Source organism: Anomaloglossus baeobatrachus, chromosome 3, assembly GCF_048569485.1.
Source record: "Anomaloglossus baeobatrachus isolate aAnoBae1 chromosome 3, aAnoBae1.hap1, whole genome shotgun sequence".
NCBI classification, from domain to species: domain Eukaryota; kingdom Metazoa; phylum Chordata; class Amphibia; order Anura; family Aromobatidae; genus Anomaloglossus; species Anomaloglossus baeobatrachus.
Genome location: NC_134355.1, coordinates 628,172,776 through 628,244,864, shown reverse-complemented (window position 1 = coordinate 628,244,864; position 72,089 = coordinate 628,172,776). Strand labels below are relative to the sequence as shown.

The 72,089-nt window shown below is 44.4% G+C and overlaps 3 protein-coding genes across 4 annotated transcripts in view; all 3 read left to right on the top strand.

Moving 5' to 3' along the window:
- Nucleotides 1-35,542: 35,542 nt before the first annotated feature.
- LOC142297340 (microtubule-associated serine/threonine-protein kinase 4-like) lies at nucleotides 35,543-42,495 on the top strand. Its single transcript, XM_075341575.1, has 14 exons — nucleotides 35,543-35,814; nucleotides 37,376-37,474; nucleotides 37,920-38,013; nucleotides 38,323-38,393; nucleotides 38,764-38,849; nucleotides 39,739-39,947; nucleotides 40,415-40,553; nucleotides 40,647-40,779; nucleotides 40,925-41,090; nucleotides 41,249-41,350; nucleotides 41,603-41,725; nucleotides 41,878-41,987; nucleotides 42,077-42,403; nucleotides 42,490-42,495. The coding sequence occupies exons 1-14, from the start codon at nucleotides 35,587-35,589 to the stop codon at nucleotides 42,493-42,495; spliced, it is 1,893 nt and encodes a 630-aa protein (XP_075197690.1). The 5' UTR covers nucleotides 35,543-35,586.
- Nucleotides 42,371-45,014, top strand: LOC142295681 (uncharacterized). Of its 2 annotated transcripts, none has more exons than XM_075338778.1 (4): nucleotides 42,371-43,059; nucleotides 43,382-43,470; nucleotides 44,318-44,407; nucleotides 44,627-45,014. In XM_075338778.1, exons 1-4 carry the CDS (start codon nucleotides 42,500-42,502, stop codon nucleotides 44,758-44,760), a joined length of 873 nt encoding a protein of 290 aa, XP_075194893.1. In that variant the 5' UTR covers nucleotides 42,371-42,499; the 3' UTR covers nucleotides 44,761-45,014. The 2 variants fall into 2 exon arrangements, with proteins under 2 accessions (XP_075194893.1, XP_075194894.1); XM_075338779.1 differs by having other exon boundaries at nucleotides 44,281-44,407; nucleotides 44,627-44,745.
- Nucleotides 45,015-69,057: 24,043 nt separating this feature from the next.
- The window catches only part of LOC142297339 (microtubule-associated serine/threonine-protein kinase 4-like), a 17,121-nt gene continuing 14,089 nt past the window's right edge, over nucleotides 69,058-72,089 (top strand). Inside the window, exon 1 of the mRNA XM_075341574.1 lies at nucleotides 69,058-69,349. Within this exon, the coding sequence (XP_075197689.1) occupies nucleotides 69,122-69,349 (228 nt within the window). The 5' untranslated portion in view covers nucleotides 69,058-69,121. The remainder of the gene's footprint in view (nucleotides 69,350-72,089) is intronic.

The following is a 72,089-nucleotide window of genomic DNA, read 5'->3' as shown; positions in this document are numbered from 1 at the left end:
ATAACACTGTTTCTTTTTTAAAACCGGGAAAATTATAGAGTTTTTACCTATTAATTACTTGCTGTTCTTTTTTATATGCCATGTATCATTGCTAACTTGGTAATCTTAGCTTTTAATGGTGTGATTAATTAAGAGTTATTTAACGAGTTGTAAAGTTACTCTAATTACGGACTTCTTTAGCAGCTAATAATGGTAGATATAAATACACACATACATACATATATATATATATATATATATATATATATATATATATATATATATATATATATCTATCCGTGTGTGTATAAAATATCTTGAGAGTAATGGTGAGTGTAAAAAGTAATCTAAAAAGCAATCACAGTAGGAGACAACAGTCTGACTTCTATCAGTGTTTATTGCAAAATCTTAAAAACTTAGTGACCTGTGTCAGTGTTCTTTGTGTCATTTTAAAGGTGCAGTCATATGTCAGTGACAAAAAAGAGAACATTTACTTTATACATTCAATATAAATGTGCTCAAAGCTGGTTTGGTGAATCCGTGTTAAGGCAAACCTGAGGAAGGTGCACGACTCAGCATGTAGGTAAACCAATTTATGATATATATATATATATAATATACAAAGCTGAATGTGTGTATGTGTGTATGTCCGGGATTGGCATCTGCACCGTCGCAGCTACAGCCACAAAATTTTGCACACTCACACGTCTGGACCCCGAGAGCGTCATAGGCCATGTTGTGAGGCGAAATTTTAACCCCGCGCGTTCCAATTTACTAGTCAATTGAAAAAGTGAAACGAAAAGTGTATCCGCACCGTCGCATTTACAATCACGACATTTTGCACACTCACACATCTGGACCCCGAGAGCATAATAGGCTATGTTGTGAGGCAAAATTTTAACCCCGCGTGTTCCAATTTACCAATCAATTTTGCCCCTATCTACATAATGGGGAAAAAGTGAAAAGAAAAGTGTATCCGCACTGTCGCATTTACAATCACAAAATTTTGCACAGGGACCCATGTGACCCAGGGAACATCGTAGACTATGTTTTGACAGGAACATTTAACAGTTACTCTCCAAAAAACATGCCTTCATTAAAGTAAATGGAGCCTGGAACTACAGATTATTAGTAGGAGCTGTGAGTAGTTGCTATAGGAACAAAAGACATTCATAGTATAAGAAGCCTATATGTGAGGTAATAAGATGTCGGTGGGGAGACGGATAGAGAGAGACAGAGAGAGAGAGACAGACAGAGGGAGAGAGACAGAGACAGACAGGGAAAGAGACAGACAGAGACAGACCTGGAAAGAGACAGATGGGGAAGGAGACAGACAGACATGCAGACAGGGACAGATACAGGCAGTCAGGGAAGGAGGAGACAGCCAGAGAGACAGACAAAGATAGATGGGGAAAGACACAGACCTTGATAGAGACAGACGGTGAAAGAGACAGAGAAATAGAGACAGACAAAGACAGGAAGACACGGAAAGAGACAGACAAAGAGACGGGGAGACAGACCTGGAAAGAGGCAGATGGGGAAAGAAACAAAGAGACAGAGACAGGCAGACGAGGAAAGAGGCAGACGAGGAAAGAGGCAGACCTGGAAAGAGGCAGACCTGGAAAGAGACAGACAGAGCACATTACTTGGCCAATTTAGTTAAATCTGTGTGGAATATCTCTGGTGTTGAAATATATGTTGTGAAATGCTTCTATTAGCTTAGGTTTTCCCTTCTAATAATAACATTTCTATCTATTTGTTTTGTGGTTTTTGTGTGCAGAATACCTTTTTGTTAATACATTCTATTTTGTTAACAGCAGTTATTAACCCGGGCGAAGTAGAGTAGTAGTAGCGGGTAGTACAGCTCAGCTAGTGTATATATATATATATATATATATATATATATATATATATAATTCTTTAAAAAATACTATTTTTTGTGATCTGTACTAAAAATAGAAAAACAAAATAAAAATTACAGTTTTTTGGTTTTGTTTTTAGTTTTGTGAGGATTATAGAGTTTTAATGCATGAATCATACCCAAGGCCCAGAGAAGATTCCTTGGCAGTAATGGGCTGTACCAGATGTTTTTCCTCTGGGCCAATGGGTATTGGCACATGCTGATTAGAGAAAATGATTGGGCAGCACTGTTGCTTTCCAGCGCTGGAGTCCTGGCTTCAAGTCCCACCAAGGACATCTGTAAAGAAGTTGTATGTCCTCCCCGTGTTTGCATGGGTTTCCTCCAGTTTCCACTGACATTCCAAAGACATTTTGATAGGGAATGTAAATTGTGAGCTTCAATGGGGGCTATGATAGTCAAATGTGCAACATGTCAATTTATTTTGTGGGTCAGCTGAGTTTTATGTGTAGATTTTTTGCAGGTAAAAAATGCACATTTTTTAGTGCATTTCCACAGAAACACATTAAAAAAATGCATATGATCTACACATGAATGTAACAATGAAGTTTTGTTAAAGTAAAATACCAGGTTGCACCAAAAACAATCATTGTTGTTTAAATCACCACTCCAGCAGGGGGTAACACTGGGATGATGCTGCTAATCTATTGTCCCTGCCCCTGAATTTATACTCATCCTCTGGTGTCTTCATATTTTAATGATGCAGCTCCAGTCCAGCAGCACCATCTTGTGTATACAACTTCTGACTAGCCGTAAGTCAGAAGTTACATCACAAGCTCTAAATACAAGTCTTTTTGAGTCAGAACGAGGTGAGAACAAGGATCTCATAGTCTTACAGTGGTGTCCGCTTCATGCACCACCAGCCCTGCGCTCCACACAGACTACCACCACCCTCATCCTCCCAGGGGCCTAACTCTACCTGTGGAGAGCTGTACCATCCGAGCTGCATTGTCATCCGCTCATAAACAGAAGTCCCGCAGCGGTGGCTAATATTGGCCGCACACCACAGGTGGTGTCACGAACAACTACTCCCATCATCCCCATCCCCAGCTTTATTGACACCGCCGTGGTAATGGAACCAGGCAAGGCAACCATGGCAACCCAGGAGAAGAACCGCGGCCCGGTAATGAGAAACTCCAGACCCCGTGGGCGCGTCACCTCCCCAGCCTGAGAATGCAGGACAGTGACCAGGGGTTCATGTGCGAGGAAAAATAGAAAAGTAGAGGCAATGCCAGTGCTCTACATTATAAAATGATAAAAACCATTTAATGTTCTTTACCTACACAAATTGTATTACCACATTCCACAGAGCAAAGATTTCCATTTATTTATGAACAAAACATTTTGTACGTAGAAGAGCCCAGTGCAAGAAAAAAATGCATCCTTCAATAACACATCTTACAAATTCTTCGTAATAGTTCAAAATTCATTTTCCTTTAAGAAAACAATTTTTGTTTAAATTGGATTTGCAAACAAATGTTTAAGTACAACATAAAGGAAAGCGGCGTGCCATGCTTTCAATAGTTACACAAAATGATATTTGTCATCTGCACATAATGTGCCAATATGTCAAGCGGTTTACATAACATCCTGTCTTACAGCAGTTTTGATAATTACAAGTATTCAAATATTCAATACATGAAAGACAAAGCTGTGATTGAAACGTACCCCTCAAACCACGCAGTCTGTACAATTAACAATGAACAACCAAATAATAAAGCAATACAACGATTAAGGAATTGGAACAAGTATATACATGAATATTTTATGTATATGCCTGCATTTCCGGTTTCTTCCAAGCACAGAGTGACTGACAGCTTTTCCTGCTTTAATTTTAAATACATTGAGAGCTGTAAATCACATTGTGGGGATGGAGCAAATCAAGACTCTTAAGGGTGCTTTACACGAGACGATCTATCGTGCGATAGATCGTCGGGGTCATGTTTTTTGTGACGCACATCCGGCATCGCTTGCGACGTCGGGCTGTGCGACACCTCCGAGCGACGCAGTATCACTCACAAATCGTGAGTCGTGTACTCGTTGCTCAGTTTCATAATCTCGTTTAATTAAAATGGCGCCGGTTGCTCATCGTTCCCGGGGTAGCACACGCCGCTCCGAGTGACACCCCGGGAACGATGAACACAGCTTACCTCCGTCCCGCGGCACCCGCCGGCTATGCAGGAGGAAGGAGGTGGGCGGGATGTTTACGTCACGCTCATCTCCACCCCTCCGCTTCTATTGGCTGGCCGCTGTGTGACGTCGCTGTGACGCCGAACGTCCCTCCCCCTTCAGGAAGAGGATGTTCGCCGCCCACAGCGACGTCGCTCAGCAGGTAAGTGCGTGTGACGGGGGTTAACGACTTTGTGCGCCACGGGCAACTAGTTGCCCGTGACGCACAAACGACGGGGGCGGGTACGATCGATCGTGAAATTGCACAATAGATCGTACCGTGGAAAGCAGGCTTTAGGGGCTGATTCATGTTTTCATCGATTTTCTGGTGAAAAATATCTTGAAAAGTATCAACATTTTTGCACAAGGGGAATTTTTGTGAATTTTGGCACTTCTTGCCAATCCGGCCAGCTTCTCTTTGGTACGCAGTGATGCCCATCTCGTTCACCAAAATTTGCACCACAAGTGCTGAAAATTTCCCTATAATTGTACTAGGAGCATTTCTGCTACAGGTGAACGCCAATTGTAAGAGCAATTAAATAATTCCACTTAATGAATCAGGTGCTTCTTATTCCTATTCATGAAGAATCCTCTGCAGCTATCATTTACCTCCAAAATGCCACTCTGAATCTCTGACCTAAGCATGTAAAGAGCATGCACCAGGGGTGCACCGTGCCACGTACTCATCGACCTTCAACCCTCTGAATGCGGAAATATGATGGCTTACCATGGCAGCTGAGGGCTTGCAAAAGGCCAGTATGCCTGGCATTATGGTACTTTTGTGAAGACCATCCTGTGGCTGGGGTTCTTAGGAGACCATTATTTTTACATTATACTGCAGTACTGTGCAGCATGATGGTTTAGTATTGACCACGGAGAAGACTATTCTCCTTATGGAGACCTGACAAACCAGTCTTGCTTTCAGTAAGGGGACTTATAGCTGCAATGCCCCTCTGGGAATTAGTCAAATTGTCCCTCCAGTGAGGAAGGAGACAATCTCTAGCGCCACCTATTTTATCTTTTTTTTATCTTATGAAAAGGCTTGTTTACATAGCCTTTTTTTACTTTTAGGATTGCTACTTCCAATAGGTGGCGCTAGAGTTTGTCTCCTTCCTCACTGGAGGGTAAATTTGAATAATTCCAAAAGGGGCATTACAGCGATAAGTCCCCTTAGTGACAGCCAGACTGGTTTGTCAGGTCTCCATAAGGAGAATAGTCTTCCCCCGTGGTCCCCACATAGCTTCTCATAAGCCAGATCAGATACCCACACTTTGAATTGACGAGAGGCAATCACCCCGAAACACCGTGTCTGCAAATTGGGATTCTGATCTGTCAATAAATCCTAAGTCTTATGAAAAGGCTTGTTTAAATAGCCACTTTTGACTTAGGATTACTACTTCCAATAGGTGGCACTAGAGTTTGTCTCCTTCCTCACTGGAGGGACAATTTGGTTTAGAATTGAACATTTAGTGGTTTCCTTCAACATTACAATTGTCACTGGTAGAGAATGAAGATTCTGAGCCTCAATGAGGACAGTAATAATAGTGGACTCAAATGGGAAGTACCTGAATAAACGGCGACTATTCCCAGGAAAAAGGGTCAATAAAATCCGCTGTGCAACTATTGAGCAGGTGACAGCAGTCATCAATAACCCACAGTTTACCAGCCCAAATCATATTTACCAGCCCAATCTGCCAGACCAACACCAGCAGATCGCAGGACAACTTACCCAACTAGTAAAGATGGCAAAACTAAAATTCCTGGACAGCAAAATCATTCTGTGACCTCTGCTCCTAAGAAAGGATATATCCGACCAAACCATCCAGAGCATCAACACGGACCTGACCACAAGAATCAAGGCTGTGCCAGATGTGATGGTGGCACAACATCTCTCCATAAATCACCATCACCTCTATGACAACAAGCACCTCAACAAAAAAGGGGTCAACCTTCTGGCCAAAGAGCTGCAGGATATCATACTAAACAGAGACCCCAGGCCTGGATTCAACAGCAACCAAAATCCCATGGAAAGAACCCCAACAATGAAAAGGCAGGAAACCCCAATTTCATCACAGGAAGCCAGAAACAAAGCCCTTCACCCAAAATCGGGCCATCAGAGGAGGAGACCACCATGGAGGGGACCATCAGCACCACACAGAGACATGCAGAGCAGAGATATGGAAGAGATTAGAACCCTGCTCAACACAATGTGCAGGAATCTAATGTGACTGGATCAACCCAAACACATCTATCAACCAGTCAAAAATCCAGAGTGTCTTACACAGCCACACTCATTACAAAGTATATATAAATGAGGTACTGTATATAGAAAAAAAAATGACCTCACTCACATTTAGCAGCTGAAACATCCAAGGCCTGAGCACTTCGGCCTTTGGATGTAAAACAAATGACTCCAACTTTATTCAAACACTGCAAAATATAGACATTCAGATCCTCCTAGAAGCATGGACCAGAGCTGAACATGAATCTCTGGTGTCAATCGCATACAGGGAAATCTCTGTCCCTGCCCTGAAAAATAAAAACATCAAACAGGGCCGTTACTCTGGAGGAAAATTAATCTGGTATAAAGAAGAGCTCCACCAGTACATCAAACCTGTGAAGAGAGTAGGCAGCCACAAATGGATCAGAATCAGCAGCTCCATCCTCACCTCTCAGTCCGATATCTACCTCTATATACTACCGCCAGAGTCTCCCTTCTTCAGTCCAGACAGCTTTGAGATCTTACAAGAAGCCACCCATTATCAGGTCCAGGGCAAAGTTCTCATCTTTGGAGACCTCAATGCAAGAACAGGGAGAGAAAAAGACTTTCTGACCACAGATGGAAACGTCTACATATTTGGGGCAGAGGATGACAGTCACGACTCAGAACACTCAGAGAGAAACAGCTGAACAAACAGTGAACAAAAGTGGCAAAAAGCTCCTGAACTTATGCAGAAGTTTAGGTCTTGATATTCTTAATGGACGTACCAAGGGAGACTCACTGGAAAGATATACACTAAACTCCCATGTAGGAAGGAGTGTAGAAGACTACACCATTACAAATATGGACCTGGCGAATATTAGCGCCTTCATAGTCACCCCACAAACGCACCTGTCAGACCACAGCCAACTCCTCCTGTACATGAAATCTACAGAGAAACCATCCACACAAAAGCCACAGCAGAGCAGCCTCTACAACCGACCTCCATCCTATAAATGGTCCAAGACATCAGAAATCTAATATATAAAGCTGAATGTGTGTATGTATGTCCAGGATTGGCATCTGCACCATCGCAGCTACAGCCACAAAATTTTTAGATACATATTGACAGATTCCTATATTTTCTCCTCCATGGTTTTTATGATACTTTAACTCAAAAGAATATATATTATCAACAAACAAACAGAAATCAGAGTATATTGTATCAAATAGTTTTATTTTACAAAAATATTTTTTTAAAAATATTTATTTATTCCAAATCACTAAAAAACATAAAAAAAAATCAAGAGAAAACAGTGCTATATTTTTAATTATTGGTGAAATGGCAGAGGTGTTGCTCTAATTGTATAAACTCTTAGTACTCTTATGAATTGAGTATAATATCCTTTTGCTTCTTTCACCAATATAATTCTTTGGTCAGAAATCCCCTCTGTGTCTATATGTTTTTCAAGTGATGTTTTCTCTTGATTTTTTTATGTTTTTTTAGTGATTTGGAATAAATAAATGTTTTTAAAAAAATATTTTTGTAAAATAAAAACTATTTGATACAATATACTCTGATTTCTATTTGTTTGTTGATAATAGCCACAAAATTTTGCACACTCACACGTCTGGACCCCGAGAGCGTCATAGGCTATGTTGCGACGCAAAATTTTATCCTCGCGCGTTCCAATTTACCAGTCAATTTTGCCCCTATCTACATAATGGGGAAAAAGTGAAACAAAAAGTGTATCCGCACCGTCGCATTTACAATCACGAAATTTTGCACAGACACCTCATGTAACCCAGGGAACGTCATAGACTATGTTTTGACAGGAAAATTTAACCCCGCGCTTTACAGTTACTCTCCAAAAAACATGCCTCCATTAAAGTAAATGGAGCCTGGAACTACAGATTATTAGTAGGAGCTGTGATTGTTTGCTATAGGAACAAAAGACATTCATAATATAAGAAGCTTATATGTGAGGTAATAAGATGTCGGTGGGGAGACGGATAGAGAGAGACAGACAGAGAGACAGACAGGGAAAGAGACAGAGAGATAGAGAAAGACAGGGAAAGAGACAGACAGAGACAGACGGTGAAAGAGACAGACAGAGACAGACAGACAGAGACAGACGGTGAAAGAGACAGACGGTGAAAGAGACAGAGACAGACCTGGAAAGAGACAGACCTGGAAAGAGACTGACCTGGAAAGAGACTGACCTGGAAAGAGACAGACGGGGAAAGAGGCAGACGGAGCACATTACTTGGCCAATTTAGTTAAATCTGTGTGGAATATCTGTGGTGTTGAAATATATGTTGTGAAATGCTTCTATTAGCTTAGTTTTTGCCTTTTAATAATGACATTTCTATCTATTTGTTTTGTGGTTTTTGTGTGCAGAATAAATTTTTGTTAATACATTCTATTTTGTTAACAACAGTTATTAACCCAGGCGAAGCCGGATAGTACAGCTAGTAAGATATAAAGACGCTCCCAACAGACCCGAAATACAGGAGATGCTCCATAACTTCTACAGCTACAAGTACAAGTCAACCCCAGAATGAGCGAATCAAGCTGCAAAAGACCTCAACAAAAAATTCTACACCATGGCCAAATTGTGAGACCTCAAACAAGTGAACTATAAGAGGCCAAAAGGAAAGCAGATCGATGGTTGGTTTGACAGAAAATGTACAGCCGTTTGAAAGACCTTGAGAAAAGCCTAAAGCAATAAACACAGAGACCCCAACAACCATGACCTGAGAGAAACCTATGACACCATTCAAAGGCAGTACAAAACCATCCTCAAGAGTAGGAAGCAGAGCAACATCTCTGCCAAACTTAGCCAACTTCAAGACACCCTCCAAGACAACTCCTTTTAGGAAATATGGAAACACATGGACACAAAGAGTAAGAAAAAAATGACATCCATATCCAAAATGGCAACATCTGGCTCCAGTACTTCAGAGACCTCTAGAAAGACATGCCAAAAGAAGGACTAAGTCAAGAGTAGGAAAACATATCAAAACTAAAGGCAATGGAGGAGAAAATAAAAAATTTCCCAAACCCTCTGGACACACCAATCACATTACAGGAAGTTACAGAGAAAATCACTTCCATAAAGTGTAAAAAAATCTAGTAATCTGGATGGAATATCCCAAGAGATGCTGAAGTACAGCCCACCAGAGATTCAAGCTGCAATGGTTAAACTGCTCAATATTGTGCTAAGTGCTGGCTGCTTCCCTCGTACCTGGAACTAAGGACTCATCACACCCATCCACAAGAGTGAGGACAGGTATGACCCTGCCGACTACAGAGGCATATGTGTCAGCAGTAACTTGGGAAAACTGTTCAACAGCATCCTGACCAAGAAGATCTTCAGTTTCCTTACCAAGTACAATGTCCTCAGCAAAAGCCAAGCAGGGTTCGTGCCAAACCACCGCACCATGGACCACATCTACACCCTGCACAGTCTCATTCAGAGCCACGTCCACAATACAACGCATGGGAAGATATACACCTGTTTTGTAGACTTTAAAAAGGCCTTTGACTCAGTGTGGCACCCGGGCTTCTTCTTGAAATTGCTGGAGAGTGGAATACGAGATAAGACCTACCATGTCATCAAAAGCTCCTACACCAAGAACCTCTGCAGCGTGAGTGTGAACGGTAGAAAAACGGCCTATTTCCAGCAGAGCCAAGGGGTCAGACAAGGCTGCAGCCTAAAGGCCGCTTTACACGCTGCGATATCGCTAAAGCGATGTCGTTGGGGGTCACAGAATTCGTGACGCACATCCGGCCGCGTTAGCGATGTCATTGCGTGTGACACCTATGTGTGATCGAAAATCATCGCAGACACATGCAAAATCGCTAATCGTTGACATGCTCCCCTATTCCCAATTATCGTTGCTGTTGCAGGTATGATGTTGTTCGTCGTTCCTGCGGCAGCACACATCGCTATGTGTGACACCGCAGGAACGAGGAACCTCACCTTACCTGCGGCCGCCGGCAATGAGGAAAGAAGGAGGTGGATGGGATGTCCGTACCGCTCATCTCCGCCCCTCCGCTTTGATTGGGTGTCCGATTAGTGACGTTGCTGAGATGCCGAACGAACCGCCCCCTTAGAAAGGAGGCGGTTCGCCGGTCACAGTGACGTCGCTAGGCAGGAAAGTAGTGTGACGGGTCCGGGTGATTTTGTGCACCACGGGCAGCGATTTGCCGGTAATGCACAAACGATGGGGGCGGGTACGCACACTAGCGATCTCGCTAGCGGCCTTTAGTCCAACGGTCTTCAATATTTACATCAATGAGCTGGCTACTGCTCTGGAATCTTCAACAGCTCCAGGTCTCACACTCCATGACGCCCAGGTCAAATTCTTGCTCTATGCAGATGATTTACTGCTGGTGTCGCCAACCAAGAAAGGCCTCTAAGACAACCAACAAATCTTGGAGAAATTCAGCTCCACATGGGCACTACTGATCAACCTAAAGAAAATCAACATCATGGTGTTCCAGAAGAAAAAAAAGAAGATTGGACCAGCACCCTTCATTTGTCCTAAACAACTGCACTCTTACAGGAACAGACAAATACACCTACCTGGGCCTGGAAATTCACCAGTCAGGGAGATTCAAACAAGCCATAGAGACCCTGGAAAACAAGGCTTGCAAAACCTTTATGCCATCCGAAGGAAACGCTATCATCTAAAGCCATCAGTGAGGGTCTGGCTAAAAATCTTTGATTCCATCATAACCCCAATCCTCCTGTATGGCAGCGAAGTCTGGGGCCCTCACACATACACAGATGAGTCAAGGTGGGATTTCAGACCAACATATATATATATATATATATATATATATATATATATATATATATATATATATATATTGTATATATATATATATAAAAACACAATAACACACTAGCACATACAAACACCGATAAGAACAGGTAAAAAGCATATGGTGTATGAAATATAGGTAACAAATTAGAGGAAAGCACTTGGGGAATAAACACCAAAACAATTTAAAGAAAAATTTCTGAAATCAAATTTAGCCCTTTGGGTTTTATAGTGTCCAGTTTGAAAGTCCAATCTATCTCTCTCCTATTAAGGATTTCAATGCTATTGGGAGTGCAAGTAGGCACATGATCAATGGGACTTATTCTTAATATATTGGGATCTTTGTAGTGTGATATAGCAAAATGCTGAGAGAGCCCATGTTTGGAATATCCCTTTTTAATGTTTGACCTATGCAAATTGAGCCTGCAGTGTAGTGGTTGGGTTGTACGACCCACGTACTGTTTCTTGCAGGGGCACTCAATGAGATATATCGCAAAACTGGAGGTACAATTTAAATTATATTTAATATCATAAGAGTGCCCAGTACTGAAAGATGTAAAGCTAGTGTTGCAATTACAGATCGTTTTACAACAAAGGCTGTTATTATTATTGCATTTAGAAATGCCCTTCTTAGAGGAATCTTGATTTATATGCTTAGGTGATAACATACCCCACATTAACAACAAGTAGAATACTCCTTAGGTTTGTAGCTCATTGCGGTAGTGATCCATCTGTGCAAATAATCCTACTGCAAGGAGGCTGGTTCTATTCCACTATTACATTTTATTTTATTTTTTTATTATTATTTATTATTTTTTTATTTTTTTTTTCCATTTTTCAATTTTTATTCTTTGAATACTTGGTTATTGAATTTTAATTCAATGTTTTTTGTTTGTGTTTAAATAAAATTAATGGTTTAGTATTTTGAAGCAATGCCACATGGACAAGCACATGTTTTCTTTTGAACTTTTATCTTATCATGTTTTTTTCAATATATATACAGTCATATGAAAATGTTTGGGCACCCCTATTAATGTTAACCTTTTTTCTTTATAACAATTTGGGTTTTTGCAACAGCTATTTCAGTTTCATATATCTATTAACTGATGGACTGAGTAATATTTCTGGATTGAAATGAGGTTTATTGTACTAACAGAAAATGTTCAATCCGCATTTAAACTAAATTTGACCGGTGCAAAAGTATGGGCACCTCAACATAATAAAAGTGACATTAATATTTTGTAGATCCTCCTTTTGCAAAAATAACAGCCTCTAGTCGTTTCCTGTAGCTTTTAATGAGTTCCTGGATCTTGGATGAAGGTATATTTGACCATTCCGGTTTACAAAACAATTCCAGTTCAGTTAAGTTTGATGGTCGCCGAGCATGGACAGCACGCTTCAAATCATCCACAGATTTTCAATGATATTCAGGTCTTGGGACTGGGATGGCCATTCCAGAACATTGTAATTGTTCCTCTGCATGAATGCCTGAGTAGATTTGGAGCGGTGTTTTGGATCATTGTCTTGCTGAAATATCCATCCACTGCGTAACTTCAACTTTGTCACTGATTCTTGCACATTATTGTCAAGAATCTGCTGTTACTGTGTTGAATCCATGCGACCCTCAACTTTAACAAGATTCCCGGTGCCGACATTGGCCACACAGCCCCAAAGCATGATGGAACCTCCACCAAATTTTACTGTGGGTAGCAAGTGCTTTTCTTGGAATGCCGTGTTTTTTTGCCTCCATGCATAACGCCTTTTTGTATGACCAAACAACTCAATCTTTGTTTCATCAGTCCACAGGACGTTCTTCCAAAATTTAACTGGCTTGTCCAAATGTGCTTTTGCATATCTTAGGCGACTCTGTTTGTGGCGTGCTTGCAGAAACGGCTTCTTTCGCATCACTCTCCCATACAGCTTCTCCTTGTCCAACGTGCGCTGTATTGTTGACCGATGCACATTGACACCATCTGCAGCAAGATGATGCTGCAGGTCTTTGGAGGTGGTCTGTGGATTGTCCTTGACTGTTCTCACAATTCTTCTTCTCTGCCTTTCTGTTATTTTTCTTGGCCTGCCACTTCTGGGCTTAACAAGAACTGTACCTGTGTTCTTCCATTTCCTTACTATGTTCCTCACAGTGGAAACTGACAGTTTAAATCTCTGAGACAACTTTTTGTATCCTTCCCCTGAACAACTATGTTGAATAATCTTTGTTTTCAGATCATTTGAGAGTTGTTTTGAGGAGCCCGTGATGCCACTCTTGATAGGAGATTCAAATAGGAGAACTACTTGCAAATGGCCACCTTAAATACCTTTTCTCATGATTGGATACACCTGCCTATGAATTTCAAAGCTCAATGAGGTTATAAAACCAATTTAGTGCTTTAGTAAGTCAGTAAAAAGTAGTTAGGAGTGTTCAAATCAAGAAATTGATAAGGGTGCCCATACTTTTGCACCGGTCAAATTTTGTTTAAATGCGGATTGCACATTTTCTGTTAGTACAATAAACCTCATTTCAATCCAGAAATATTACTCAGACCATCAGTTATTAGATATATGAAACTGAAATAGCTGTTGCAAAAACCCAAATTGTTATAAAGAAAAAAGGTTAACATTAATAGGGGTGCCCAAACTTTTTCATATGACTGTAACTACACCATTACCTCTGTTTTACCATTTTCGGTGAATATCCTGATGAAGGAGAGGGGTTATCTCCGAAACGCGTAAAATAAACCACCCTGCATTGCTCTTATTTGGAATTAACTCTTTATTGACACAGCAGCGCAGACGTTTTTCCACTTTTTATCCTTGTTTTTTTCTTACTTCTGCCTTTGGCACGTGGAGTCTGCAGCAGCTGATACTTGCTTTAATACTGGTTGTGTGTCACACAACCATCTCAGGTGAGTGGTTTTCATTAACCCTTACTGTTGTTATCCTGGTAAGACCCTATATGCGCTTTTTATATCCACAGTTTTTTTTACTAGAATCAGGAAGATGGTAGACGAGGGCCAGGAGACTGGAGGACCGATATCAACACCCCACAGAAACTGATCACACACTAGAGTCTACAGAGAGACTACAGACTGGTCCCATATCTGGAAAAACTCCCAGACCCAAGAGACCGCTGGGCCCTGAGCCGATATAGACTCAGTGCCCACAGTCTAGCCATCGAATCCGGCCTACACAAACAGAGCTACAAGCCCAGAGAGGACAGACTATGCCAACACTGTGAAATAGAGGCCCTGGAGGATGAAACCCACTTCCTGCTACACTGCACCAAGTACTCAGCAGTGAGGGACACTCTCTTCAGGAGACTCTACGATCTCTTCCCAGATTTCAGCTCCATGAAGGAGGAAGAGAAAATATATATCCTGCTGGGGGTAGAAGAGAGCGCAGTGGAGATAGCAGCGTGGTATGTGAGCGAATGTCATAGACTTCGAGAAAGATAACCCATGGACTTCCATAGCCCCCACCCTAAATGTGCATCCATCCATCCTTCCTACAGTCCCCACCCTGGAGGTGCTCCCATCCATCCTTCCTATAGTTCCCACCCTGGATGTGCTCCCATCAATCCTTCCTACAGTCCCCACCCTGGATGTGCCCAATCCATCTTTCCTACAATCCCCACCCTAGATGTGCACCCATCCATCCTTCCTACAGTCCCCACCCTGGATGTGCTCCCATCCATACTTCCTACAGTCCCCACTCTGGATGTGCCCAATCCATCTTTCCTACAATCCCCACCCTAGATGTGCACCCATCCATCCTTCCTACAGTCCCCACCCTGTATGTGCTCCCATCCATCCTTCCTACAGTCCCCACTCTGGATGTGCCCAATCCATCTTTCCTACAATCCCCATCCTAGATGTACACCCATCCATCCTTCCTACAGTCACCACCCTGGAGGTGCTCCCATCCATCCTTCCTACAATCCCCACCCTAGATGTGCACCCATCCATCCTTTCTACAGTCCCCACCCTGGAGGTGCTCACATCCATCCTTCCTACAGTCCCCACCCTGGATGTGCTCCCATCCCTCCTTCCTACAGTCCCCACCCTGGATGTGCCCAATCCATCTTTCCTACAATCCCCACCCTAGATGTGCCCAATCCATCCTTCCTACAGTCCCCACTCTGGATGTGCCCAATCCATCCTTCCTACAGTCCCTACCCTAGATGTGCACCCATCCATCCTTCCTACAGTCCCCATCCTGGATGTGCCCAATCCATCCTTCCTACAATCCCCACCCTAGATGTGCACCCATCCATCCTTCCTACAGTCCCCACTCTGGATGTGCCCAATCCATCCTTCCTACAGTCCCCACTCTGGATGTGCCCAATCCATCCTTCCTACAGTCCCTACCCTAGATGTGCACCCATCCATCCTTCCTACAGTCCCCATCCTGGATGTGCCCCATCCATCCTTCCTAAAGTCCCCACCCATCATCCCAACAGTCCCAGTCCTTAGTGTACACTTGCTTTGGCAAATCTAATTTGTATTTGGAAAGAAACCCCTGCTCTAGACAACATAAAAATATTACAGTTTCAAACTAAACAAGAAGATAGCAGGAGGGTTGAGAGCTGATTGTGATAGTCAGCCCTCAAACATATGAGCAGTGTGAATAGCCCTATAAAGAAGTCTGCACACAGAGGTCACAAATTGATATTATTACAGACAAGCAGTGTTATAAATTGTTACAAATAAGTATTCAAAGTTGCAAAAAAGTTACATAAAAAGGATTCCTGCAGTATACATTAAAATTAAAGCATAACATTCACCCTCCTAAACGATTAGCTGTAGTAAATGTCTGCACAGAGATCCTCACAACCAGTTAGCTGGAGTCCATGTGAATAAAATCTCCAGTTAGAAGTTCAAAAATAGAGTCCAAAAATAAAAATATAAGGTAGGTGCAGTTAAATACCACGTCACTCCTGTAGAGTATTTGTTCTAGAAAGTCCAGGGAGCTGGAGAGTGCTGTGAGGATAAGAGCTGTCAGACCTGCTAACTAGAGATGAGCGAACCGGCCGTGGTTCGGCTCGAGTTCGGTTCGTCGAAAGGAGGTCCCGTTCGAGTTCAGTTCGACGAACGTTCGACGAACCGAACTCGAACCGCATAGGAAACAATGGCAGGCAATCACAAACACATAAAAACACTTAGAAAACACCCTCAAAGGTGTCCAAAAGGTGACAAACAACGCACAACACAACACAAACACATGGGAAAGTGACAAGGACATATACTCATGCGAAAACAAAAGAGCTGGACAAGGAAAAAGAGGAGACACAGATATAGGCATGGCACGCCCTTCTAAAATCATGTAAAACACCGCAAGGTGACTCCAAGCGGAGTCTCCCTTTTTTCCAAAAATTGGGCCACACACACACCCACCCATTCAGTGGCAGCACTTGTGCCCTAGTTGTACACTTCACAGCTAGATTTGCATCAAGCACATTCAAAAATACGCCATCCTTAACCGTCCCCAGGAAGACACCGGGGTAGGTAACTAAGTCTTTCCTGATCCCAGCTCTGTTCATCTTGGCTCCTTTTAAAAAACACAGCAAGCAAGGGTTACTCCAAGCGGAGTCTCCCATTTTTCCAAAAATTGGGCCACACACACACCCACCCCTTCAGTGGCAGCAGTTGTGCCCCAGTTGTACACTTCATAGGTAGATTTGCATCAAGCACATTCAAAAATACGCCATTCTTAACCGTCCCCAGGATAACACCGGGGTAGGTAGCAAAGTCTTTGCTGAACCATGACTTGTTCATCTTGGCTCCTTTTTAAAAACACAGCAAGCAAGGGTTACTCCAAGCGGAGTCCCCCTTTTTTCCAAAAATTGGGCCACACAGACACCCCATCAGTGGCAGCACTTGTGCCCCAGTTGTACACTTCACAGCTAGATTTGCATCAAGCACATTCAAAAATACGCCATACTTAACCGTCCCCAGCATGACACCGGGGTAGGTAGCAAAGTCTTTCCTGATCCCAGCGCTGTGCATCTTGGATCATTTTTAAAAACAATGTAAGCAAGGGTTAATCCAAGCGGAGTCTCCCTTTTTTCCAAAAATTGGGCCCCACACACACCCACCCATTCAGTGGCAGCATTTGTGCCCCAGTTGTACACTTCACAGCTAGATTTGCATCAAGCACATTCAAAAATACGCAATACTTAACCGTTCCCAGGATGACCCTGGGGTAGGTAGCAAAGTCTTTGCTGAACCATGACTTGTTCATCTTGGCTCCTTTTTAAAAACACGGCAAGCAAGAGTTACTCCAAGCGGAGTCCCCTTTTTTTCCAAAAATTGGGCCACACAGACACCCCATCAGTGGCAGCACTTGTGCCCTAGTTGCAAACAGGATGTTTTGATTTGCATCAAGCACATTCCAAATCCACAAGCATTTACTCTCCCCAGGATGACACAGGGGTAGTAAATTCCTTGTGGATCCATGACTTGTTCATTTTGATGAACGTTAGTCTGTCCACATTGTCACTGGACAGACGTGTGCGCTTATCTGTCAGCACACACCCAGCAGCACTGAAGACACGTTCAGAGACAACGCTGGCAGCTGGACACGACAAAATCTCCAAGGCGAAAGTTGAGAGCTCTGGCCATTTTTCAAGATGTGAAGCCCAAAATGAGCAAGGCTCCATTTGCAAAGTCATGGCATCGATGTTTATTTGGAGATACTCCTGTATCATCCTCTCCAGCCGTTGACTATGTGTCAGACTTGTTGTCTATGGTGGCCTTGCAAAGGACGGTCTAAAAAAATTATGAAAAGATTCAATAAAATTGCTGTTACAGCACCAGATACGGTGCTACTGGTACGGGTAGACTGTTGAAGATGATGAGACCGTCCCATGTTTGTCAAGTTACAACTGGTAGATTCACTCCCTGCACCTGCACGGTTGTTTGGTGGAAAAGCCGAGCTAAGATCGAGTAACAGCTTCTGCTGATACTCCTGCATACGTGCGTCCCTTTCTATGGCTGGAATTATGTCACAAAATTTGGACTTGTACCGGGGATCTAATAGTGTGGCAAGCCAGTAGTCATCATCACTTCTAATTTTGACAATATGAGGGTCATGTTGGAGGTAGTGCAGCAAGAAGGCGCTCATGTGTCTTGCGCAGCCATGCGGACCAAGTCCACGCTGTGTTTGTGGCATAGAGGTGCTACCCGTTCTTTCTTCCTCTGATATCTCCCCCCAACCTCTTTCAACTGAAATTTGACCAAGGTCTCCCTCATCCGCTGAGTCTTCCATGTCCATGGACAGTTCGTCCTCCATTTCTTCATGTTCTCCTGCACCTTCCTCAACATTTCGCCTGCTACCATGCGCCCTTGTTGATCCCTGTCCCCCATGGTCCCATGCCTGCCGCGTTGGTGATGATGAACGTCTGGACCTTGGTGATGTTGTTTTGTCTTGCGCATATGAATCCTCCTGTAGTTCTTCCCCTTCCTGTTGTCCCACCCTCTGACTCCGAATAGTGTTTAGCGTGTGCTCCAGCATGTAAATTACTGGAATTGTCATGCTGATAATGGCATTGTCAGCGCTAAACATATTCGTCGCCACGTCGAAACTGTGCAGAAGGGTGCATAGGTCCTTGATCTGAGACCACTCCATCAGGGTGATCTGCCCCACCTCTGCATCTCGTTGGCCCAGGCTATACGTCATGACGTATTGCACCAGGGCTCGGCGGTGCTGCCACAGTCGCTGTAACATGTGGAGCGTTGAATTCCAGCGTGTCGCCACATCGCATTTCAGGCGATGAACCGGCAGGCCGAAAGACTTCTGGAGCGATGCAAGTCGCTCAGCTGCAGCGGTTGAATGGCGGAAGGGACCAGACAGTTTTTGTGCCCTGGTCAGAAGGCCATCTAGGCCGGGATAGTGTGTTAAAAATTGCTGGACAACAAGGTTCAACACGTGAACCATACAAGGCACGTGTGTCACCTTGCCCAGGCGAAGGGCCGCACCCAGGTTTGCAGCATTGTCGCACACGGCCTTACCAGGCTGCAGGTTGAGTGGAGACAACCATTTATTAAACTCAGTCTCCAGAGCTGCCCACAACTCAGCCACTTTGTGACTCTTATTTCCAAGACATGTCAAGCTAAAGACCGCCTGATGCTGTTGCGCTCTGCTGCCAGCATAGTAAAGAGGGGTGCATTATTCCTTCTGCGCAGTGAGAACGCTGGTGGCCTGACCAGGCAGGCTTGGGGTGGAGGTGGAGGACCCAGATGAGGTGCAGGAGGCAGAAGCAGTGGCGGAACTTGGACAGACAGAGGATTGACACACAAGTCGTGGGGACGGCAAGACTTGTGCAGCAGACCCTTCACCATCTATCACCATAGTTACCCAGTGCCCAGTCAGCAACATGTAACGTCCCTGTCCATGCTTACTGGTCCAAGTATCGGTGGTGAAATGCATCCGTTCACACACAGAGTTTCTCAAGGAAGCGGTGATGTTGTGTGCGACATGCTGGTGTAGCGCGGGCACACCTTTCTTAGAGAAGTAGTGGTGACTGGGCATCTGGTACTGGGGCACAGCGACAGACATAAGGTCTCTAAAATCCTGTGTGTCCACCAGGCGGAAAGGCAGCATTTCCGTAGCCAAGAGCTTACAGAGGGATAAAGTCAACCTCTTAGCTTTGTCATGGGTCGCAGGAAATGGCCTTTTATTTGTCCACATCTGAGGGACAGAGATCTGGCTGCTGTGTGTAGACGGTGTTGAGTAGGGTGTCCCTGGAAAAATGCAGCTTTGTGAGGAAAGTGCAGGCGTAGACATGATGTTGCCTTCATCCAACGTTGGTGCTATCGATGTCTGAGAGAGCTGTACACACGTACTTGTTTCCCCTTCCAAACCAACTGACGACCTACCAAGCAAACTGCCTGTTGCGGTTACAGTGGTGGAAGTTGTGAGTGGAAAACCAGGTGTGACAGCTGTCCCCACAGTCCTAGAAGATGAAGAGCGCGCGGATGCACTGGAAGGGGCAGGCGGTGGATGGTTCGCTCCGCTAGGCCGCATTGCAGCACGGTGAGCTTCCCACTGGGATATATGATATTTATTCATGTGACGATTCATGGAAGAAGTTGTCAAACTGCTGAGGTTTTGCCCTCTACTAACAGAATCACGACAAATTTTGCAGATCACATAATTTGGGCGATCTTTTGCTATGTCAAAAAAGGACCAGGCTAGGAAAGGCTTAGAGGGCATGCGACCTGCTGAGCCCCCCCGACTAGTGCTCAGAGGCAGAGTGGTGGCTGAGGATGCAGTTGTAGACGTGCTACCAGTGCTCCGACTCTGTCCAGGAAGGCGCAAGGTAACTTCGTCGTCGGTTGCATCCTCCTCCACCGCCTCTGTTGACCTCCTTGAGTGCCTGACTGTGGGTTGACAGTAGGTGGGATCTAGAACTTCCTCATCAATTGTTGTGTTTGCACTCCCCTCACCCTCAGACCGAGCCTCTTCTTGCCCTGACCGAATATTTAAATTAGCAGCCCAATCTGGTATCTGCGTCTCATCGTCATCAGTATGTTCCTTATTGTCTATAACAACAGGTGCTACAGTTTGTGAAAAAGGGTCAACATTATGCTCAGAAACTTGGTCCTCACGGCCTGAATCAGAGTCACAAAGGTTCTGGGCATCACTGCAGACCATGTCCTGGTCTGTACTCACTGTATCTTGGGAGCAGACTTCTGATTCCCAGGCTATAGTGTGACTGAACAGCTCTGCAGACTCAGCCATCTCAGTTCCACCATACTGTGCAGGGCGGATGGAGACGTCAGAGCTGGGAGAATGCAAGTGTGATTGGGCTGACAACTCAGAGGACTGGTGTTTTTTGGATGCGGTAGTTGAGGTGGTGGAGAGGGCACTTGTTGGACCACTTGAGATCCATTCAAGCATTTTCCTTTTTTGGCCATCATCTACCTTTGTTCCTGTTGTTCGTGTCCATAAAAAAGGGAGCACATCGGATTGTCCACGGTAAGTAGTAGACATCTTACTTTTGCTGGAAGATGGTCTATCTTCAGCAGATGTTAATGGAGCTTTGCCACCTTCCCCACGGACAAACCCTTTTTTTTCCTTTTCCAACACGCTTCTTCCCCTTTCCACCAGCATCTGTCATTTTGCCACTCATTTTGATTGCGACAAGATTGTGCACTTAAAATGTGGTAGTAAAAATTGAGGGGTGGTGTAGATTTCAGCGGTGGTCTAGCTTTATTAACAGCAGAATAAACAACAATAATTATCCCTGACAATGCAACTACGGCCCTTAAACTGGCAGCATAGTTTGCTAGTATAATGGCTTAGTACCAATGAGTTTGAGTGTGCAATGCAGGCAGACGTGCTGCAAATATCTTTGCACTAGTGGGACGATACAGAAGTCCAACAGCCACGTTTAGGATGCCACTAAGTTTCCTCAGTGTTTGCTAGTATAATGGCTTAGTAACAATGAGTTTGAGTGTGCAATGCAGGCAGACGTGCTGCAAATATCTTTGCACTAGTGGGACAATACAGAAGTCCAACAGCCACATTTAGGATGCCACTAAGTTTCCTCAGTGTTTGCTAGTATAATGGCTTAGTAACAATGAGTTTGAGTGTGCAATTCAGGCAGACGTGCTGCAAATATCTTTGCACTAGTGGGACAATACAGAAGTCCAACAGCCACTTTTAGGATGCCACTAAGTTTCCTCAGTATTTGCTAGTATAATGGCTTAGTAACAATGAGTTTGAGTGTGCAAAGGGCAGGAGGGTACAGTGGCAGGTTTGTGGGTCTGGGTAGAGGAAAGGAAGCCTCCCTTTCTATCCCTCCTAATGGGGAAATACAGTGAGGAAATCCCTGACCTTAGCTACACAGACGCTGTCATCTTGTGTAGCTGTTAAAATCTGTTTTCACGGCCCTGACTGTCACCTATGGCTCTGACCTTGCCGGTATTAGCCCTTACAAGGGCTGAAAGAAACTTCTATCCCTATTCTGTATAGCGCTGTGTATAGAGCGTACACAGCAGTATCGGAGACAGGAGCTACGCCAGCGGTGACTGACACCCAGACGCAGAAGAGATAATGGCGTCCGGACGGGCAGATACTCGTTTTTATAATGCAGGGACATGTGACATGGACATCCTATCACACATGCCGTTGCTTCTCTGGCTAAAAGTCCACTTAGCTGTGTGTGTGTCTGAGATTGGCTGACATGCTGGCCCGCCCCATTACACGCGCGCGCTTAGGGAAGGAAGACAAGGGGAAAAAAAAAATGGCGATCTATCCAAACAGCAGTGATCTGAATGCGCTGTTCCAGCACACTACACACTGAAATTTCATAATAGTGTGAGTCACAGACACTATTACAGCGGAAAGCCAGCTAGTAATTAGCTTCTCTTTTTGCTGCTAGAACTGTTCTCGAACGTATCTAGAACTATCGAGCTTTATCAAAAAGGTCGAGTTCTAGTTCGATCTAGAACAGCCCCCAAAATCACTCGAACTGCGAACTGGAAAACCTCGAACCTCGCTCAACTCTACTGCTAACACACGCTGTGGGATTGCAATGCTACCGCTGTGGGTGCCCCGGCCGGTGGCTATCCCGGCAATAAAGTCAGAACGGCGTGTGACGTCACATAGGCAGAGTACAGAGGCCGAAAAGGCTTGTACTAATCCTTACGTTTCAAAACATGGCGGGTTTCTTCTTCATGGGAAATGTCTGTGTTACGTCGTACCTCACTCCTTCTTATCACACATACGCAACGCAATAAAAGAGCGCGGAGCAGCACATGACTTTATTACTGACATCTTAGAGAAGATAAGTAATGGGCAGTTTCCAAACAAAGTAGTTTTATTTTTAATATGAGATACCAAAAAGACAAAAACCACCGCTGAAAAAAAAAAAATTACAAATGAAGATATTTGCTGCGTTTTTGATGCTGTAGTGAGATCTGTGACACTGAGCAGGTCCGATTCTGATCCGATTCAAGTCTATCGGGATCCGTGAGACATGACATCAAAAGGCTTTCCATTTGCTTCCATTTTGCACCATAGATTTGTTGCTCAGTGATAACCGTGAGTATAAACGTGATCTTCCTAAGGCTATTTGCGCACTTTGCGTTTTTTCATGCGTTTCCGCAATGTTTTGAACTGCAGCGTTTTCATGCCAAAATACATGTGTTTTGATTTTCAAGCAAAGTCTATGGGAAATTGGGATTTCTTGTGCGCACAATGCTGTTCAAAACACAGCGTTTCAGTTTCAGAAAATTTGGCAAAAACTCAGCGTTTAAAGAAGCAGCATGTCAATTTTTTTGCCATTTTGGCAGCGTTTGCTAACATTAAAGTCAATGAGAACTTTCAAAATGCATCCTAAATCAAAATCCCATCGTTTAACATGCTTTTTTGACAAAATAAACGCATGTGTTTTTGACTTTATAATAAGGGCATGATATGTCCCTTTACACACACTCATAGTCCGACAATTAAATTAATGAAAATCCATAATTTAACATTATTTTGTGCATAAATATTAGAAAACAGTTATAATTTTAATAAAATTAGCTACTTTATGTATGATTTTACTCATGATATTTGCTACAATTGTTTCCCATTTTTTTAATAGTGTTTGAATGTTTAAACTTTATTTAGTAGTGTATTTGTAGTCAAAACACATCTGACTTTAAGCAATGAAAAAGCAGGTGAAACGCGGTAAAAACGCAGCTAAAACACAGAAAAATGCAAGCTTTATTTAGCGTTTTTGTGGTCAAAACCAAATTTGACAAAGACAATTTCTGCCAGAGGATGCGTTTACAACTGCAAGTAACTCAACGCAAAGTGCGCACATAGCCTAAAGGTTTTTATATTGGCTTGTAAGTGCACCTCTATACACAAAAGCAAATAGGATACAACGAGGATGACACCTTAGGAAAATGGCTCTGTTTCTCTTGGGTTTTAACACTCATATGGATGTGTGAATGCAGCCTTAGGACTCAGGCAGACAAATGTATAAATCGGACGAATGCTGTATGAATATTGATCAGAATGGACATGGCCGGCACAATGATCAGTGTTATTCAACCTACATAAATGGTTCACTTACACCAGTTTTATCAGGAGGAATGGGCCCAAATTACTACCAACTATTGTGAGAAACTTGTGGAAGGAGATCCAAAATGTTTCACTGAAGTCATACAGTGTAAGGCAATGGTACCAAATACCAATAAAATATATGTAAACTTTTGACTTAGCAGAAAGTAATAAAAATGCCTTAAAACTATCTCTCTCTGATTATTCCGGCATTTGGCAAATATCAATAATTTTGGTTCCTAATTGACCAAAAATGGGAAAGGTTTATTCTGATTTCATGTCAGATAGTGAGAAAAACATGCAGATGTGTCTTTATAGACAATGTATGTAAACTTCTGGTATCAACTGTATATAAATATATATATATATATATATATATATATATATATATATACATAAATTAATATGTTTTATTTCTATAGCGCCAACATATTCCGCAGCACTTTACAAATCAGAGGGGAGATGTACAGACAATATGAGACAATGCAAAATAACAAAATTAAGATACTAAGAGGAGTGAGGGCCCTGCTGGTAAGTTTACAGTCTATGAGGGAATAGGGGAGGCACAAAAGGTGAATGGAGAGAAAAGCTTGTCATATATGGTCCAGTCATCGACTTAATACGGGATTCAAAACCAGCTGCATGGACCGGTCGCCGGCCAGAATTTATATAGGTACATAGTGTAAAAAAGTACACGAAGATTAAGGAACTAGAAGATACAAGGGACAAGAATTGGAAGTAAATTTTTATGAAGGGCAGAAAGGGACTAGATTAGATCAGGGCAGTGAGTTGATAGGCTAGTCTAAAAAAATGTGTTTTTAGGGCCCACTTAAATGTGTGGATGTTGGGAATGACTCTGATTGTTCTTGGTAGTGTGTTCCAGAGCATAGGCGCAGCTCGTGAGAAATCTTGAAGACGGGAGTGGGAGGTTCGAATTGTTGAGGATGTCAGTCTTAGGTCATTAGCAGAGCGGAGGGCATGGGTGGGGTGATAGACAGAGATGAGGGAGGAGATTTAGGGTGGTGCAGAACCGTGGAGAACTTTCTGAGTGAGAGTAATAAGTTTATGTTGGATTCTGTAGCGGATAGGCAATTATAGTAATTACTGGCAAAGAGCAGAGGCATCAGTGAAGCGGTTGGAGAGGAATAAAATCCTGGCTGTGCATTTAGAATGGATTGGAGAGGGGAGAGTTTAGTAACAGGGAGACAAATTAGTAAAGAATTACAGTAATCCAGGCGAGAATGAATAAGAGTGACAGTAAGACTTTTTACAGAGTTAACGGTAAGAAAAGGACGAAGTCTACAGATGTTTTTGGGGTGGAATTGACATGAATGAGTGAGTGAACGAATATGGGGAGTGAAGGAGAGATCAGAGTCAAATATAACCCCAAGACAGCGGGCGTGCTGCTGGGGCATAATGGTAGAGCCACAAACAGAAATGGTGATATTGGGTTTCGGAAGGTTAGGAGAGGGAGGAAACAGGAGAAGTTCAGTTTTCACAAGTTCAGTTTTAGATAGAGGGAGGACCTGATGTTGGAGACAGCAGACAGACAATCAGTAGTATTTTGTAATAATGCAGGAGTGATGTCAGGAGAAGATGTGTACAGTTGGGTGTCATAAGCATAGAGATGGTACTGGAAGCCAAATCTGCTGATCGTTTGTCCAATAGGGGCAGTGTATAGAGGGAAAAGGAGGAGGCCTAGGACTGAACCCTGAGGAACCCCGACCGTAAGGGGAAGAGGAGAGAAAGAGGAGCCGGCAAAAAATACAACATGGGACAACAAAATTGACACATTGATACAATGTAAAGTAGTCAGAGTACAGCTTGTATAACAGTGTAAATTTGGTAAGGCATCTAAATAACTCAACACACAGCAATTTTGAAATCACTGGCAACACAAGTGAGTACACCTCTAAATGAAAAGGCCCACATTTTGCACAACTAGCCATTTTCCCTCACCAGTGTCAATTGACTCATTAGTGTTACAAGGTCTCGGGTGTGAATGGGGAGCAAGTGTGTTATATTTGGTGTTATCGCTCATACACACTCTCATACTGGTCACTAGAGATTAAACATGGCTCTTCATGGCAAAGAATTCTCTGAGCATCTGAAAAAAAGATTTCTTACTCTACATAAAGATGGTCTAGCCGATAAAATTGCCAATACCCTGAAACTGAGCTGCAGCACGGTGGCCAAGACCATACAGCAGTTTAACAAGACAGGCTCAACTCAGAGCAGGACATGGTCAACCACAGAAGTTGGATGCACGTGCTGAGAATCATATCCAGAGCTTGTCGTTTCAAAATAGATCTATGAGAGCTGTCAGCATTGCTGCGAAGGTTAAAGGAGTGGAGGCTCAGCCTGTCAATGCTCATACCATACGCTGCACACTGTATCAAATTAGTCTGCATAGCTGTGATCCCAGAAGGAAGCGTCTTGGAAAGATGATGCTCAAAAAAGTCCACAAAAAGATTGCTGAAGACAAGCAGACTAAGGACATGGATTACTGGAAAAATGTCCTGTGGTCTGATGAGAACAAGATAAACTTATTTGGTTCAAATAGTTTCAATTGCGTGTGGTGGCAACCAGGTGAGGAGTACAAAGACAAGTTAATCTTGCCTTCCCTCAAGCACAGTGTTGGGAGTGTCATGGATTGGAGCTACGTGAGTGCTGCCAACTATGGGAAGCTACAGTTTATTGAGGTAATGATGAATGCACTGTGACATACTGAAGCAGAGCAATACCCCTACTTTCAGAAACGTGGCCACAGGGCAGTATTTCAACTTGATAATGACCCCAAACTTACCTCCAAGATGACCACTGTCTTGCTGTTACGACTGAACCTTAACACTCTCATGGGGATGCACAAACCAGTGGAGATGTAAAAGCAGAAATCCATAGGTTCCAAAACAGGCTAGAACTTGCCGCACACATTGCTAGAGTAATTGAACTTAGAACTCACTCCCCAACAAAACTCTGGACGACTCTAGAAATCAATGACCTAGATGCAGGGTTCCTACACTACCTTTGGCCTACCCCACATAACAAATTCAAATATAATAGCATCTCAAACCCCTATACTATGACAACTCTTAAGCTATGGCACAGAACGAATAAAAAAATGAGCATCATACCAAGGATATGTAAAGCCACCCCTATTCTCCATTTAATACCAAACAAATATAGAACACTTAAAAAAAGATTGGTCCTTCGAAAGCATATAGAGATGCACCACTATATTCATTGATGGACAAAAATGACTCCCTAAGATCTGATAAGTTCAAACTACTCACCTCCTCCCTCCAACTAGATAACGCTGAGGCACAAATCCTTGGAGACATAATAAAACATCACTTTCCAGACATTTCAACTTGTACACCAGACCCCCCAATACTCAAACTCTTTTTAAACACAATGACAAATGACAAAATAATAGCTAAAATAAATAAAAATTTAACACAAGGAGAAATTATCCCAAATTTTATAAGCATATGGGAAACCGAACTGAACATAAAATTTCTTTCAAACAAAATTCAAGCAATAATGAGAAATATTCATTACCTTACATTCTCAGTGAGATATCAAGAATTAAATTATAAAATAATCTCAAGGTGGTACAAAACCCCAGTAATATTAAACAAAATAAATAGCACAATATCACCACTATGCTGGAGATGTGAGAGGGAGTTGGGCACTTTGACTCACATCTGGTTGAAATGTCCTAAAATTCAAGAATACTGGGAAAAGATAAGAGGACACATTAAAGGGAACCTGTCAGCAGACATTTTGCACTAAACCTAAAAGATCCCCCTTCTGCAGCTCGTGAGCTGCATTCTAGAAAGGTTCCTATTGTTATTGTGCCCCCTTTTAGACCAAAATAAATACTTTATAAAGTGGTATATTTTCCTATGCAAATCTTGTTAATCGTACATGGGGGCGGGCTGTCTGGTGTCCGTTATTCTGCCTCCTGCTGCTTTACACCGTCCTCCATCGCTCAATTTCATACTTGGTAAGAGGTGACGTGGATTCATCTGGCCAGCGCATGCACAGAACGGTGGAGGCAGAGGGGAAAGCGCGGGCACGAGATTATGGGCGGGTACTTGCTGATGAAAATCACAGTGCCGCCCATAATCTCACGCCTGTGCAACACGTCACCAGCGGTCACACTGTACACAGTGAAGTCCCGCTAGAGTGGCACGGCGCATGCGCAAGACCTCGGACGCAATGGGCGGCGTTCTGAAGTATGAAATTGAGCGATGGGGAACGGCGTAAAAAAGCAGGAGGCAGAATAACGGACACCAGACAGCCCGCCCCCGAGTACGATTAACAAGATTTGCATAGGAAAAGGTACCACTTTATAAAATATTTATTTTGGTCTAAAAGGGGGCACAATAACAACAGGAACCTTGCTAGAATGCAGCTCACGAGCTGCAGAAGGGGAATCTTTTAGGTTTAGTGCAAAATTTCTGCTGACAGGTTCCCTTTAAGAGAGTAGTTAAAATAGATATACATTTAACACCAGAATTCATCCTCTTAAATCTAGATCCTACAAACACACTATTAAAAATTACAGTAATCCAGGCGAGAATTCCATGCTACCTCAATTACTCAATGCTGCAAAACTGATGATAGCCAGACATTGGAAGAGTGAAGACTCGCCCTCCATCAAAGAATGGATCGAGGAAACAACAGTAGGCATATACGAAAAAATTAGATTGTCAGAAATTAAAGATGGGAAAATATCAACGAACTGGAGCGTTTGGCTAAATGCTCTTACATGATGATAGTAGCTTAGCCTTCGTCAATATTGCCGAAACAATTCTCTTCATATGTTTCATGGTTTTTTTTTACTCCTTGCTCTAAAAAGAACATGATAATCTTAGCAGGACTTAAGTTTCTTTACTCTGTTCACCATAACACCCTCTTTCCCCTATATACAGTATCATTCATCCATCTTCTCCTCGCATTCTGCCTTATCCTACACTTAATACTCCTCTTCCCTCCTTTTCTTCTCCTTACTCCCATATCTTCTCAGGCATCAAAGCTTCTCTCTTTTGTACTCTATTGATATAGAATCATATGTGTTGCAATGTGTATTACACTCCGTGTATGTATATTATGTCATGTCCTGTAAAAGATTCGTTAAGATGCCATTCCCTCTTTTTTTTGTCCTATACCTTGTTATGACTTAAAAAATTTAAATAAGTAAGTTATTAAAAAAAAGAAAAAAAAAAAAAAAAAGAACTTGCCCTAGACGTAACCCCGATTTATCACTGCCTGTCAGGGGAGGATAGCACCCAAAGATCACGTAATAGCGCGCCCCCCCCGAGTGGCCTTAACTGCACCCTAATCTATCAATCAAGAGTAACACAAGCACAACAATAAAACATAAATAAAGTGCACACAGGTCGAGGGGGAGTCACAGGGCTAGGAATGTTCAAACACAGTCACACAGGAATGAATGAATACAAAAAGCCAAAAAGAATAACAGAATACACAAACTCTCCCAAGCCTAAATGAAACAAACTAGGTTGATAACTGGGGAAGGATTCGCACAAACTGCAGCAAACAGCAATGTCTCAGTAAGAAAACTGTAACCGAGAAGGTGGGACTCCAGACAACCATCCATCCAAAAATACACCCAGCACTGATACATGTGAGTGGTAAGTATAAATAGCCCCTAACAAAATGTGTTTGGCCAAATAAAATGTGAAAGTGCACACACCTGAATAGAAATGATCGGTAACCATTTGGACCAACACAAAACTCAATGTGGTACAATCAAGAGGGAAACTGATCCCCCACCACAGATCACCAGTTTGAACCCAGGAGTGAAGCCATGACACTTCCTCAAGAAACTGAGGGAAAATGTGCTAGAATTAAAACTCTATTGAGCATGTCTGGGGCATCCTCAAATAGAAGGTGGAGGTGTGCAATGTCTCTAACATCCACCAGCTCTGTGATGTCATCATGTAGTAGTGGAAGAGGTTTCCAGTGGCACTGGTGAAGCTCTAGTATACTCTATGCCCAACAAGGTTAAGGCACTATTTAAAAATTTGATGACCACATAATTTGGTCACTTTCACTTAGGGGTATACTTTCTTTCTTGCAAACGATTTAAACATTAATGACTCTGTGTTGAGTTATTTAGAGGTCACACCAAATTTACACTGTTATATAAGCTGTACACCGACTAATTTACATTGGATCAGAGTGCCAGATCTTCAGCTTTGTCCCATGAAAAGATATAATAAAACATTTACAAAATTGTGAGGGGTGTACTCACTTATGTGGTATACTGTATATGTATGTCAGTGTACATACAGTTTTATACATATATACAGTGCCTACAAGTAGTATTCAACCCCCTGCAGATTTAGCAGGTTTGATAAGATGCAAATAAGTTAGAGCCTGCAAACTTCAAACAAGAGCAGGATTTATTAACAGATGCATAAATCTTACAAACCAACAAGTTATGTTGCTCAGTTAAATTTTAATAAATTTTCAACATAAAAGTGTGGGTCAATTATTATTCAACCCCTAGGTTTAATATTTTGTGGAATAACCCTTGTTTGCAATTACAGCTAATAATCGTCTTTTATAAGACGTGATCAGGCCGGCACAGGTCTCTGGAGTTATCTTGGCCCACTCCTCCATGCAGATCTTCTCCAAGTTATCTAGGTTCTTTGGGTGTCTCATGTGGACTTTAATCTTGAGCTCCTTCCACAAAGTTTTCAATTGGGTTAAGGTCAGGAGACTGACTAGGCCACTGCAACACCTTGATTTTTTTCCTCTTGAACCAGGCCTTGGTTTTCTTGGCTGTGTGCTTTGGGTCGTTGTCTTGTTGGAAGATGAAATGACGACCCATCTTAAGATCCTTGATGGAGGAGCGGAGGTTCTTGGCCAAAATCTCCAGGTAGGCCGTGCTATCCATCTTCCCATGGATGCGGACCAGATGGCCAAGTCCCTTGGCTGAGAAACAGCCCTACAGCATGATGCTGCCACCCCCATGCTTGACTGTAGGGATGGTATTCTTGGGGTCGTATGCAATGACATCCAGTCTCCAAACGTCACGTGTGTGGTTGGCACCAAAGATCTCGATCTTGGTCTCATCAGACCAGAGAACCTTGAACCAGTCAGTCTCAGAGTCCTCCAAGTGATCATGAGCAAACTGTAGACGAGCCTTGACATGACGCTTTGAAAGTAAAGGTACCTTACGGGCTTGTCTGAAACGGAGACCATTCCGGTGGAGTACGTTACTTATGGTATTGACTGAAACCAATGTTCCCACTGCCATGAGATCTTCCAGGAGCTCCTTCCTTGTTGTCCTTGGGTTAGCCTTGACTCTTCGGACAAGCCTGGCCTCGGCACGGGTGGAAACTTTCAAAGGCTGTCCAGGCCGTGGAAGGCTAACAGTAGTTCCATAAGCCTTCCACTTCCGGATGATGCTCCCAACAGTGGAGACAGGTAGGCCCAACTCCTTGGAAAGGGTTTTGTACCCCTTGCCAGCCTTGTGACCCTCCACGATCTTGTCTCTGATGGCCTTGGAATGCTCCTTTGTCTTTCCCATGTTGACCAAGTATGAGTGCTATTCACAAGTTTGAGGAGGGTCTTAATTAGTTAGAAAAGACTGGAAAAAGAGATAATTAATCCAAACATGTGAAGCTCATTGTTCTTTGTGCCTGAAATACTTCTTAAGGCTATGTGCGCACTGGGAAATGGAATTTTCTTGAGAAAATTCCGCATGCTCTCAAAGATTACCGCACCCGCGGTAAAAAACCGCGGCAAACCGCACCCGAAAACCGCATGCGGTTTGCCGCGGTTTGCTGCGGTTTCACTGCGGTATTGTTCGCGGTATTGCCGCGGTTTTGCCACGTGCGGGTTGGGATGTGCTTTATTGCATTCAATGCAATAAAGCACATTGAAAAAAAAAAAAAAAGTCATTTAATTCTGAGATAGTAGATAGACAGAAGAATAGATAGAGGGATAGATAGATAGACAGATAGAGGGATAGATAGAGGACAGATCGCTGCATTTCCCACGGTCGGCAGTGAGTTCACATTACCGGCCGTGGGAAATGACCGATAATTACCTCTGCTGTCTGCTGCATTCATTCAGCGCTGTGTCTGTGACACATCGCGGCTGGATGTCAGCAGTGCAGGACCCTGTGGATTACGCCGGAGCGGTGGATTACGCCGGAGCTTTGGTACGGGAGGGGTTAATAAAATGGTGAACGAGGCTTGTTTGTTTTATTTAAAATAAAGGATTTTTCTGTGTCTGTGTTTTATTCACTTTACTTACGGGTTGATCATGTCCGCTGTCACATAGACGCTGCCATGATCAAGCCTGGAGTTAATGGCGGTGATCCACCATCATTAACCCCTTGTATTACCTTGCTGCCACTGCTACACGGCAGCAAGAAGAGCCGAGGACACGCTGGTGCTGCCGCATAATGCATGCGACAGTCCCGGGGCAGCTGCGGCTGATATTCTCGGCTGCCGGAGGGGGAGTGAGGCGGGGGACATTAACCCTGCCCCTCTCCCTCCCCAGCCTGAGAATACCGGGCCGCCGCTGTGTGCTTACCTCGGCTAGACGGTAAATATGCAGCGGAGCCCGCGATCTTTGTTTTCTATATTTCCGTTTTCTTTCTATGTGTGTTCTATATGTCTGTGTTCTATGTGATCTATGTCTGTGTGTGTGTGATGTGTGTGTGTTTACTCTCTGCTTTGCTTCCTCTTCCTGTAATGACATCACTTCCCTGCAAAACCGCAGACAGGCGATGTACATTACCGGAGGTAAACCGCGAAATACCGCAGGGAATAACGCAGGAAAACGCAGTGAACCGCACAGAATTTGCTGCCTGCGTTATTCCCTGCGGGATTTCACGATTAACATTGGAGTCAATGGAGTGAAATCCCGCAGCGATGTGCGGAAAAGAAGTGACATGCACTTGTTTTTGCTGCGGGATTCCCGCAGCAAAACATGCAGCTGTCAAATTCCGCCCAGTGCGCACAGGATTTTTTTTCTCCATAGGATTTGCTGGTGATTCACTGCAGAGATGTTATGAACATTTTCTGCAGCGAAACATGCAGCAAATCCGCGGAAAATCCGCGGCAAAATCCGGTAAGTGCGCACATAGCCTAATACTTTAGGGGAACCAAACAGAACACTGGTGGTTTGAGGGGTTGAATAATAAATGACCCTCTGAATAAACTTTTCACAATTTAAAAAAAAAAGAAATAACATTCTTTTTTGCAGCAGTGCATTTCACAATTCCAGGCTGATCTACAGTCCAAATGTCACAATGCCAAGTTAATTCCGAATGTGTAAACCTGCTAAATCTGCAGGGGGTTGAATACTACTTGTAGGCACTGTATATATATATATATATATATATATATATATATATATATATATATATATATATATATACACACATACTGTATAGACCAAAAGGTTGGACTCACCTTCTCATCTCTAGAACAATTGTCAAGAGGAGACTTTGTGCAGCAGGCCTTCATGGTAAAATAGCTGCTAGGAAACCACTGCTAAGAAGGACAGGCAACAAGCAGAAGAGACTTGTTTGGGCTAAAGAACACAAGGAATGGACATTAGACCAGTGGAAATCTGTTCTTTGGTCTGATGACTCCAAATTTGAAATTTTTGGATCCAACCACCGTGTCTTTGTAGAAAAGTTGAACGGATGGACTCTACATGGCTGGTTCCCACCGTGAAGCATGGAGGAGGAGGTGTGATGGTGTGGGGGTGCTTTGCTGGTGACACTGTTGGGGATTTATTCAAAATTGAATGCGTAAAGAACCAGCATCGCTACCACAGCATCTTGCAACGGCATTCTATTCCATCCGATTTGCGTTTAGTTGGACCATCATTTATTTTTCAACAGGACAATGACCCCAAACACACCTCCAGTCTGTGTAAGGGCTATTTGACTAAGAATGAGAGTGATGGGGTGTTACGCCAAATGACCTGGTCTCAACAGTCACCAGACCTGAAACCAATCGAGATGGATTGAGGTGAGCTGGACCGCAGAGTGAAGGCAAAAGGGCCAAAAAGTGCTAAGCATCTCTGGGAACTCCTTCAAGACTGTTGGAAAACCATTTCTGGAGACTACCTCTTGAAGCTCATCAAGAGAATGCCAAGAGTGTGCAAAGTAGTAATGAAAGCAAAAGGTGGCTACTTTGAAGAACCTAGAATATAAGACATATTTTCAGTTGTTTCACACTTTTATAAGTATTTCATTCCACATGTTCAATTCATAGTTTTGATGCCTTCAATGTGAATCTACAATTTTCAGAGTCCTGAAAATAAAGAAAACTCTTTGAATGAGAAGGTGTGTCCAAACTTTTGGTCTGTACTGTATATATATATATATATATATATATATGTACACACACATTCACTATCCAATGACAGTGATCAGTGAGCGGGGTCTAATGAAATGGGTCCCTGCATCTCTTCCGGTGCTGGTTGGCTGTCAGTGACCGCTGTCAGCACGGATCTGTCACTGAGTTTTTATACAGTGACAGTTTTACTCCATTATGGACATAGTAGGTCATAATGCGGGAACTGACACCTGCTCATGGCGTTCTACAGTATGTCCGTCATTCGTCATGAAGAGGATAAGTTGATTTTGGTATCTACAAAATGATATTTCGTAACTGGCATAAAGAAACGTGTCCATGTAGGTTACAAAGTGACAGGTAAAGGGTATTCTCATCTCCAAGATGAGCTCAGCATAATAATAGTAATATTAGCAAATACCTCTAATTAGAAATATATACCACCTGGTATAGGATACTAGAGATGGAAATACCCTTTTAATTATTGTATGAGCTATTTTCCATAAATGCATGCACATAAGTGTACACCACTAGGAGAAGTCATATATTATAAAGTGGGAGGGAAAAGAGAGAATTACTATGTGACTAAAATATAGCTTTCATTGATAAGAATTAAAATCTACTATTGTTAAAAGCTACATCATATTTTTTAACCCATAATAGATGCGCACCAGATGATACTGGGTTATCCCACAGTAATTAATTTCTTACTGATACAAAACACTACGTATAACAAATATACTGTAAATATATTTTTTTACAACATAAAAATACCCTATCTGATAAGAATATAAAGCCCCCTATAGCTCTGTACTCCATGCCTGCATCTGGTACTAATGCTCAGCTACCTTGTTGCCGCCTTAAGGGTTGCTGGGGAACTTCCTTATAAGGTAAGATGCCCCTTTAAGAATAGAACTCAGGGTTCCATTATGACATCACAATTAAGAATCCCCACTTATACCAGTGTTTTCACTCTCATTCTCACTTTGACACTTGTGGTCATTGCTGTTAGTGATAAAGCTATATAGGTCTTCATCTACAGATCGTGCTTTGCATTACTTTTATTTGAAATGTCTGGAATTTCTCCAGATAAATTTCAGGTGCTAGCACAACTTCAGGAGATTCTTATCAGCTATGACCCTGACTTTGTGCTACCACTACCCTGTGGCATCCTCAGCTTCACATACCGGCTGGTTATGAAGCTAGTGAGTGACTGCCTGACCAAATACAATCATGGTCAAATTAGCTCAGAATATCTTGAGCATTTACAGCAGAACATCAGGACAGCAGTACAAGAGGTAAATAGCAGACAATCTGCACAAATCTTATAAAAATAGTAATAATAGAAAGTAATAATGGAATAAAAATGTAAGTTTATTCGGTAAAAAGTACCCTAATAAAAACAGCCAAAGAGCCAAAATAGGGCACACAGGCTACATGAGAAGGGAGAGAGTGGGATCTAAAAGATTAATTGAATTAGTGGTGGGAAGGTTGTGGTTGTGGAGGAATAGGATTATTAACTATTTAAGAACAAGGGAATTTTTCATTTTTTCAGCTCCCATATTTTCATCACTTTCTTTCAAGAGTCATATATTTGTAGTGACAGACGTGTGAGGAGTTGTTTTTGTTGTTGCTTTTTTGCAAGAAGACTTGAAGCTGTGAATGGCTCTATTCTTTTTACCATACAATGTACTGAAAAACGGGAATAATATTCCAAATGTGATGAAATGGTAACGAAAATTCAATTCTGGTTTTGCTTTTAAGGCTTTCAATATGGAGAAAAATTACCTAAAAACATTATTCTCCATGATAGTCTGATAACTGTGATATCATTATAACTAGTGGGCCCAGATCTTGTGAGAATTGGGGGTATTAATGTGGAATATTAATAACTTACGCCTTGTACCAGTGCGCTTCTTGTAGAGTCTCATTTTTAAAAAGGTGTTGTTTTTCTCCTGGTTTAGCTCAATCTAATATCTAAAGCTGAGTGTATATATGTACTGTATGTGTGTATGTGTGTATGTATGTATGTATGTATGTGCGTATGTATGTATGTATGTATGTGTGTATGTGTGTATGTGTGTATGTGTGTATGTATGTATGTATGTATGTGTGTATGTGTGTATGTGTGTGTGTGTATGTCCGCTAAAGGAATTTCCACCGTCGCATGTATAATCACGAAATTTTGCGCACACACTCCATTTGACTCAAGGAACGTCATAAACTATCTTTTGAGGGAAAATTTTAACCCTACGCTTTACAGTTATTCGCCAAAAGACCTGCCTCCATTAAAGTTAATAGGGCTGGGAGCCACAGTGCAGCCAGAACTCAGAAGAATGCGCAGCCACGCCCTTAAGTGGAATGTTGGCATGTCACAATGCAGCCAGGGAAAGAGACAGAGAGACAGACAAACAAAGAAATAGGGAAAAAATAGGGAAAGAGACAGACAGAGAGAGTCAGACAGGAAAAGAGACAGACAGACAGATAAAGAATGAAACAGGCAGAAAGAGAGAGAAAGAGAAAGACAGTTACTATCCTGGGCAATGCCAGGTGCTACAGCTACTTGATATATATAATTGTGGGGTTATCATTGTTGAAGTCACCCCTAGATTTGGGTTGTAAAGTTAATAAAGGATGCAGTGACCGTTTTACACCAGTCACAAGCAGCCATGTGTCTTATGTACATACACTGGGTAAGGCGTATAGACGAGGACATTTAATGGTTTACAAGTTACCAGATTCCTTGTCAGTTCCCAATATAAGCATTTTAGTGCAGATAGGAGTAAGATGGTGACATAAAGGGCCTCCTCCATTCTGAACTTTCTCTCATGATTTTCTTGTTTATTTTCATCTCTATAGGCTGAAAGATCCCAAAGTGGAGAATTGGCCTTTATTAAAGAACTGGCCCAAAATGTCCTGAGGGTACTAGAGAACCCATCCTGCCAACTGGAGCATCAGGTAAGGATCCATCATCTTCTATATCTCATGTCATTGTTGTCTGATCTTCTCCAGATTTCCAGTCATGTAGCAGAAGGTCAGATTTATGATGTTTACGTTCTACCTTTGGTTCCAGGCAGACACAGGGTATAGTATGACAGCCTGTCTCCGCGGTTCTATCTGTGATGGCAGTCTGTACTCAGCGGTGCGGAGTTTATATTTATGCTTCTGTCTTGCTCGGTCATCACAGACTTCCTTCTTATAAATGCTGCAGTTCTGGGAAATTATTAGAGAACAGTTGTATATACAAGTCCATTATGTATTAATGTACCTTTACTAGAGGGAGCGGCCGGGTATAGTTCATCCCATACTGAAATTATTAAGTAAATCCAGATTTAGATTTAGATATATATGGTATTTAGTATTTCTGAAATGTTATATTAATTGTATATATTATATCCATCAGGAAACATCAGAAGATGACTCCGAAGAAGGGCAGGACCTAAATATCCCTGACTGTGAGACCAGTCAGCTGGAGCTTAATACTGATCTGATAGAAGGTAAGCTGATCACCAATATTTTACATTCAAATGTCAAGTAATAGAGAACGGCAGAGAATATGCAGATTTACTCTTCATCCTCTGCATGAGGCCGATGGCTACACCAGAGCCCCCCATAGACAATATTGGAGGGCGCTCATATAATTCTGCTTCTTTTCTGGGGTTTTCTCAGCTTAAAATATAAAAAGAGGCTCATGAGTCCCCGATCATATCATTGTTGGGGATTCAATCAAATTTGCCGCAATCACAGATTTATCTACTGATACAGACTATTACATGACATCTCTTCATTATTTATCATTATTTTAGGAACATCTGTGCCGGCAAATACTGAATGTGGAATATGTGAGACACCAGAGATCGTCCACGAATCTACCAGTGTAAGTATCAGAGGGATGTCTGTATAATGATGACTGGGCACGAAATACACATCCCATATTATATCCCATATGACAATGGGATATCTCTGTTCTTCATGTAGATCAGACCTATTATATGTGATGATGGCATTATTCCTGCCTCCTCTGTGTGATGACCCTCGTCATCCCCTGCAGTATAATAATATATTTATATGGAGGATACAACCCTTTAATATAAGAGCGTCTGTGGAGGGTCCGGCTTGTATGACGTCCTCTACATCTGCTGCAGTGTAATCAGTGGGATATAATATAGACGGGAGATGTTCCTGCATCTGGAGCTTTATTTTTCTGTAGTTTCTATGACCTAATATAATTTCTTATTAATTTATAGGCCGCGAGTGGATCCTTAAATGTAATGAGAAGTCCTTGTAAGAGCGACTTTGATCCGATCAAGCTGATCAGCTTTGGAAATTTTGGGTGAGCTTTTCTTTGATATAATATTTATTTCCAAGGACTTCTAATGACGACGCCTATGTCTCTGTGTCCCGCTCATGCAATGTTCCCATACAGAAATTAGGAGTCGATATCACTGTCCACATTTGTTACTATTCAGGACAGATGGGATGGAGTGTGAATGAGGACCTCCTATAGGTGATCATTTATGGAGTGTTAGAAAAAAAAAAAAGCCAGCACTAAATGTGCACTACAGCACTAAACATTCCAACTGTATTTATTATAAAATTGCGATTTTTGGCCAAAAATTGCAATTTCTTGAGCTACCCCACCACGTCACGGCAAATCTCATTTGGGGCAGTCCTACGCTAAAATATTTTTATAAAATATGCCAGATGGCCTCACATATGAAATAGTAGAACTGCTCTTAGCAGCACTAACCTGGTTTATTTCAATCCCGTACCCATGACTGAGTCATGGCTGTGGGCGGGACAGGTCCAAGCAAATGCTGCATGAAGTAAATAGCCTGTGGACAGGGCCTGATGACTGTATGCGAACAGTCACCAACCGCCAAAATCTAGACAGGTGGAATACATCCCAAATTAGGGTGCATAGCTAGGTGGGGGTCAGCCACCGACCAATTGAATGAAAAAAAAAACCCAAAAAAGCCAGCACTAAATGTGCACTACAGCACTAAAAATTCCAACTGTACTTATTATAAATTTGAGATTTTGGGCAAAAAATTGCAATTTCTATTTTTATGGAATTTTAGTTTATGTATTTGTAGACACGTATTTCTAGAAATGGTCTCACATCTAGTATTAACCATTAGTACAGAAGATCATTTGATGAGGTCTACAGACAGATTATTAGTAACAATTGATAATTAATCATGGATTTTCCTTTTCTCCAGTGCCGTCCACTTAGTGCGCCATAAAGCCACAAAACAGATCTGCGCCATGAAGAAAATGGACAAGCAGAACCTGAATAATACATGGAGTCTTGAACAAGCCTTTCTGGAGAGGGACATCTCAGCAATTGCGGATTGTCCCTTTCTAGTCTCCATGTTCTGCTCTTTTCCTACTAGACGACATCTTTGTATGGTGATGGAGTACGCACCAGGTAGGACACATCCATTGTATATATATACTGCCCACGTCTGCTTAATCCTTATATATACCCAGATTGTGACCACATGGGCGGTTACATGTCCACACAGCATTTACTATAATGTATCTATTACCAAGATGCCTGAAAAATCATTGATCTCTGTGAAATCCTCGGGCGTATGTCCTGACTGAGCATGGCGGCAATTTCTGATAAGGATAAAAGCATAAATTGTTTATATTTGAGCAGTTTTTATAGATGGCAACTTTCGCAGAGAAATACATGAGGCTTGTAGATGAGGCCGGGCTCTATCTCTGTGTATAGGGTATCTCTGTAGTATACAATATATGCTGTGCATTATACAGTTTATCTCTATATATGATTTTCTGTTCTAATATCTTTGATTATTTCTCATTCACCCTCATCATGTGTAATTTACATTGTAACAAACCCTCACCTGTGATATTTGGTTTCTCGTGTAGGAGGAGACTGTGCCAGTCTCCTAAAGAACAAAGGTGCTTTTCCTAACGCCTTGGCTCAGTTGTACATTGCAGAAACAGTTGTCGCTGTGGAGTATCTGCATAGCCATGGTGTGGTGCACAGAGACCTGAAGCCTCAGAAGTAAGTGACCCCTGTATTATAATGAAGGGGAAGAAAGTTACAGATTGTTATAGAGTCTATGGGTTATTACTGACGCCATCTTTTCATTCACAGCCTCCTGATAACAGCTACAGGACATATTAAAGTCACGGATTTTGGGCTTTCAAAACTCGGCGTCATGAGACCAACGTCCAACGTCTACAAGGCTCCAACTGAGGACATCATCAGAGAGTTCTGTGATAAAGAGGTCGGCTTTACTTACAGGATCTTGTACTTTACAGATCTCTTCTCTTTCTCCTTATCTGATCATTTCTCATTTAGACGTTTCCTTTGATGTCATTTGTTGAAATGATATTTATTGATCATCATCCCTTGTTTTTGTTTGTTTCCAGACGGTTGGCACGGTTACCTACATGGCCCCAGAAGTCATCCTATTGAAAGGATACGGAAGACCTGTAGACTGGTGGTCATTAGGGATCATTCTATACACATTCTATTTAGGATATGAACCCTTTACTGGGGCTACCAAGAAGGAGATTATGCGCAGGATCGTCTATGGTAAGCAAAGTAATCTGAATGCCATGTGGTGTCTCTGTTATTTGCTTTGATTTGTTCTGTGCCCAAGTTTCTATTTTGTTAAGAAAAATGGGGTTTTTTTTTCATGAAAATGAATTCAGATGTTTTATTTTATGTAATACTTGATTTTTATATAACAGCTGACATACCTTGGACATTTAATGAATACTGTCCTCCACCAAAAGCTAAAGAATTAATCATTGCGCTGCTCCGAAAAAATCCTGCACATCGACTTGGGACAGGTAATATTATCATAGTATTAATAATGATTTATTACACCTCATTGACAAGACAAATGACCATGCCCATGAGGACCAGCACTGAGGGTCTTTACTCCACCTACTTGTCCATTCCCCATTCTTCATACTATCACTACATTTCCTTCATGTCTGGCTCTGTTTTATCTTCAGTTCAGAATAACATAAACTGTACAGATATAGAGAAGTTTCTCTGACAATGACTGTGTTATTTTCCTTCTTGTCTTCCTTTTCCAGGAGGGGCAAATGAGATCAAAATGCATCCATTCCTGTGCGACTTGGACTTTGACAACCTGCTAAGTCAGAAACCCGTGTTCGTTCCTGATCTAAAGTCAGATCTGGACACCAGCAACTTTAACAGTAAGAAACATGAGACGTCCTCCGTAGAAAACGGCTGTGTGTCTTGTCTTTAATTTTGTGTGACAATCAGCTCCCACCATTATTAGTGATAGCATGGTGACTGTCTGACCAAGTCTTATGCTAATAATCTCTTATAACACATTACTTTGCAGCTCGCTATATGAAAAACAAACATGTGGATTCCGATGAGGAGGACACCAGTGAGGACAATAAGTGGCTAGAAGTCCGAAATTTTGTATCACCTTATCAAAGGTTTTGTAAAGTAAGTATGTGGCCAAAAAAATATATAAACCCTATAGCTATAAAAAAGTTTTAAAATAAATCTATTTTATATTTCTTCATTTATTTTAGCTATCTATCACCAACACTGAGAGGATGACCAATGAAGAGCCTATGTCACCTCCAGGATGTTCCAAAACCAATACTGAGAGGTTGACCAAAGAAGAGCCTGTGTCACCTCCACAGTGTTTTATAACCAATACTGAGGGGTTGACCAAAGAAGAGCCTGTGTCACCTCCAGGGGGTTCCATAACCAATACTGAGAGGATGACTAAAGAAGAGCCTGTGTCACCTCCAGGGGGTTCCATAACCAATACTGAGAGGTTGACCAAAGAAGAGCCTGTGTCACCTCCAGAGTGTTTTATAGCCAATACTGAGGGGTTGACCAAAGAAGAGCCCGTGTCACCTCCAGGGGGTTCCATAACCAATACTGAGAGGTTGACCAAAGAAGAGCCTGTGTCACCTCCAGGGTGTTCTATAACCAGTACTGAGAGGATGACTAAAGAAGAGCCTGTGTCACCTCCAGAGTGTTCCATAACCAATATTGACAGGATGACTAAAGAAGAGCCTTTGTCACCTCCAGGGGGTTCCATAACCAATACTGAGAGGATGACCAAAGAGCCTGAGTCACCTCCAGGGGGTTCTATAACCAATACTGAGAGGATGACCAAAGAGACTATGTCACCTGCAGAGTGGTCCATGACCAATACTGAGAGGTTGACCAAAGAAGAACCTGTGTCACCTCCAGGGTGTTCTATAACCAATACTGAGAGTATGACCAAAGAGCCTGTGTCACCTCCAGAGTGTTCCATAACCAATACTGGGAGGTTGACCAAAGAAGAGCCTTTGTCAGCTCCAGAGGGTTTAATAACCAATACTGAGAGGATGACTAAAGGAGAGCCTGTGTCACCTCCAGAGTGTTCCATAACCAATACTGAGAGGTTGACCAAAGAAGAGCCTGTGTCACCTCCAGGGGGTTCCATAACCAATACTGAGAGGTTGACTAAAGAAGAGCCTGTGTCACCTCCAGGGGGTTCCGAAAAACCCTCAGACATGTGAGTAGATAATTATTATTATTATTATTATGTGATTTATAAGGGACGAGTAGCACAAATATAAATCCAGCATCCACCGCCCCATGATTGCTGATCTCTGTAGTTCTGGATTGTGAGAACACTGTAATAACAGCTGAATATGGAGACCAGCCATTCATTTCCAGTTCAATACAATATTACTAGTTGAGTCCATTATTTCTGGAAGAATGGGGTCCTGAGTGGGGAATCTCTTCCGTGTTTTCCTAATTGGCCTTACAGGCAGGTGCTCGTCCTTCTATATTGTTTTTACTTGTAATTTACTTGACTTTCTTCTATCAAACAGAAAGAAAGAATCTTCACTTTCCAAATCTGATGGTGGGAATCAGTGTTTCCCTGTCACTAACATTGCGGCATCCTCGCCCTCCGTCTCAGGTATGTACAGATATATAGATCATCCTATTATTTATCTATTCTCTTATATAGCGCTTTTAATTCCACCGCACCTTACAGACATGATCATCACTGCCCCCAGTGGGGTTCCCAATTTACATTCCCTATCAGTATGCCTTCGTAGTGTGGGAGGAAACCGGAGAATCCGGAGGATACCCACGGATTATACGGGAAGAACATACAAACTCCTTGCAGATGTCCTTAGCCTATAATCCAAAAGTGTAATGTGAATCTGCACATGAAGGATCAGGAAATTACTTACTTTATTCCCGTCGCCCCACTGAATTTTATTTTTCTTTGTGGGGAGTATATAAAATCCCGCATACGTTTCAAGAGTTATTGGGCCTTTATATTTGGTGCAAATGATTATGGTCTTTACCAAGGGGGTGTGGCACACAGGATTTTTTTGGGGGCGTGTCTTCAGACTTCTCATTATGGGAACTATTAGCCACGCCCCTATGGTAAACACCATAAAAATTAGCACAAAAAAATATATCTCTGAACTGAAAAGGGGACGGTAACAAATAACAACCAGCGAACTCAGGGGAGAGCGGGAATAAGAGAAAGGTGAATCCTGGACACTTTTCACCTGGTGACGAGTCCTCTATAAAGTTACACTGAAGGTTTATGGAACTGATTATATAATAACACTGTGTCCTGCTGCAAGTAATGTCATATTAATAAGCGGACATAGATCCTTGGGGAGACACCACATGGCGGCACACAGAATAGTGATAGGTGCATAGTAATCAGGTCACTTAACTTTATGAAGATACAAACCTAATCTTTTAGGAATTTATAATCAACATTTTTCTGACTTTTTGATTAGAATCTCCAGTTCAGAAAGGAAGAAGATCTGCTCTAAAACTGGGAAAAAAGCAAAAAACAGAGACTGTAGAAGAGGGGGAGAGAAGGCGAGGTAAGTGTGACCATAAGCTCCATGTTGTGTGATGTCAGTGAGAATTCATGTGGAGCAGATGTGATCTGTGGTGGGTTTGTCACATCTATGATGGCTGACGATGGTCCCATACCTGTGTATGGAGAAGGTTCCTCTACCGTCCGGTCACAGTGACACCACTGTACTATCCTCTAATATGGAGTCCCATTACTTACATCAGTTTTTCATTTCTTCTCACAGGTTCTATCTTCCGCCGGATGATATCATCCTGCCGGCGTAGATTATCCAGGGCTGCTCGCGCTGTCAGAGAAAGCTGCATTTTTGCCTGCTGTCAGCGGGGCTCCATAGTCATCACAGAAAACCCCCTCATCTAGCGCCCTGAAGAAAATACAGCACATCCACCATCAATACTGTGCTTGTATGGAAGAACTTGTACCACCTATGGGCAGCACGGTGGCTCAGTGGTTAGCACTGTAGTCTTGCAGCAATCTGCAAGGAGTTTGTATGTTCTCCCCGTGTTTGCGTGGGTTTCCTCCGGGTTCTCCGGTTTCCTCCCACACTCCAAAGATATACTGATAGGGAATTTACATTGTGAGCCCCCAAAAAATGAATAAAAATTTAAAATTGATTCATATTTTAACTTAATTATTACTAATTTAAAACTTAATTATTAATGGCATATCAATACTATACATGTCATAAGTATTTGATGGGTTGGACACTGGAGATGAGCGAGTATCGAAATATTCGTATTCGCGATACTCGTAACAAGTACTTTGTAATACGCGCGTATTCATTCCGAATGGCGAGTATAATGCAAGTCAATGTGTAATTAGAGTAATTATCTGCTGGACTCCAACAGAAAAATACTCGCATTTCCCAATCAGAAGAAAATTACTTCCATTTCCCATTGACTTGCATTGTACTCGCTATTTGGAGAGAATATGCAATTATTACAAAATACTCGTTACGAGTATCACAAATATTTCGATACTCGCTCATCTCTATTGGACACCAAACAGGAGAAGAATGGTTCTTTGTCTCCCATTAATGCTTTACACCCTGGCCACAATTGGTGTGATGACCAGAGATTCTGTTATTCCTAAGGTTATGTGCACACAGCGCTTTTAAATGCTGCATACCTGCTAAGTAGTGATGGGCGAAAAAGTTCGGGGTCTGTACCGGATACCTAGTATATGTGCACGGACCCCCATTACAGAAGTCTCAGGGAACTCGGTGTAACGGTTCGGATTTGGCCATCCAAAATATTAAAAAAAAATTCAGGAAAAAGAAAGAAAATAAGGAATAAATCAGGAGCGTTATACTTACCGAGTCTCCCACAAGGCTGTAACACCACATCAGGGTCTGCTTATTAACCCTCATACATATTCACTGCTTCCCTCGAGCACCGTCAGTCCCAACATGTAGTTGGTTGCCGTCAGACCGCGCCCCCACCCTGTGTGAGAGAATGAAGCCAGCACTGATTGGCCAGACATTAACCAGTTAGTGCCCGGCTGCTTTCTGCTGTAGCCTTTGAGCTCAGCTGTGGCATCCATCTTACATGAGGAGGGAGCGTCAGTCAGGAACTTGTGCTGCACCTGATGCCAGACGGGCAACTAAGCAGCATGTACTTATATCTGAGCGAAGTGTGTTTATATCTAATATAAACCATATCATACCTCCCAACCGTCCTAAATTATGTGGGACTGTCCCCAGTTAAGTGAATACATTTACTCAGTTCAGTGCATAAATTAAATTCTCATCTGCTCTGGGTTACCAATATGGCAGGACTGAAACTCGTGAACTGATTGTCCAAAGGCAGCGGCTCTACCATTGACCTACTGCCTCTATTGAAAGAGAAAGAGAGATAGATAGATAGATAGATAGATACAGGGATAGATAGATACATGATAGAGAGAAACATGATAGATAGATAGATACATAATAGTTGGATAGATACATGATAGATAATAGATAGATACATGATAGATAATAGATAGATATGTGCCGCCCACGTGCCAGCAGCCGGGCTGCTCGGATCCGGATCCGCGGTGGCTCAAGAGGTCTCTGGACCCGGGGGTCGTGCGGCCACTCGATGAAAGGGGGACTATGTACAGGGGGATTGAAAGTCGTGACGCCACCCACAGTGTGTGGTAATGTGAGAGACCACCGCTGCTGTTGGGGAGCCCGGTGACAGTGATGTAGCAGCAGGATGTTTAACCCCTCCGTTGTTAGGGGGTTTGTGTCCTGGGACCCGTCGGATGGTTGGTGATTGGGTGCCGTTGGGGTAGGAACAGGGGTATTGCAATGTACTCACTCAGTCCAGGAATAACAACACCGACAGCTTGTAAACCAGAATTCTGAGCACCACTGCAGCTTGTAGGGAGCAAGCCTGGGTCTGTGCCCTTGGTGTTGCTGTTAGCCTGTGACCCTGTCCTTGGCACCTCTGTCTCTGTTGGACCCGTGGGTATAAAACTCTTTAGGTCCCACTCACCCGTATGGCTATCAGAGGGAGCTTGCTCTCAGGGTTCACGCGTAGGATTTCTTTGGACTGTATTGGGAAAGTCCTATCCCATCGGTGCGCTAGTACCCCGATTTTGGAGTGGGTTGGGGATGACACTTGAAGTCTTCACCCCCGTTGGGTAAATTACCGGAACACGTGAAGCTACATTCCAGCCTGGGGTCCACGTACCGCGTCGTGCCCTGGCCCCTGCCCGGTGGTAGCTCAAGGCCGTCGGCCGCCCTCCTCTGCAGTCCGTGCCCCTTGACACTGTCCCCTGTGACCGGGGTTCCAGCTCTTACCAGGCCCAGACCAACGTCTGCCACCTAGTACACAGGAGCCCTGCTCCCTGACCTCTCCTCACGAGAGTTACCACTCCACCTCTTCTCCTTTCACTCTCACTGCTCAAGCTCAACTGTCACTTTTTCCACTTTCCCCTTACCAACCCCCCAAGTGGGTGGCCATATTTCCTTCAGGCCCCCCAATGGTGTGTCTGGTAGGTTAAAGTGTGAAGTGTTCCTATGATTTTTATTGGCTAAGCTGTTAGCAACACCAAAGGTCCAGGACCCGTAACCAAGGAGGGTGGATACTGTGCAGAAGGGAAGATTGCACAATACCCTGCGATGACCTGATTGTGACGCCCTGGCCTGATACATGATAAATAGAAAGGCAGTACAAAACCATCCTCAGGAGGAAGAAGCAGAGCTACATCTTTACCAAACATAGCCAACTCCAAGGCGTCCGGCAAGATAACTCCTTCTGGGAAATATGGAAGCACATGGACACAAAAAGCAAGAAAAACGACATCCATATCCAAAATGGCAACATCTGGCTCCAGTACTTCGGAGACCTCTACAAAGACATCCCTAAAGAAGGACTAAGCCAAGAACAGGAAAACATAACAACTGAATAAATAAATAAATAAAGGCGATGGAGTAGAAAGTCAAAAATTTTCAAAAACCTCTGGATACACCAATTACATTACAGGAAGTTGCAGAAAGAATCTCTTCCATAAGGTGTAAAAAAGCCAGTGGCCTGGATGGAATCCCCCAGAGATGCTGAAGTAGAACCCACTAGAGATTCAACCTGCAATGGTTCAACTGTTCAATATTGTGCTAAGTGGCGGCTACTTCCCTTGAACCTGGAACCAAGGCCTCATCAGACCCATCCACAAGAGTGGGGATAGGTATGACCCTGCCAACAACAGAGGCATATGTGTCAGCAGTAACTTGGGAAAACTGTTCAACAGCATCCTGAACAAGAGGATCCTCAGTTTTCTTACCGAGCACAATGTCCTCAGCAAAAGCCAGAGTTCGTGCCAAACCACCACACCACGGATCACATCTACATCATGCACAGTCTCTGTTACGGGGGGCTGTCTGATAACCTAAAGGAGTATCAGACAGTCAGGGTCCACCGTGCAAAGACTCTGCTGCAGACTATGGCAGAGTGCAATACCTCTGTTAACTCACAGAAGGATATAATAAGTAAGTAAAGCAATTCCTCCCTTACTTGGAGGGTGTGTGGAATGATCTCTGTTAATAATCACAGAGACAAAGGCAATGTGTGCGAAATGGCACCTACCTAGGTCCGCTCTTCTAGTGGTGCAAAAGAGACGAACAGCAACGTAAGCCGCACAAAGCTCCTACCTGTGTTCGCTCCACTAGTGTGCGAGGACACGAACCACTAGATATGGCACCTGCCTAGGTCCGCTCTTCTAGTGGTGCAAAAGAGACGAACAGCAGCATAAGCCGCACAAAGCTCCTACCTCTGTTCGCTCCCCTAGTGTGCGAGGATACGAACAACTGCCAGATGCAGTATAAGGAACGTTACCCTAGCGGCAACGTCCACCTACGAGTCGAACCACAAGACCCAGCCAGACCATGTGCCTCAGGCACCTGCTTATGTCCGCTCCCCTAAGAGGTAAGGATACGGACAGCAGCCGAAGCTGTAAGGTATAAGAACGCTACCCTGCCGGTAGCGCTCACCTAGCATAGACAGAGGAATGCCTAGAGGAACGCGCACAGAGCGTCTACTCTTATGCATGAACCAAGAGGACTGAGCGCCATGCGGCGTGTGTCAGGGTCTTATATAGACTCTGTGCCTCATCCAAGATGGAGGACACCAGAGCCAATCCGCTGCCAGAACGACAGGAGTGACGTCATGCTGGCCTATCACCGAGCAAGGCATCACAAGCACATGACCAGCGACCAATCGGCATAGAAGGTGTCAGAGACATGTGACCTCGTGTCAGCGATGATGTCACCCGCACATGTGCAATGGCTCCAAGATAGGACTTAGTCTCCGGCGCTCGCACATGTGCAGTAGCAAGAAATCTGGACTTAGTCTCCAGCGCTCGCACATGTGCAGTAGTAAGAAATCTGGACTTAGTCTCCAGTGCTCGCAGCAACCGTAACAGTACCTCCCCCTCAAGGGCCCCCCTCCCGGCGACGCAGGTAATCGGCAACTAAGTCGGGAGCATGGACAGCCTCCTCAGGCTCCCAAGAGCGATGTTCCGGGCCGTAACCCTCCCAATCTATCAAGAAGAACCTGCGCCCTCTAACCATCTTAGAACCAACTATGGCTCGTACCTCATAGCTAGAGCGAGAGGAATCAGAGGCAGGAGAGTGCACTTCACGAGCGTGAGGTAAAATAGCCGGCTTTAGCAGTGAGACATGGAATTTGTCATGAATCTTAAGATGGACGGGTAACTTCAATTGGTAGACTACAGGATTTACCTGTCGAAGAACCTCATAAGGACCCAGGAAGCGAGGAGCAAATTTGACAGAGCTCACTCTAAGTCTCACGTGTTTTGCAGAGAGCCACACAAAGTCCCCTTGAGAAAAGACAGGAGCCGGGCGACGAAACCGATCGGACACCGTCTTCATACGGTCCTTAGCTGCTTGGATCGACTCTTGAGTCCGATCCCAAACCTCTCTGGCATTAGTTGCCCAGTCGGCCACAAGAGGAGGAGGTGCAGCAGCGGGAAACGGTACCGGTACCCTAGGGTGTTGCCCATTATTGAGTACGAACGGTGTCTGCCCAGTGGCCTCAGCCAGCGAATTGTTAAGGGCAAATTCTGCCCAGGGTAGGAGGGAGGACCAGTTATCGTGGTTCTCAGCAACAAAGTGTCATAGATTGATTGGTACGCTCAACCAAACCATTGGTCTCCGGATGGTATGCCGAAGAGAGATTCAACTCAATTTGCAGAAGGCTACAAAGATCTCGCCAGAAACGGGAAGTAAATTGCGGGCCTCTATCACAAATGATACGATCTGGCATCCCGTGAAGCCTAAAGACATGCTTGAGGAATAGTTTGGCTAGTACCCTGGAAGATGGGATTCTCGATAACGGTACGAGATGAACCATCCGGGAGAAATGGTCCGTAATGACCCACACAAATCTATGTCCCTGTGAACATGGAAGATCACCCACAAAGTCCATGCCTACCACCTCCCATGGTCTATCTGGCACTGGTAAAGGATGCAAGAGTCCAGCCGGTCTCTGCCGTAATGGACGGTTGCGAGCACACGAGTAGCAGGAACCGACATATCTCTTGACGTGGCTGGCTAAGTGTGGCCACCAATACCACCTCTCCAGTAACTCTCGTGTCCGCCTAATACCAAAATGCCCACCCACCTTTGAGGTGTGGGCCCATGACAGTATATCATTCTGTCGATCAGGCGGAACAAAGGTCTTGCCCGGTGGGATTTGGTCTAACGTCACAGGGGAGAGCGTATGAAAAACCCTGGAGGGAAGGATAAGACGAGGTTCGTCAATCTCCTCCTGGGTAGAAAGCATAGAGCGAGACAGGGCGTCTGCCTTGTTATTCTTACTCCCAGACAGATAGTTGATGGAGAAGTGAAAGCGGGAGAAAAACAAGGACCAGCGGGCTTGGCGAGGATTCAGACGCTGAGCGGTTTGTAAGTACGTCAGATTCTTATGGTCTGTATAGACCTGGAAAGGATGTTTCGCTCCTTCCAGCAAGTGACGCCACTCCTCCAAGGCTAATCTCAAGGCGAGCAGTTCCCTGTCCCCAATGGTATAGTTTCTCTCTGCTGGTGAAAAGGTTTTCGCAAAGAAGAAACACGGCCTTTTTCTACCTGCACCGTTCTTTTGATACAAGTCCGCACCAGCACCCACTGAAGAGGCATCAACCTCTAAGAGGAAGGGCTTACTCTCATCGGGTCTTTGAAGAACGGGAGCAGTTGAAAAGTGTCTTTTTACTGCCTCAAAAGCCTGAGATGTCTCAGTAGACCAGGCTTTGGGATTAGCACCTTTCTTAGTCAAGGCCACCAAAGGGGCCACCAAAGTAGAAAAATGGGGTATGAACTGCCTGTAATAATTTATGAATCCTAAGAAGCGTTGCACCGCCTTCAAGGAATGAGGTTCGGACCATTGCAGGACAGCAGAGAGCTTCGCAGGATCCATAGCCAGGCCCTCTTGTGAGATAATGTAACCCAAAAAAGGCAATGAGGACTGCTCGAATACACATTTCTCGAGTTTAGCAAACAATGAGTGCTCCCTTAAACGGGAAAGGACACGAACGACATCCTGTAGATGAGTCTCCAGATCAGGAGAAAAAATCAGGATGTCGTCCAGATACACCACTACTGAGGATAACAGTAAATCCCTGAACACATCGTTTACGAAGTCCTGAAATACTGCGGGTGCATTACATAACCCAAAAGGCATGACGAGGTATTCATAGTGACCGTCTCGGGTGTTAAAAGCGGTCTTCCATTCGTCACCCTTTCGAATTCGTACCAAGTTATACGCACCCCGCAGATCCAACTTTGTAAAAACTTGAGCTCCTCTCAATCTGTCAAAGAGCTCCGAAAGTAAAGGTAATGGGTATTTGTTCTTTATTGTGATTGCGTTGAGACCCCTGTAATCTATGCAGGGACGCAAATCACCCTCTTTCTTCCGAACAAAGAAAAACCCAGCTCCCGCGGGAGAGACAGACTTACGAATGAACCCCTTCTCTAAACTCTCTCTTATATAGGTCGACATGGCCTCCGACTCAGGTATCGACAGGGGGTAAACCCTGCCTTTAGGTGGAACCGAACCTGGGATAAGGTCTATGGCACAGTCATACGGCCTATGGGGTGGAAGAACCTCAGCACCCTGTTTGGAGAACACGTCAGCGAAATCCAGATAGGGTGTAGGTATGGGAGAGAGATCAGTAGATGCAACCGCAATGACCTTAGGTGGTAAGGGAAGACATCGGGACTGACATTTCGAACCCCAACTAATAATGCTGTCAGACTCCCAGTCAATGTGAGGAGCATGAGTCCGAAGCCATGGGAGACCCAGAAGGATGTCGTCTATACCCTCAGGCAAAACAAGAAAAGAAATCTCCTCTATGTGACCCTGAGACAGGGAAAGGCGCAAGGGAACTGTCCTCAATGTAATGGAGTCAGACAACATAGTTCCATTAACAACACGGACAGGAATAGGCGCCTCTAACATGATAGAGGGAATATTGTGTCCCTTTACAAATCCTGAGGACACAAAAGTCCCGTCAGCTCCGGAATCCACAAAAGCCATAATAGGCCATGTATTCTCAGATAACGAGAGCTGACCTGGGATACAACACTTAGAGGGTGCAGAAGTCTCTAGTAACCCCCCTCTAATGGTTACTAGGCCAGGGAGTTTCCCTGACGACTAGGACACTTGTTGGCATAGTGCCCAGCCTGACGACATACGTAACATATAGGAGGACCAGACTTGCGTAGTCTGGAAGACGTATGACCTAACTCCATAGGAGTGGGAGATGTTTCAGATGCTGAGGAAGATGGTAGTGGACCCTCAACAACTGGAATAGCCCGATGCTTAGGGCGTGAGGAAGAAACCTCGAGTCTACGTTCCTTATGGCGTACATCGATCCTCGTTGCTACTGTGATCAAGTCCTCCAGAGAAGCAGGGACCTCACGAGTAGCAAGAGCATCCTTGACATAGCCTGCCAACCCTCTCCAGAAGATAGGAATCAACACCTTCTCTGGCCAATCTAGTTCTGCCACCAGAGTTCTAAAAGCAATGGCATAAGAACTAGTGGATAACGAACCCTGAGATAGATCTAACAGTCTCAGGGCCGCATCATGGGTAACCTGCGGACCCATGAATACCGCCTTAAGAGCATCAAGAAAGTCTTGATGTCTCAGAGTAACCACATCAGAGCGCTCCCATAGGGGAGTCGCCCATTCTAAGGCTTTGTCCTGAAGTAAGGAGATGATAAAGCCTACTCTGGACCTCTCCGTAGAGAAGCGAGAAGAGTTGACCTCTAGGTGAATCTGACACTGACTAATGAAACCATGACATGATCTGGCATCGCCAGAATATCTGTTTGGCAGAGCAAGTCGAGGATCATGTGCAGATGTCACCATGGTCTGAGGTTTATCCTCTATACTCTTGAGCCGTGACTCAAGTACTTGTATGTAACGGTGTAACTGCTGATATTCTGCCATAACTGCCAGACCCTTGGCTCAGTCCTAATGTTACGGGGGGCTGTCTGATAACCTAAAGGAGTATCAGACAGTCAGGGTCCACCGTGCAAAGACTCTGCTGCAGACTATGGCAGAGTGCAATACCTCTGTTAACTCACAGAAGGATATAATAAGTAAGTAAAGCAATTCCTCCCTTACTTGGAGGGTGTGTGGAATGATCTCTGTTAATAATCACAGAGACAAAGGCAATGTGTGCGAAATGGCACCTACCTAGGTCCGCTCTTCTAGTGGTGCAAAAGAGACGAACAGCAGCGTAAGCCGCACAAAGCTCCTACCTGCGTTCGCTCCACTAGTGTGCGAGGACACGAACCACTAGATATGGCACCTGCCTAGGTCCGCTCTTCTAGTGGTGCAAAAGAGACGAACAGCAGCGTAAGCCGCACAAAGCTCCTACCTCTGTTCGCTCCCCTAGTGTGCGAGGATACGAACAACTGCCAGACGCAGTATAAGGAACGTTACCCTAGCGGCAACGTCCACCTACGAGTCGAACCACAAGGCCCAGCCAGACCATGTGCCTCAGGCACCTGCCTATGTCCGCTCCCCTAAGAGGTAAGGATACGGACAGCAGCCGAAGCTGTAAGGTATAAGAACGCTACCCTGCCGGTAGCGCTCACCTAGCATAGACAGAGGAATGCCTAGAGGAACACGCACAGAGCGTCTACTCTTATGCATGAACCAAGAGGACTGAGCGCCATGCGGCGTGTGTCAGGGTCTTATATAGACTCTGTGCCTCATCCAAGATGGAGGACACCAGAGCCAATCCGCTGCCAGAACGACAGGAGTGACGTCATGCTGGCCTATCACCGAGCAAGGCATCACAAGCACATGACCAGCGACCAATCGGCATAGAAGGTGTCAGAGACATGTGACCTCGTGTCAGCGATGATGTCACCCGCACATGTGCAATGGCTCCAAGATAGGACTTAGTCTCCGGCGCTCGCACATGTGCAGTAGCAAGAAATCTGGACTTAGTCTCCAGCGCTCGCACATGTGCAGTAGCAAGAAATCTGGACTTAGTCTCCAGTGCTCGCAGCAACCGTAACAGTCTCATTCAGAGCCACGTCTATAATACAAAGCACAGGAAGATATACGCTTGTTTTGTAAATTTTAAAAAGGCCTTTGACTCAGTGTGGCACCCGGGCTTGTTCTTGAAATTGGTGGGTGATATATTCATGTACGCATGGTTACTGGGGTGATGTAGTCTTGTACTGATGATTACTTGGGTGATGCATCCATGTATTGATGGTTGCACAAAAAGGAGGAAAAAAAAGAGCAAGGTCCCCGGAAAAATAAGTAAACAAAAAATGTAAAAAGAAAAATAGAAATCTTTATTAAGCAATTCACATGTAAAGAAAAACAGAAATGACAAAAATATACAAATTAAATAGATGAGGAGAACAGGAAGATATAGAGAGCAAAGAAATAAACATGATGCACAAGAGTCTGTTAGGAGAGATGAGTCCCTTCCCCAAAGAAAGGGGCTAAATCATAGCAAAAAAGCTTTATATATAAATGGCAATGTGTCAATATATGCACAAAGGGATAGACACATAGCTATTAGATCAAGAGTTTAAATCCCAAACAGTGTGCTTAAGTAAGTCCCACGTCTCAAGCCCTTAGTAATGGCCACAGGCTCCAAATTAAACAATTCACCCACATATTCTATAACATAGACAGCCTCAGTATATGCACTTTAATAAACGCTAATATACCTGGGAGAATAGAAGTCAAAGGGTAAAGCCACAGCATCCGGATGGGGGGGGCAATACACGTTTCGCTGCGTAGCAGCAGCTTTTTCTCAGGGGATCATGAAGTGGCTAGAAAGTCCTCCAGTGTCATAGAAATAAGAATGAACACAGATGTGTCCAATCAAAGTCAGCACGATCACAGCGGTGCGCACATCCGCCGCTGAGGTACAAAGGGGAGGAGGAGGAGACTAGCGCCACCATAACCAGCGCATGCGCAGGAGCCAGGATGTGTTGTTAAGGCTCCATCACATGCTCACACAGACCAGGTGCCGGGACATCCCCCCACGAGGACGTCAGCAAGCAGGCGCACATGCACAATCACGGTGGCCAGAGGACAGCTAAACAGCTGGTGACGAGGTATCTGATAGAAATATTGCATGCAGGGAAGCAAGAAGAAAAGTCATGGACTATATATATATTGTGAGGTAGCGGCGTTGCTTGGGCAAAAACGTGAGGCAGGAGCGTGTTCACACCAACAGTCTATTTATTGTTGCAGCATAAATAGATCCAATTTCCCACAATCAAAGTCTCTTCCGGATCACAGCCGGTGCATATAGACAAATCCTTGGTATAAAAAGTCTTGTTACCTTAGGACCCCGTTAACCGCAGGGGTCTTGTTAAGGTTCTCCTAGACTCACACTCTTGGCCTGTGTTCACTCCACACAGAGCCAGCTCAGCTCACACAGCATGTGGTAGCTTCTTCAAGCCTGGCTCTCAACTGAGGCACACCCTGATGTGCTTTGCCAGATTTAAACAAAAATGCTGGACATGAGGATTGCTACAAAACCTGGATTGGGAGGAGGGATCTGTCTCCCTGTTACCCTTTGTGCTATACTCCCCGTAATAGCTATAGCAAACTCAGAGGGTTTCCAGACATTCTGGGGGACACATAGCGGTCTTCAAATATTACCCCTGTCACTGCCTCACATATCCCCCTCTCAGTTCAAATGGGCGGGTTTGAACTTTTGCCATCATACAGGGACCTCTGGACAGGGCATCCGCATTGCCCTGCAACCTACCAGCCCGGTGTTCCACAGAAAAGTGAAAGTTCTGCAAGGAGAGAAACCACCTGGTGACTCTAGCATTTCTCTCCTTAGCATTCCTCATCCAGACCAAAGGGGAGTGGTCTGTCACCAGGCGAAAGTGTCGCCCCAGCAGGTAGTAGCGTAGGGATTCCAGAGCCCATTTTATGGCCAGGCACTCCTTCTCCACTATGCTATAGTTCTTCTCTGCCGGGGTGAGTTTTCTACTCAAATAGGTGATCGGGTGCTCCTCTCCATCTACCTCCTGGGACAGAACTGCACCCAGACCCGCCTCAGAGGCATCTGACTGTATTATAAACTCCTTTTGAAAGTCAGGGTTGACAAGGACAGGTTGACCACATAGGACAACCTTTAGCGCCTGAAAGGCTTCCTCTGCTTGTGTATTCTGGAGGAGTTTGCACAGTTCCTTCGTAATTTTAGACATAAAGGGAGTACCCTGATCGGTCAGGATTTCTTTGGGTAACCCCACGCGACAGAACATAGCAAACAACTCCCGAGCAATAAGCTTCGCCGAGGTGTGACGGAGTGGAACGGTCTCCGGATAACGCGTCGCTTAATCCATCACTACCAGGATGTGCTGGTGACCACGGGCTGATTTTACAATGGGTCCGATGAGATCCATAGCAATCCGCTCAAAAGGCACCTCTATAATGGGTAAAGGTATCAGAGGACTATGGAAACGGTGCATGGGTGCGGTCAACTGACAAACGGGGCAGGACTCACAGAACCTCTTAATTTCTGCGCCGACCCCTGGCCAGTAAAACCGTTGAAACATGCGTTCCCACATTTTCTCTTCACCTAGGTGCCCACTCATTAGGTGGTTATGAGCCAATTCCAAGGCCTGACGGCGGTACAGCTGAGGGACCACCAACTGTTCCACTATTTCCCCCCGGATTTTATCAACCCGATAGAGCAACTCTCGCTTTAGAGCCATGTAGGGAGTTTCCAGCTTGGCACCAGGCCGCTGGGGTACCCCATCAATTACCTGTACATTTCCACGTCCAGGAGCCAATGTGGGGTCCCGGAGCTGAGCTGTTCCAAAATTATCTGGAGACACGTTCAACTCCGGGATTGCCTCGGGTGGCTCAACCTCTCCTGCCATTATCTCTAGGGGGAACCTGGCAGGGTTACACTCTGTCCCTATACTGGTGACCCCTACGGCAGGTATCCCTGAGTCGGGATCGTCCGGCTCAGGGCCTGGTTCAATCATACACCTCGGAGGGCTAGGTCGCCTCCCACATAATGTCCAGAACAGGGGCAAGTCTCTTCCCAAAATAACATCATATGGAAGTCTTTTCATCACCCCCACGTCATGTTGAACCTCTCCACATGAGGTAGCAATGGTGACCCTTTCCATAGGGTATTCACGTAGGTCTCCATGAATACAAAGTACCCCTACTTTATGTCCCGTGGGGTTTTCCCCAGAGACCAAGGAGGCATGTACAAGAGTCACTACACTTCCTGAGTCCAACAAAGCCTCTGTTGTATAGCCATTAACACGTACTTTGCAGAGATGGAGCTCCTCAACCATAGTAACAGTGCTTACGGCACCATCAGAATGGTCACACATTGATTCCTGGCGAGCGTACCGGCAGTCCATGGGTTCTGATGTGAGTGGGCACTGTGCCATCACATTCCCGAGCTGATGGCACCGCCAGCACATAACAGCAGAGGTGTCCCTGTTTCGAGTGTCCGACTTTGGGGAACCGGGACTCTAGCTGACCTTAGTCTGGGGTTTACTCTCTGCCAGGGCTAAAGACGGGGCAGCACCCGAGGAGGGATGGGAGTCTTTCACCAACTGTGAAGGGGGCGTATCCCTACGGAGTGCCCGCCGTGAAGCAGAGTCCCGGACCAACTCCTGGGTAGCTGTGTAGCGTTCCACCAAATTCACTAGTTGGTCCAGGGTACCGGAATCCCCCTGTCCCACCCACCGTTGAATGGGGGCTGGCAAAGTCCGCACAAACCGTTCAATCACCACCCGCTCGATCATCTGTCCGGGGTTCAAGCTCTCCGGCTGGAGCCATTTTTTCACAAGGTCCAGTAAAACATGGGCCTGTGAACGTGCAGGTTTTCCGTCCACAAAGGACCACTAATTCACTCGCTGGGCCCGGAGATAAGTGTTAACCCCAATTCGTGCAAGGATCTCACCTTTCAGGGTGCCATAGTCCTTGGCATCCTCCGTGCTGAGATCCAGGTAGGCTTTTTGGGGTTCACCTATCAAGAATGGGGCCACGACATCAGTCCAACGGTCGATAGACAATTTCTCTTGCTCAGCGGTCCTCTCAAACACGGAGAGAAAGGCTTCTGGGTCGTCCTCTGCAATCATCTTCGTAAGTGCCGCCCTTACTCTGTCCTGGGCCGCAGGAAGGACTGGATGACCTGGCGTTACCGCTGGGAGCGCATCTCGCAGAGCCGAAAAGCTGCTGAGTCAACAAGCTGTTTGTCTCCTGTTGCTGAACTAACGCCCGCTGGAGCTGGGCATTTTGTTTGTTGCTGCTGAGCATTAGCTTGTTGCTGCTGAGCATTAGCCTTTTGCTGTTGTGCACTGGTTTGTGCAAAAGCCTGCTGTAGTTGAGCACTAGACTGGGCCAGCTGCTTTACAAGATCCTCCATGGTGACTGCTGAGTTAAACTGTAACTTTGCAGGCTTGATCATAAGCATGTGGAAACTGGGTTGTTGCCCCTAGCAACCAGGCTGTAATGCCTGCAATCTTCGTGGACCCGCCGATCCACCGCAGTCAGTAAAAAAAAAAAAAAAATATTCTTTTTTTTTTTTTCTTTTCCAGGGAAGTACATCTTAGGCCATTGCCCTTAGCAACCAGGCTGCCATGCCCACATTCTCCACCATAATGTGAGGTAGCGGCGTTGCTTGGGCAAAAACGTGAGGCAGCAGCATATTCAAACCAACAGTCTATTTATTGTTGCAGCATAAATAGATCCAATTTCCCACAATCAAAGGCTCTTCCGAATCACAGCCGGTGCATATAGACAAATCCTTGGTAAAAAAAGTCTTGTTACCTTAGGACCCCGTTAACCGCAGGGGTCTTGTTAAGGTTCTCCTAGGCTCACACTCTTGGCCTGTGTTCACTCCACACAGAGCCAGCTCAGCTCACACAGCATGTGGTAGCTTCTTCAAGCCTGGCTCTCAACTGAGACACACCCTGATGTGCTTTGCCAGATTTAAAAACGAAAATGCTGGACATGAGGATTGCTACAAAACCTGGACTGGGAGGAGGGATCTGTCTCCCTGTTACCCTTTATGCTATACTGACCGTAATAGCTATAGCAAACTCAGAGGGTTTCCAGACACATTCTGGGGGACACATAGCGGTCTTCAAATATAACCCCTGTCACTGCCTCACAATATATATATATACAGTACAGACCAAACGTTTGGACACACCCTCTCATTCAAAGAGTTTTCTTTATTTTCATGACTCTGAAAATTGTAGATTCACATTGAAGACATCAAAACTATGAATTAACATTAACACATGTGGAATGAAATACTTAACAAAAAAGTGTGAAACAACTGAAAATATGACTTTTATTCTAGGTTCTTCAAAGTAGCCACCTTTTGCTTTGATTACTGCTTTGCACACTCTTGACTAGAGATGAGCGAACCGGTCCCGGTTCGGCTCGAGGTCGGTTCGCCGAACGGAGCGCCCGTTCGAGTTCGGTTCGTCGAACGTTCGACGAACCGAACTCGAACCGCATAGGAAACAATGGCAGGCATTCGCAAACACATAAAAACACCTAGAAAACACCCTCAAAGGTGTCCAAAAGGTGACAAACAACTCACAACACAACACAAACACATGGGAAAGTGACAAGGACATATACTCATGCGAAAACAAAAGAGCAGGACAAGGAAAAAGTGGAGGACACACAGATATAGGCATGGCACGCCCTTCTAAAATCATGTAAAACACCGCAAGGTGACTCCAAGCGGAGTCTCCCTTTTTTCCAAAAAATTGGGCCCCACACACACCCACCCCTTCAGTGGCAGCAGTTGTGCCCCAGTTGTACACTTCACAGCTAGATTTGCATCAAGCACATTCAAAAACACGCCATAATTAACCGTCCCCAGGATGACACCGGGGTAGGTAGCAAAGTCTTTCCTGATCCCAGCTCTGTTCATCTTGGCTCATTTATAAAAAACACAGCAAGCAAGGGTTACTCCAAGCGGAGTCTCCCTTTTTTTCCAAAAATTGTGCCCCACACACACCCACCCATTCAGTGGCAGCACTTGTGCCCTAGTTGCAAACAGGATGTTTTGATTTGCATCAAGCACATTCCAAATCCACAAGCATTTACTCTCCCCAGGATGACACAGGGGTAGTAAATTCCTTCTGGATCCATGACTTGTTCATTTTGATGAACGTTAGTCTGTCCACATTGTCACTGGACAGTCGCGTGCGCTTATCTGTCAGCACACACCCAGCAGCACTGAAGACACGTTTAGAGACAACGCTGGCAGCTGGACACGACAAAATCTCCAAGGCGTAACTGGATAGCTCTGGCCATTTTTCTAGATTTGAAGCCCAAAATGAGCAAGGCTCCATTTGCAAAGTCATGGCATCGATGTTCATTTGGAGATACTCCTGTATCATCCTCTCCAGCCGTTGACTATGTGTCAGACTTGTTGTCTCTGGTGGCCTTGCAAAGGAGGGTCTAAAAATATTATGAAAAGATTCCATAAAATTGCTGTTACCAGCACCAGATACGGTGCCACTGGTACGGGTAGACTGTTGAAGATGACGAGACCGTCCCATGTTTGTCAAGTTACAACTGGGAGAATCACTCCCTGCACCTGCACGGTTGTTTGGTGGAAAAGCCGAGCTAAGATCGAGTAACAGCTTCTGCTGATACTCCTGCATACGTGCGTCCCTTTCTATGGCTGGAATTATGTCACAAAATTTGGACTTGTACCGGGGATCTAATAGTGTGGCAATCCAGTAGTCATCATCACTTCTAATTTTGACAATACGAGGGTCATGTTGGAGGTAGTGCAACAAGAAGGCGCTCATGTGTCTTGCGCAGCCATGCGGACCAAGTCCACGCTGTGTTTGTGGCATAGAGGTGCTAACCGTTTTTCTTCCTCTGACATCTCCCCCCAACCTCTTTCAACAGAAATTTGACCAAGGTCTCCCTCATCCGCTGAGTCTTCCATGTCCATGGACAGTTCGTCCTCCATTTCTTCATGTTCTCCTGCACCTTCCTCAACATTTAGCCTGCTACCATGCGCCCTTGTTGATCCCTGTCCCCCATGGTCCCATGCCTGCCGCGTTGGTGATGATGAACGTCTGGACCTTGGTGATGTTGTCCCTTGCGCATATGAATCCTCCTGTAGTTCCTCCCCTTCCTGTTGTCCCACCCCCTGACTCCGAATAGTGTTTAGCGTGCGCTCCAGCATGTAAATGACTGGAATTGTCATGCTGATAATGGCATTGTCAGCGCTAAACATATTCGTCGCCATGTCGAAACTGTGCAGAAGGGTGCATAGGTCCTTGATCTGAGACCACTCCATCAGGGTGATCTGCCCCACCTCTGCATCTCGTTGGCCCAGGCTATACGTCATGACGTATTGCACCAGGGCTCGGCAGTGCTGCCACAGTCGCTGTAACATGTGGAGAGTTGAATTCCAGCGTGTCGCCACATCGCATTTCAGGCGATGAACCGGCAGGCCGAAAGACTTCTGGAGCAATGCAAGTCGCTCAGCTGCGGCGCTTGAACGGCGGAAGTGAGCAGACAGTTTTTGTGCCCTGTTCAGAAGGCCATCTAGGCCAGGATAGTGTGTTAAGAATTGCTGGACAACAAGGTTCAACACGTGAGCCATACAAGGCACGTGTGTCACCTTGCCCAGGCGAAGGGCCGCACCCAGGTTTGCAGCATTGTCGCACACGCCCTTACCAGGCTGCAGGTTGAGCGGAGACAACCATTTATTAAACTCGGACCGCAGAGCTGACCACAACTCCTCAGCTGTGTGACTCTTATTCCCAAGACATGTCAAGCTAAAGACCACCTGATGCCGTTGCGCTCTGCTGCCAGCATAGTAATGAGGCGTGCGTGATTCCTTCTGCGCAGTGAGAACGCTGGTGGCCTGACCAGGCAGGCTTCGGGCGGAGGTGGAGGACCCAGATGAGGTGGAGGAGGCAGAAGCAGTGGCGGAACTTGGACAGACAGAGGATTGACACACAAGTCGTGGGGACGGCAAGACTTGTGCAGCAGACCCTTCAACATCTATCACCATAGTTACCCAGTGCCCAGTCAGCGACATGTAACGTCCCTGCCCATGCTTACTGGTCCAAGTATCAGTGGTGAAATGCACCCGTTCACACACAGAGTTTCTCAAGGAAGCGGTGATGTTGTGTGCGACATGCTGGCGTAGCGCGGGCACACCTTTCTTAGAGAAGTAGTGGCGACTAGGCATCTGGTACTGGGGCACAGCGACAGACATAAGGTCTCTAAAATCCTGTGTGTCCACTAGGCGGAAAGGCAGCATTTCGGTAGCCAAGAGCTTACAGAGGGATAGAGTCAACCTCTTAGCTTTGTCATGGGTCGCAGGAAGTGGCCTTTTATTTGACCACATCTGAGGGACAGAGATCTGGCTGCTGTGTGTAGACGGTGTTGAGTAGGGTGTCCCTGGAAAAATGCAGGTTTGTGAGGAAAGTGCAGGCGGAGACCTGATGTTGCCTTCATCCAACGTTTGTGCTATCGATGTCTGAGAGAGCTGTACACACTCACTTGTTTCCCCTTCCAAACCAACTGACGACCTACCAAGCAAACTGCCTGTTGCGGTTACAGTGGTGGAAGTTGTGCGTGGAAAAACAGGTGTGACAGCTGTCCCCACAGTCCTAGAAGATGAAGAGCGCGCGGATGAACTGGAAGGGGCAGGCGGTGGATGGTTCACTCCGCTAGGCCGCATTGCAGCAAGGTGAGCTTCCCACCGGGACATATGATATTTATTCATGTGACGATTCATGGAAGAAGTTGTCAAACTGCTGAGGTTTTGACCTCTACTAATAGAACCATGACAAATTTTACAGATCACATAATTTGGGCGATCTTTTGCTATGTCAAAAAAGGACCAGGCTAGGCAAGACTTAGAGGGCATGCGACCTGTTGATCCACCCCGACTAGTGCTCAGAGGCAGAGTGGTGGCTGAGGATGCAGTTGTAGACGTGCTACCAGTACTCCGATTCTGTCCAGGAAGGCGCAAGGTAACTTCGTCATCAGTTGCATCCTCCTCCACCACCTCTGTTGACCTCCTCGAGTGCCTGACTGTGGGTTGACAGTAGGTGGGATCTAGAACTTCATCATCAATTGTTGTGTTTGCACTCCCCTCCCCCTCAGACCGAGCCTCTTCTTGCCCTGACCGAATATTTAAGTTGTCATCCCAATCGGGTATCTGCGTCTCATCTTCATCAGTATGTTCCTCATTGTCTATAACCACAGGTGTTACAGTTTGTGACAAAGGGTCAACATTATGCTCAGAAACTTGGTCCTCACGGCCTGAATCAGAGTCACAAAGGTTCTGGGCATCACTGCAGACCATTTCATGTTCTGTACTCACTGTAGCTTGGGAGCAGACCTCTGATTCCCAGGCTATAGTGGGACTGAACAGCTCTGCAGACTCAGCCATCTCAGTTCCACCATACTGTGCAGGGCTGATGGAGACTTCAGAGCTGGGAGAAAGCAAGTTTGATTGGGATGACAACTCAGAGGACTGGTGTTTTTTGGATGCGGTACTTGAAGTGGCTCAGAGGGCACTTGTTGGACCACTTGAGATCCATTCAAGCATTTTCCTTTTTTGGCCATCATCTACCTTTGTTCCTGTTGTTCGTGTCCGTAAAAAAGGGAGCACATCGGATTGTCCACGCTAAGTAGCAGACATCTTACTTTTGCTGGTAGATGGTCTATCTTCAGCAGATGATAATGGAGTTTTGCCACCTTCCCCACAGACAAAACCTTTTTTTCCTTTTCCACCACGCCTCTTCCCCTTTCCACCAGCATCTGTCATTTTGCCACTCATGTTGATTGCGACAAGATTGTGCACTGAAAATGTGGTAGTAAAAATTGAGAGGTGGTGTAGATTTCAGCGGTGGTATAGCTTTATTAACAGCAGAATAAACAACAATAACTATCCCTGACAATGCAACTACGGCCCTTAAACTGGCAGCATAGTTTGCTAGTATAATGGCTTAGTAACAATGATTTTGAGAGTGCAATGCAGGCAGACGTGCTGCAAATATCTTTGCACTAGTGGGACTAGACAAAAGTCCAATAGCCACGTTTAGGATGCCACTAGGTACACTGAGTGTTTGCTAGTATAATGGCTTAGTTATAATGAGTTGGAGTGTGCAATGCAGGCAGACGTGCTGCAAATATCTTTGCACTAGTGGGATAACACAAAAGTCCAATAGCCACGTTTAGGATGCCACTAGGTACACTGAGTGTTTGCTAGTATAATGGCTTAGTTATAATGAGTTGGAGTGTGCAATGCAGGCAGACGTGCTGCAAATATCTTTGCACTAGTGGGACTACACAAAAGTCCAATAGCCACGTTTAGGATGCCACTAGGTACACTGAGTGTTTGCTAGTATAATGGCTTAGTTATAATGAGTTGGAGTGTGCAATGCAGGCAGACGTGCTGCAAATATCTGTGCACTAGTGGGACTAGACAAAAGTCCAATAGCCACGTTTAGGATGCCACTAGGTACACTGAGTGTTTGCTAGTATAATGGCTTAGTTATAATGAGTTGGAGTGTGCAATGCAGGCAGACGTGCTGCAAATATCTGTGCACTAGTGGGATAACACAAAAGTCCAATAGCCACGTTTAGGATGCCACTAGGTACACTGAGTGTTTGCTAGTATAATGGCTTAGTTATAATGAGTTGGAGTGTGCAATGCAGGCAGACGTGCTGCAAATATCTTTGCACTAGAGGGACTAGACAAAAGTCCAATAGCCACGTTTAGGATGCCACTAGGTACACTGAGTGTTTGCTAGTATAATGGCTTAGTTATAATGAGTTGGAGTGTGCAATGCAGGCAGACGTGCTGCAAATATCTTTGCACTAGTGGGACTACACAAAAGTCCAATAGCCACGTTTAGGATGCCACTAGGTACACTGAGTGTTTGCTAGTATAATGGCTTAGTTATAATGAGTTGGAGTGTGCAATGCAGGCAGACGTGCTGCAAATATCTTTGCACTAGTGGGACTACACAAAAGTCCAATAGCCACGTTTAGGATGCCACTAGGTACACTGAGTGTTTGCTAGTATAATGGCTTAGTTATAATGAGTTGGAGTGTGCAATGCAAGCAGACGTGCTGCAAATATCTTTGCACTAGTGGGACTAGACAAAAGTCCAATAGCCACGTTTAGGATGCCACTAGGTACACTGAGTGTTTGCTAGTATAATGGCTTAGTTATAATGAGTTGGAGTGTGCAATGCAGGCAGACGTGCTGCAAATATCTTTGCACTAGTGGGACTAGACAAAAGTCCAATAGCCACGTTTAAGATGACACTAGGTACACTGAGTGTTTGCTAGTATAATGGCTTAGTTATAATGAGTTGGAGTGTGCAATGCAGGCAGACATGCTGCAAATATCTTTGCACTAGTGGGACTAGACAAAAGTCCAATAGCCACGTTTAGGATGACACTAGGTACACTGAGTGTTTGCTAGTATAATGGCTTAGTTATAATGAGTTGGAGTGTGCAGAGGACAGGAGGGTACAGTGCCAGGATTGTGGGGCTCTGGGTAGAGGAATGGAAGCCTGCCTTTCTATTCCCTCCTAATGGGGAAATGCAGCGAGGAAATCCCTGACCTTAGCTACACAGACGCTGTCTCTGTTTTCAGGACCTGTCACCTATGGCTCTGACCCTGCCGGTACGACCCCTTAAAAGGACTTATAGAAAGTGCTATCCCTAAGCTGTCCAGCGCTGTGTATGGAGCGCATACAGCAGTATCGGCGATAGGATAAAGGACGGAGCTGCGCCAGTGATGTCTGACACCAAGGACGCAGAAGAGATAATGGCGTCCGGACGGGCAGATACTCGTTTTTATAATGCAGGGACATGTGACATGGACATCCTATCACACATGCCGTTGTTTCTCTGGCTAAAAGTCCACTTAGCTCTGTGTGTGTCTGGGATTGGCTGCCATAATGGCCCTCCCCACTACACGCGCGCGCTTAGGGAAGGAAGACAAGGAAAAAAAATGGCGATCGCTATTATACAAACAGCAGTGATCTGAAGGCGCTGTTCCCGCACACTATACACTGAAATTTCATAATAGTGTGAGTCACAGAGTGACTTACACTATTACAGCGGAAAGCCAGCTAGGAATTAGCTGTTTTTTTGCAGCTAGAACCATTATCGAACGTTTCTAGAACTATCGAGCTTTTGCAAAAAGCTCGAGTTCTAGTTCGATCTAGAACAGGCCCCAAAATCACTCGAGCCTAGAACTGGAGAACCTCGAACCTAGAACCGCGCTCAACTCTACTCTTGACATTCTCTTGATGAGCTTCAAGAGGTAGTCACCGGAAATGGTTTTCACTTCACAGGTGTGCCCTGTCAGGTTTAATAAGTGGGATTTCTTGCCTTATAAATGGGGTTGGGACCATCAGTTGTGTTGTGCAGAAGTCTGGTGGATACACAGCTGATAGTCCTACTGAATAGACTGTTAGAATTTTTATTATGGCAAGAAAAAAACAGCTAAGCAAAGAAAAACGAGTGGCCATCATTACTTTAAGAAATGAAAGTCAGTCAGTCCGAAAAATTGGGAAAACTTTGAAAGTGTTACCAAGTGCAGTGGCAAAAACCATCAAATGCTTCAAAGAAACTGGCTCACATGAGGACCGACCCAGGAAAGGAAGACCAAGAGTCACCTCTGCTGCAGAGGATAAGTTTATCCGAGTCACCAGCCTCAGAAATCGCAGGTTAACAGCAGCTCAGATCAGAGACCAGGTCAATGCCACACAGAGTTCTAGCAGCAGACACATCTCTAGAACAACTGTTAAGAGGAGACTTTGTGCAGCAGGCCTTCATGGTAAAATAGCTGCTAGGAAACCACTGCTAAGGACAGGCAACAAGCAGAAGAGACTTGTTTGGGCTAAAGAACACAAGGAATGGACATTAGACCAGTTGCAATCTGTGCTTTGGGCTGATGAGTCCACATTTGAAATCTTTGGATCCAACCACCATGTCTTTGTGCGATGCAGAAAAGGTGAACGGATGGACTGTACATGCCTGGTTCCCACCGGGAAGCATGGAGGAGGAGGTGTGATTGTGTGTGGGGGCTTTGCTGGTGACACTGTTGGGGATTTATTCAAAATTGAATGCATAAAGAACCAGCATGGCTACCACAGCATCTTGCAACGGCATTCTATTCCATCCGGTTTGCGTTTAGTTAGACCAGCATTTATTTTTCAACAGCACAATGACCCCAAACAAACCTCCAGGCTGTGTAAAAGCTATTTGACTAAGAAGGAGAGTGATGGGGTGTTACGCCAGATGACCTGGTCTCCACAGTAACCAGACCTGAACCCAATCGAGATGGTTTCGGGTGAGCTTGACCGCAGAGTGAAGGCAAAAGGGCCAAAAAGTGCTAAGCATCTCTAGGAACTCCTTCAAGACTGTTGGAAAACCATTTCTAGTGACTACCTCTTGAAGCTCATCAAGAGAATGCCAAGAGTGTGCAAATTAGTAATGAAAGCAAAAGGTGGCTACTTTGAAGAACCAAAAATATCAGACATATTTTCAGTTGTTTCACACTTTTTTAAGTATTTCATTCCACATGTACAAAATAAAGAAAACTCTTTGAATGAGAAGGTGTGTCCAAACTTTTGGTCTGTACTGTATATTTTTATATATATATTATATATATATATATATATATATATATATATATACACACATTCACTATCCAATGACAGTGATCAGTGAGCGGGGTCTAATGAAATGGGTCCCTGCATCTCATCCGGTGCTGGTTGGCTGTCAGTGACCGCTGTCAGCACGGACCTGTCACTGAGTTTTTATACAGTGACAGTTTTACTCCATTATGGACATAGTAGGTCATAATGCGGGAACTGACACCTGCTCATGGCGTTCTACAGTATGTCAGTCATTCGTCATGAAGAGGATAAATTGATTTTGGTATCTACAAAATGATATTTCGTAACTGGCATAAAGAAACGTGTCCATGTAGGTTATAAAGTGACAGTTAAAGGGTATTCTCATCTCCAAGATGAGCTCAGCATAATAATAGTAATATTAGCAAATACCTCTAATTAGAAATATATACCACCTGGTATAGGATACTAGAGATGTAAATACCCCTTTAATTATTGTATGAGCTATTTTCCATAAATGCATGCACATAAGTGTACACCACTAGGAGAAGTCATATATTATAAAGTGGGAGGGAAAAGAGAGAATTACTATGTGACTAAAATATAGCTTGTATTGATAAGAATTAAAATCTACTATTGTTAAAAGCTACATCATATTTTTTAACCCATAATAGATGCGCACCAGATGATACTGGGTTATCCCACAGTAATTAATTTCTTACTGATACAAAACACTACGTATAACAAATATACTGTAAATATATTTTTTTACAACATAAAAATACCCTATCTGATAAGAATATAAAGCCCCCTATAGCTCTGTACTCCATGCCTGCATCTGGTACTAATGCTCAGCTACCTTGTTGCCGCCTTAAGGGTTGCTAGGGAACTTCCTTATAAGGTAAGATGCCCCTTTAAGAATAGAACTCAGGGTTACATTATGACATCACAATTAAGAATCCCTATGTATACCAGTGTTTTCACTCTCATTCTCACTTTGACACTTGTGGTCATTGCTGTTAGTGATAAAGCTATATAGCTCTTCATATACAGATCGTGCTTTGCATTACTTTTATTTGAAATGTCTGGAATTTCTCCAGATAAATTTCAGGTGTTAGCACAACTTCAGGAGATTCTTATCAGCTATGACCCTGACTTTGTGCTACCACTACCCTGTGGCATCCTCAGCTTCACATACCGGCTGGTTATGAAGCTAGTGAGTGACTGCCTGACCAAATACAATCATGGTCAAATTAGCTCAGAATATCTTGAGCATTTACAGCAGAACATCAGGACAGCAGTACAAGAGGTAAATAGCAGACAATCTGCACAAATCTTATAAAAATAGTAATAATAGAAAGTAATAATGGAATAAAAATGTAAGTTTATTCTGTAAAAAGTACCCTAATAAGAATAGCCAAAGAGCCAAAATAGGGCACACAGGCTACATGAGAAGGGAGAGAGTGGGACCTAAAGGATTAATTGAATTAGTGGTGGGAAGGTTGTGGTTGTGGAGGAATAGGATTATTAACTATTTAAGAACAAGGGAATTTTTCACTTTTTCCGCTCCCATATTTTCATCACTTTCTTTCAAGAGTCATATATTTGTAGTGACAGACGTGTGAGGAGTTGTTTTTGTTGTTGCTTTTTTGCAAGAAGACTTGAAGCTGTGCATGGCTCTATTCTTTTTACCATACAATGTACTGAAAAACAGGAATAATATTCCAAATGTGATGAAATGGTAACGAAAATTCAATTCTGGTTTTGCTTTTAAGGCTTTCAATATGGAGAAAAATTACCTAAAAACATTATTCTCCATGTCAGTCTGATAACTATGATATCATTATAACTAGTGGGCCCAGATCTTGTGAGAATTGGGGGTATTAATGTGGAATATTAATAACTTACGCCTTGTACCAGTGCGCTTCTTGTAGAGTCTCATTTTTAAAAAGGTGTTGTTTTTCTCCTGGTTTAGCTCAATCTAATATCTAAAGCTGAGTGTATGTATGTACTGTATGTGTGTGTATGTGTGTATGTGTGACGCCCTAGCAGCAGTCGGACTGCTCGGCAGACACTTTGATGAAAAACAAAAAGGTTTTTTACGGGGGAGAATATTTGTGACGCCACCTGCGGTGTGCGGTAATAAGGAATACCGCCGCTGCTGTATGGGAGTGCCGGGGCTGATGGTGTTGGGGCAGCCTGGTGGTGATTCCCTCCGCAGGTAGGGGCCCCGGGACTCAGGGTAGGGAATAGGTAGGAACAGCCTATATTGATATAGGGCCGGCAGGGCGCTGGGGAGCCAGGGTACTCACTCAGGTGTGATGACGCATTCAGTGGACACAGACTCTGAGGTAAACAAAGTCTCTTGGTACTGCTGCACTCGGTGACTGCACGTGCGGTGGTCCCTTTCAGTGATTCTGTGGTGGACTGGAGCCTTCCTCCATACACTGTGTACTGTGTGTGTCCCTGGCCCCGTTGGCTTGAAACCTTCGGGTCCCGTCCCTCTTTTTAATTGGGACCTGCTCTTAGCAGCTGGCACGTGGGATTTTCTGTGACTGCTCTGTGTGGGAAGTCCTATCCCTCCGCTGTGCTGACGCCGCTAATCTCTGAGCCGTCAAGTACAGGCCACTGTCTGCGACCCAGCCAGGCTCTCCTCAGGGAGCTCTTAATCCCCAGGTCCTCTCTCTTTTTCAGTTACTACCAACTGTCTAACTGACTCCTCCCACCAGCCTGTCTGACTCATAGGTGGGCGGTTCCTTTCCCAGCTGGAACCACGCCCCTGGTGTGCCTGACAAGTGTAGTGTTTGGGTGACTAGGATTTGTGCTGTTAGTACAGAATCACTGTTGCGGACCCCGGAACCAAGGAGGGTGGGCCCTGCACCAAGGATAGAGAATAGTGCAGTTCCCTGTGACACCCTGGACTAGTCCAGGGGCGTCACATTCCCCCTTGGTTAAACGTAGCTCGTCCCCGAGCTACAGTGCACCCAGAGTGTTTATTTTTATCTGCAAAAAGTGAACATTTTAATAAGAAAAACATATCTATCCATCCCACGCAGGGGAGGCACTTGAACCCAACGTTTCGCTTTCCCAATCCTTCATCCCACCCCCAAAGTTCCAAAAGGAGGCAAGCCACCGCTCCTGTTGGTGGCCAGACCTGGGCCATATGTCTCCCAGGTCTCTCCTCCACCTGTGTCTTCTCCTGTAGGTGGGGATGCAGTCCGTGGCTATGAATGGGAAATAACCATTTACAATAGCACCAGTTCGTGCTGGCTACCACCAGTCCTGTAGCCAAAGGTCCATTTTCAATAAAACTTATCATTGGTCGTCAATCAGGTCATGAATCCAGGTAATTAAAATAAAATCAACATTCTTCTTATCAACACTCTATATCAACATGTCTTACATGACTATCTTTAGCATGGAAAATAGTAGAATTAAAAGCATGGAAAATACTAAACATTTTTAAATTTACTCTATATTTAGACTATTTACATTAGGGTAGAGTAGCCGGGTTCCGCTACCATTCCTCATCTCTGAACCTATGTGGGGGCTGACCAAAGTTCACACGGGTGGACCTTCTCAGCTCCTGGCTTCCCTCTAACCCTTGTACTGTGGTGTTTGCTACTACCTGTTCCCCACTACTGGTGCTAGGTGTTGTAGGTGGTAATCTACGTGTTCGTGGTGCTGGTATGGGTACTTCTCTAGGTGCAATGATTTCAGGCCTCCTTGGTTCTGGTTCTTCCGCGGGTTGCGGGAATGTGAGTACAGGCACAATCACTGCTCCATTGTACATAGGCCAATCTTCCGGGAAGTCACCTAGGATGGTGTGGATCACTCTCTTCTTTTTCTCAGTCACTTGAGGTTGGGGCTGTTCTTCCTTCTGGATGTTCAGGGGTTCAGGGCACTTTTTCAAGTGGTCACGGGAAATTACAGCTGTGGTTCTTCCTTGGTCCTTGCTGACAAGACAGGTCTTCTGGTTGTTGAAATTGGAAGGCTGGACCACATATGGCTCTCTTTCCCACTGGTCGTCCAGTTTATGCATCTTTCTT

Excerpts from the sequence above, each read along its gene's own strand:
- LOC142295681 (XM_075338778.1), top strand. The coding sequence starts at position 42,500 with ATGACTAAAGAAGAGCCTGTGTCACCTCCAGAGTGTTCCATAACCAAT. Across the intron at positions 43,060-43,381 it reads TCCGAAAAACCCTCAGACAT|AAAGAAAGAATCTTCACTTT; the intron begins GTGAGTAGATAA and ends TCTATCAAACAG. Across the intron at positions 43,471-44,317 it reads ATCCTCGCCCTCCGTCTCAG|AATCTCCAGTTCAGAAAGGA; the intron begins GTATGTACAGAT and ends CTTTTTGATTAG.
- LOC142297340 (XM_075341575.1), top strand. The coding sequence starts at position 35,587 with ATGTCTGGAATTTCTCCAGATAAATTTCAGGTGCTAGCACAACTTCAG. Across the intron at positions 39,948-40,414 it reads GGTGATGGAGTACGCACCAG|GAGGAGACTGTGCCAGTCTC; the intron begins GTAGGACACATC and ends TTTCTCGTGTAG. Across the intron at positions 41,351-41,602 it reads TGCACATCGACTTGGGACAG|GAGGGGCAAATGAGATCAAA; the intron begins GTAATATTATCA and ends TTCCTTTTCCAG.